Raw genomic sequence first — 72089 nt, forward strand, 5'->3', positions numbered from 1 at the left:
CAGCCCAGTAGGTCCTTAAAATGTAAGTGGATGGAGATTTCTCTTTTGAAGCTCCAAAAATCAGAGACAGTCAGCATAAACGTAATCCATACGACACCAGCTGTTAAACTAATGTCTTCTAAAGCTGATATGATAACTTTTAGTGCAAAAAAAGAAAAGATAAATAGGTAAGTATATTTTAACTATAATCAAATGCTTCCAGTAAGCTTCTCACGTTCTCCACTTGGTTGAAACACCCAGGATAAGAAAACAAACACACCATTGTGAGTAAAGAAACAGATAAATACAGATCTAAACCAAAACCAACCAAGCAACAGTACAATGTTCCTCCTCCTCACTTGTAAATAGCATTGCTCTTCCGGCTGTGATGCACATGCATCAGTTCTCGCGTTGTAAATGCCAATGCGATTACATCACATATGCGTACCACTGCAGACTGGAAGCATGATTTAGAGTTTTAAAAAGTACTTAAATATTTATCTTTTTCACACCAAAAGCGATCGTGTCACTTTAGATGACTTTAATTTAACAGCTGGTGTCGTATGGATGAAGTTTATGCTGACTCTCTGTGATTTTTGGAGCTACAAAAGCGAAATCTCCATTTACTTGCATTTAAGGACCTACTGAGCTAAGATATTTTTGTGTTCTGGTGAAGAAAGAAAGTCACACCCAGGATATCATGAGGGTACGGAGCCCCGAAGTGACCTGTGCAAAAAACAAATTTAAGAGACTTTCGCGTGCGCACAAGATACTTTCGCGTGAGAAACTATACGCTGCATGACGAGATACTATGGCGTGCGCACGAGAAACTATGGCGTCGCGACGAGATACTTTCACGTGCACACGAGAAACTATCGCGTGCATACGAGATACTTTTGCGTCGCACGCATTACAGTTTCGGTGTGTGTATAGCTCTTTTCCGATTAGCGTCATTGCCATCATTCATTTACTCAAAGATACTGAGAGCATGGATGCGCATGAATTTATAGAGATATATTTTAAACTTGGCCTTCAATACAAAGACATTACTGTCTATGACATTTGTAATACTGTCATGGCTGAGACACGCTTTGATCTTCCAAAGGATACTAATCAAGCAATAGATTTGTACTTGCATTTAACACTAGAACTACCGAATTCTATAACTACTACAATGGCCATAGTGGTCATTCTGACCGTTCATACTAGACTGTACCAAAATGTCATGTCATATTTACATTCGAAACTTCTATTGAGGTTTTAGAATGAAGCTTCTAATGTCTGTCGTCATATTTTATGGCGTCATCACCCTAAAAATGTATTGAATAAAATAGAATAATATGGATTAAATGGAGCATAAGCTGAACACAGATAGTCCTACATAATACGATCTTTTTTGTAATATATAATAGTGCTAGACTATACACATACATAGGCCTATATATATTATATATTAGCTGCTAGACTGCCCCGGAAGGTGCGTGCCTCAGCTTTGTGTACAGCAAGTTTTTTTCCACCACAGTGAAAAGGGTTTTGAAAGTCTAAACGCCAACAAACATGGATTGAGGCGAATATTTCGTTAGATAAAAACATGTTGTGAATTTTGGAAATTATTACATCTATCCTTTTTCAAAACATGCTGACTTTTGGACTTTACAATGCTCTGGAGTTACTGGAAATTGGAAACAATCCTATGCAGCCGCCACTGGAATCAAAATCCATGAATAAATGAATCTGTTATATTAATAATAAACACCAGGACACGAAATTTTAATTCTAATGAATGTGAAAATGTATTAGTTCATCGACAACCACAGAACTTGCTATTGTAGCTAATTACAGATACAAATTTGATTATTTGAACATGATGGCTGTATTTTCCCCCAAAAATGTTTTAAGACAGTTCTGAGATCACTTCGCATTCAGAAGTGGTTTTCCAGAAGGACAATGCCAAACCATATACTGCCCGAATAACAAGTGCATAGTGCATAGTTAGTGAAGAGTGTTGGTAATAGACTGGCCTGCCTTTCAATATACTGTAGCACAGTGTGAATACAATTTACAAATCACTCCATTTTGTTTTAATACATGTTTTTGGAATTGGGGTAGTACAAGAAAAATACAAATAATAATTGCATATATAATATATACAGTATTCATTTTCTAAGCTGCTTTTTCCTAAGCAGGGTCACAGAGTAGTGCTGGAGCCTATCCCAGCTGTCTCTGGGCCGAAGACAGGATCCAGCCAGTCCTTCACAGGGACCTACACACACACACACACTGAGACCTACACATTCACACTTACACTTACGGGCAATTTACCTGAATTGCATGTCTTTATAGATCTTTGAACTGTGGAGGAAACATGCCACTGTGCCATATATAGAGTATATGTATAAATAACTGACCATCAACCATTTATTTTGTGATTTTTTGTGATCTTCTGTAATAACACAAACCTTCCTGTGTTTAACAAGCAGCTTTCCATCAGGTCCAAAAACTGAGCAGGTATTATAGAACTTTCCTCCATCCTCCTCTGGAATAGAACCTGAGATATGCACAAACAATCATGTTAGGCACGTAGAAATTAGTGGCTCGTGTGCTGGTGCTTTAATCACAGCAAATGTGATGCTTTATGGCTGAAGAGCTCACCACCCACTAAATAGATCCCACACTCCTTGGCTGCCTCTGACAACATCTGTGTGGATTCTCCTGGGATCTTTTCGGCATACTCTGCAAAGAATCTGCTTCCATAGGGGAGTTAAAACACTCCTACAAACAAACGTGGTCCATTCTAGGTTCAATACATGTTAAGCCTAATTTACAGCCTTTGTGGCATAATGTTGATATCCACAAAAATGTATTTTAACCTGTCCCACCTTTTTCTTTAAAATCAAACAACCATCTGGATTACAGTAAGGCACTTACAATGGAAGTGACTAGGACCAGTCCGTAAACATTAAAAGGCACACTGTTTCAAAAGTATATAGCCAGTAGATGGGAAAAATGCATGTTAATACAATTTTAGTGTGATAAACTTACTTACTAACTTTTCTGTGTAAAATAATATCCAACAGTATGCTGTTGCCGTAACAACATAATGCAGAAACCCCTAAAATTACTGTAAGAATTATGATATAAACACATTTACAGCTCAAATAGCACAAAGGGTTCAACTGAAAAAGTGCTTACATAAAATTTTAACTCTCCAAAATTGGTCCCATTCACTTCCATTGTAAGTGCTTCACTGAAAGCCCAGATTTGGGCTTTTTGCTTTTTAAGTAAAGGGAAGATTCTAAATTATTTTTGTGGTAATCAACATTATGCAACAAATGCAGTCAACTGAGCTAAACTTGTATTAAACCCGAATATTACTTTAATGCATTTCTGAATGTATAGCATTTAGGGCTGGGCGATAAAGCGATATCGATATATATCACGATAAAGAAAATCCACGATAAGCCTTTGAGGAATTTTCGATATTTACTGCGTGTCTTTAAAACACAAGCAGTTCAGACTTTCTCGGGCTCGCGTTTTCACTGGGGCGGACGAAATCCACTCAAAGGCGCTCACAGCGCTAGGAGAGAGCTTGCTCCGCACCGCTGCCAATCCTACGATCCACCTTGCGAGCATGACGCTTTCATGACGTTTTCAATTAATTCATAGGCATTAATTGAAAACATTTTCAGCTTCGCTCACAACGTGCTAGTGGTAACGTAGGGTCAGACTGGATGAACTTGCTAATGCTAGCTGCCTTGCTAACGATTAGGTTACGTCGGACACTGGATTGATTCCATCCGCACCGCAAGACTTCATGACAACGGTTGCGCCCTCTCATCGTCTCTAGTGAAGAGCGTGACAGAACAACAGTGATGTGGACAACAGCTCTGATCTTTCTGCGCTGTAATCTTGAATATTGTTCTCTAGCAACAAACATGCATCATTTCTGCCCTGTCCCGCTCCATGACGCATTGCCTCTTTTCCCTACATATGTGTAGACATGAAGCGCCGCATGAGTTAACGTGGTTTCAAAGCACCTTTTAGACCATAATGTTTTTCCCTTCTTAATGTATCTTTATTAATCAGCATGTTACTGAGCCTTTAATAATAAACAAATCGATTTCTGTTCTAATTTTGTGAAAATGAATTAGATGTCTGGAATGGATAAGGAAAGACTAAAATTACTAGTTGGTAGACTAGTCTCTCACTTTAATGAAAATTTACAAATGTTTTTAAAAAATTTTTTTTACTTTTTCTAAATTTTCTCTCGGGACACCCTGAACCCACATTCAGCATCATTCCACAGTCACAAGGGCTTCTATGCCCCATTCTTGGGTATCTGAAGCTAAAGAAATATAAAAAATATTTAATTTTAATGTAAAAATATTCCAACAAATACTGGACTGCTGTCACAATGCTTCAGAACAAACAGATGATCTTTTAACATTCATTTTCTATTGATAAACGGTAAAAGACGGTAAAATTGGTAAAAGATCCTGCAGACCCCAGTGCTTTGGCCGTCTCTGGACCCCCTGTGCAGTTATGTAGAGACTATTTTGACTGTTTAGAATTTATTATTTCTTCTTTTCTTCCGTCAACTTTCAAATAAAAAAAAGAAAGTGCAATGTGTAAATGTATATCGTGATAAATATCGATATCGAACAATATGAAAAAGATTATCGTGATGACAATTTTGGCCATATCGCCCAGCCCTAATAGGATTTGAATATTCTGCATTGGGTGAACATGGAAGAGATTGTCATTAATTATTATCAATAATTACAATATGTCCATTAAAGTACTATCCAAACACATACATCATGCAATATAAACAAAAGTGTACTTTTTAACCAAGACTAGAAAATGTTGAACTCACAGGTAAGACCACAACTTTTGCACCCTGGCCTGTAGCCTCTTTCACAAGTTTTTGTGCTCTTCCCAGGTTTTCAGACTTTATCTTTGACACTTGCAATTGCACCAAAGCCAGACGGAACTCTAAAGTGTAGAAAAATATGATGGTTATTACATGCAGCAGGATCAATGAATAACAACTCTTCCAACTAGAATTTGCTTTGGGACTCATTGTACTTTTGTATACAAGGTCAGAGGTGCTAGCGAGTTTAGTTTTGGTATTCCAGACACATTCAGCAAGAAACAGTGATAACTTTTAAATGGTAACTCTCAAATACTTTCCAAAATAGTATTACTGTATATTGTGGAAAGCTAATAATTTTCCACAAGCTTGTTTGAATTATTTTCACTTGATAATATGAGCATTGGCGAGCAAAACCATCACAATGTGAGTTACCTGGGAACAGTTCTTCTTGTCGTAGCAATAAGTATAGGACAGTGGAGCATGTGCAATTTTCTTTTTCTTTGTAATAGCTTGGTGTGACAACTGCATTCCCAGTAAAAACTCTTTTTGTAATAGCTTTTTGTTGAAGTACATAGAGACACGAAACCTGTGTCATTCAATAGAGGAGGGCAGTGGGTAACTTTCACAACCTTTCATTTTCCCCTACTGGTTGAATAAGGAACTGCATGTCCAAAACATTTTTAATGCTTTTTTGTTGGAGATAGAGGCACGAAACCAGCTTCATTCAATAGAGGAGGACAGTGGACAACTTAACAACTAGTTTATGAATAGGGAACTGCTTGTCCAAAATAAACTTTCTTTTTGTAATATTTTTTTGTTGTTGAAGGACATAGAGAAATTTGTGTCATTCAGTGGACAGCTTTCACAGCCTCTAGTGGGTTGAATAGGGAACTGCATGTCATAAACTACACAGAAAAGGTTAATTTTGGACGTGCAGTTCCCTATTCAACCACTAGGGGTAAAATGAAAGGTTGTGAAAGTTGCCCACTGTTCTCCTATATTGAATGACACAGGTTTCATGCCTCTATCTTCAACAAAAAAAAGCCATTACAAAAAGGTTAATTTTGGACATGCAGTTCCCTATTCAACCACTTGGGGTAAAATGAAAGGACGTGAAAGTTGGGCACTGTTCTTTATTGAATGACACAGGTTTAGTGCCTCTATCTCCTTCCAAAAAAAAGCCATTACAAAAAGTTTCATTTTGGACATGCAATTCCCTATTCAACCAGTAGGGGAAATTAAAGGTTGTGAAAATTACCCACTGTCTCCTCTATTGAATGATGCTGGTTTCTTATATCTATGTCCTTCAACAACAACAAACAATGCTATTACAAAAAGAAGGTTTATATTGGACATGCAGTTCACGCAACAAGCTATTACAAAAGAAGAAAAAATGAAAGAAAAGAAAATCGCATTTTCTTCACTGTCACTTAACAGCTACAAGAGGAACTGTTCCCGGGGTAACTCACATTGCGATGGATTTTGCTGGCCAATGCTCATAGCTAATGAAAATAATGAAAACAAGCTTGTGGAATATTATTAGCTTTCCGCGTTTTACTGTCATACTATTTTGGGAAGTATTTGCTAAGCAGTTTAAGACTTATCACCGTGTATCGTTGAATGTGTCTGGAAAATCGAAAGCAAAACTATCTTAACGTCTCTTAGGAGCTTTCGAAACGAAATCAAAATGTATCAAAACATAATCAACAATGTTTAACACAAGTTTTTGTTTCTAGTTTCATTCCAATTTCACGTGATTAAGTCGAAGACAGCCAACAACACATTTGCGGTCATAGACATTAAATTATAGTCTGTTTAGTGCCATTGCATTGAGCAGTTCACCCTGTCAGATTTGCAAAGTTAAATAAAAAGTGTCACGTGCTAGAAATCACTGACTAGAAACATATGAAGTAGTAAAGACTAACCACATTTCAACGGATTCAGATAAATTAGAAAATGATACCCACTTGACACTGCTTTAAAGATACCAGACATCGACATTGTGTGTAGATACAGCGATAACAGACATATGAAATGAAACGCCAAAAAATCGAGAGTATTTCTTCCGCCCACTAAAATGCGTTCAAATTAAAAGTGGGCGCCGCGGTTGACGTATCCGAACCAGCCGAATGAGGCAATGATGCACAACATATTATAGAGGTATATCTATTGTTAAAACAGCATAGCGAAACTGACATACTGTTAGGTATTACAATAGAGTGAAAAAGGTATTTCTCCGAGTCTGGTGAATACCTCGCAGAACTGGAGTTGAGTGTTGTTGGCAGATCATCCTCTCCACCAAGATGCCAGAGAAGAGGAAAATATTCTTCGGCAAGGGAAACGTCCAGACTCTTAACAGGTGTATAATGCACACTTTTATTTAATTAATTGCATGTTATAGACACAAATTGACAATGTTGTCCTCTGCTTTGACAATTGCAAAGAGAAGATCAGAACAACACCTCCAAACAGAAAGTTTTACCATCATCTCTGTTATTGGCTACACCAACTGTGGTGAGGTTTTGAAAAAATATATAATACCAATGTTTTATCAATGATCAAAAACAAATTAAGAGAGTTTTTTCTAAAGGTAAAACGATTAAAGCACAGACTGGGGATGCTGGGCTCCAGCCTAAAGACCAGCTCTTTGCCACCTTGGATGTTACATAGCAGGACAGTTGCCAAGTCACATGACTGTACTGTAGGTAGACACCATTGGTTTTTAGTTCCTCACCAGCTTATTGACTCTTTCACTGCCACACTGGAGGATGTAGCTCATTCATTATGTATCAAGAGAGCATAAAGTTGAAAAATGTTTAGGTTCATTTTAGAACATTTTAACATCCTCCCTTTTCTCAGGACCTTGTCATTCATTTGAGATACATCAGTCATCCAGAGACTGTGAATCAAAAAGTCAATATACTTAATGCTCTAAAGAATATTCAGATCCCAGAAAAACTCTTGAACTCTATAATAGAGGTGCATAATAAGACCGACCTCATGGAAGGGTGTCAGCTTTACTCTACCTGCTTTTTTTGACCAATTTAATCTTAAAACAAGTTGTAACAACAAAAAAAACAATTGTTCAGATTTAGTTTAAGCATCCCTATTATTGATGCTCATACTTGTTCTGAACCCCTAACCTTAAAGGGATGGTTAACACAAAAATGAAAATTCTCTGATCATTTACTCACCCATTTACTCTCACCATTTGACTTTCTTCTGCTGAACACATACAAAGATTTTAGAAGAATATCTCATCTCTGTAGGTCCATACAATGCAAGTGAAAGGTGACCAAAACGTTTAAGCTCCAAAAAGCACATAATGGCAGCATAGAAGTAATTAGTAAGTCTCTAGTATTTAAATCCATGTCTTCTGAAGTTATCCAATCGGTTTTGGTGAGAACAGACCAAAATGTAACTCCTTTTTCACTGTGCATCTTGTCATTGCAGTCTCTCAACACAATCAAGATTTCAAGCTCGATTACATTTCCTAGTGCTTGATGCCTGCACAGAACGATAGATGGAGCTAGGAAGTGTACTCAAGCTTAAAATCACTATCCCCAAGGAGACAGCTGTCAAGATTGTTATTGAAAAGGGAGTTATATTTTGGTTTTATGGATTAACTTTATGCTGCCATTCACTTACATTGTATGGACCTACTGAGCTGAGATATTCTTCTAAAATATTAGTTTGTGTTCAGCAGAAGAAAGTAAGTCACACATCTGTGATGGCATGAGGGTGAGTAAATTATGATAATTTTCATTTATGTGTGTTAACTATTAACTATTCCTTTTAAGTATTAAACAAAATATGTTCAGAAAATGCAAGTCTCATTTTAATACTTCAATCTGTTAATCTACAGATATGAGCCCTGCGATCATGAGTTTATCTTGATATCAGCACTGAAACAACATGGACGGATGTCTTGAGATTTTGCTTCAATATATCCACATCATTTCCTTCCTCATGATGCCATCTATTTTGTGAAGTACACCAGTCCCTCCTGCAGCAAAGCACCTCCACAACATGATGCTCCCACCCCATGCTTCTCGGTTGGGATGGTGTTCTTCAGCTTGCAAGCCTCACCCTTTATCCTCCAAACATAATGATGGTCATTATGGCCAAACAGTTACATTTTTGTTTCATCAGACCAGAGGACATTTCTCCAGAAAGTAAGATATTTGTCCCTATGTGCACTTGCAAACTGTATTCTGGCTTTTTATGGTGGTTTTGGAGCAGTGGCTTCTTCCTTGCTGAGCAGCCTTTCAGGTAATGTTGATATAGGACTCATTTTGCTGTGGATATAGATATTTGTCTACCGTTTCCTCCAGCATCTTCACAAGGTCCTTTGCTGTTGTTTTGAAATATATTTACACTTTTCAAACCAAACTATGTTCATCTCTGGGACACAGGATACGTCTCTTTCCTGAGTGTGGTCCCATGGTGTATATATTTCCGTACTTCCATACTAAAGATGGAAGGAACGAAGGAGTCTTTCCATTCACAACCACCATTGTGTCCTTGAGCTTAAAGGCACAGTTAACTTTGTGTATGTGTAACGGTTACCCTGTCTTGTCTCACTGTTGCCCTTTGTTTGTAATTTTGTCACTTTTGTTATTCCTTAGTTTTCACTTTTGTCACCCTTGTACCTCCATAGTCTTCCTGTCAGCCCTCGTGTTCACTGTTCATTGTTTTCACCTGCCCTCGTTAAGTTTGCCATTTGCTTCCCTCGTTATCTTGTTTGGTGTTCTGTTTGTTCATTGGCCCCTTAGTTCTATGTTCATGTATATATATCCTGGTTTTTGGTTTAGTCCCTGTCTTTTGTTGATTGTTTGTGAACGTGGTTGTATGTAGGTGATGGTCGTTCCCATGCCTGTGTTCCCAGTTCCAGTGTTTTCGTGTTTTGTTGCCTGTGTTCCCAGTTCCAGTGTTTTCGTGTTTTGTTTTCATTTTTGCCCATCGTGGTAGTTTTGTTTGTTCATCTCTGTTTGTTTCCATTCGTTTAAATAAAGTTAACTGCACTTGGATCCTCAACCTTTGTAAGCCTCAGTCCTCAATCGTTACAGAGCGAAAGACCACACCATGGATCCAGCAGTATTACGCCAGATACCACCTGCTCTGCCTGAGGCAAGAGGACCGTCCTATTGAGGCCCACGTCCGCGACTTCCTTAAACTGGCGGCTGTTGCGGACTTCTCAGACTCCTCCCTGGTGGTCTTCTTCAGGGAAAACCTGAGTGGCTGGCTGAAGGAGCGGCTGCCACCGGCATCACGCGGCTGGACTCTCCGCGACTTCCTGGAGTTAACCTTGCTGTTGTGCGGCTCCCCATTCACGCCTGCCCGGTCTGCGAGCTGGAGCCCACGCGTGATCACGGTGAGCGAGCTAGAGCCCACGCATGTCACTGTGAGCGAGCCTGAGTCCTCGTCAGCCACGGTGAGCCGAACCTGAGCCCTCGACCGTCCCTGAGCCAGCGCCTGTAGCCTCGACCGTCCCTGAGCCAGCGCCTGTAGCCTCGACCGTCCCTGAGCCAGCGCCTGTAGCCTCGAGCCGGTCCCTGAGCCAGCGCCTGTAGCCTCGACCGTCCCTGAGCCAGCGCCTGTAGCCTCGAGCCGTCCCTGAGCTCAGCGCCTGTAGCCTCGAGCCGTCCCTGAGCTCAGCGCCTGTAGCCTCGACCGTCCCTGAGCCAGCGCCTCGTAGCTCTCGAGCCGTCTCCAGAGCTCAGCCTCTCAGAGTCTCCCGAGCTTTCCAGAGCTCCGCCTTCCGAGCTTCGAGCTTTCCAGAGCTCCGCCTTCCGAGTTTCCGAGCTTTCCAGAGCTCCGCCTTCCGAGTTTCCGAGCTTTCCAGAGCTCCGCCTTCCGAAGTTTCGAGCTTTCCAGAGCTCCTGAGTTTCCGAGCTTTCCAGAGCTCCGCCTTCCGAGTTTCGAGCTTTCCAGAGCTCCGCCTTCCGAGTTTCCGAGCTTTCCAGAGCTCCGCCTTCGAGTTTCCGAGCTTTCCAGAGCTCCGCCTTCCGAGTTCCGAGCTTTCCAGAGCTCCGCCTTCCGAAGTTTCCGAGCTTTCCAGAGCTCCGCCTTCGGGCTTTCCAGAGCTCTGCCTTCGGTGAGCTCCACCCCTCAAGTCTCTCGAACCATCCACGGCTCTGCCTCCAGAGCCTCCTGCGGCTCTTCTCCCGAGCCTCCTGCGGCTCTTCTCCCCGAGCCTCCTGCGGCTCTTCTCCCCGAGCCGCCTCCTGAGCCTTCCTCGGCTCCGCCTCCTGAGCCTTCCTCGGCTCCGCCCCCGGAGCCTTCCAGGCCTCCGCCTCTAGAACTGCCTACGGCGCCACCGCCCTCGGCTCCACCTCCTGAGCCATCCTCGGCTCCACCTCCTAGGCCTTCCTCAGCTCCGCCTCCTGAGCCTCCAGAGCCCCCCCAGCTCCGCCTCCTGAGTCTCCAGAGCCCCCTCAGCTCCGTCTCCAGAGCCCCTCTCAGCTCCGCCTCCGGGACCTGTCCCTGTCCTGAGGCTGCCTCCCAGGCCTCCTAGACCTGTCCCTGTCCCGTGGCCACCTCCCAGGTTCCCTGAACTGGCCCTTGCCTTGTGGCCAGCTCCGGGCCACTCAAACCTGTCCCCTTAGTGTGGCCTTCTCCCAGGGCCCCTGACCCGGTCCCAGTACTGTGGCTTCTTCCCAGGCCCCCTGACCCAGTCCCTGTCCAGTGGCCGCCTCCCAGGTGCCCTGAACCGGCCCCTGCTCTGCGGCCATCTCTCAGTCCACCTCAACCCGCCCCTACCTGGTGGAAGCTCCCCAGGCCACCCGACCTGGTTCCCAGCACACACCCCAGAGACTGCTTATCTGCCCTCTCGCCCTCCTTGGTCTGTCACCATGTCCCTCGTGCCCCCGTGGACTGCCTGTCTGCCCCTCGTTGCTCCCTGGACTGCCTGTCTGCCCCTCGTTGCCCCCGGACTGTCTGTCTGCCCTTTGTGCCCCCAGTCATTGGTCATTTGTTCTTCCCGGTTTTTGTTGATCGTCTGGTATCCGATCCTTGAGGGGGCTATGTAACGGTTACCCTGTCTTGTCTCACTGTTGCCCTTTGTTTGTAATTTTGTCACTTTATTATTCCTTAGTTTTCACTTGTCACCTGTGTGTGTGTGTGTGTGTGTGTGTGTGTGTGTGTGTGTGTGTGTGTGTGTGTGTGTGTGTGTGTGTGTGTGTGTGTGTGTGTGTGTGTGTGTGTGTGTGTGTGTGTGTGTGTGTGTGTGTGTGTGTGTGTGTGTGTGTGTGTGTGTGTGTGTGTGTGTGTGTGTGTGTGTGTGTGTGTGTGTGTGTGTGTGTGTGTGTGTGTGTGTGTGTGTGTGTGTGTGTGTGTGTGTGTGTGTGTGTATGACCCTTACAAATACAGCACATATTAACTAAGTTTTTGGGAAGGTCTTATGACAAAAAAAAAAAAGAGAAAATTTGGTTTAGTGGGCTGCTAGCTGTAGCGAGAAAACTGGTCACCACAGTTTGTCTATAAACTACAATTTTAGGTTGTGCACAAAAAAAAAAAAAGAGTACACAAAGACTTTGAGCTTAGAAAATGGTTAGCTTTAAGGATTTAGTACTAAGTTTGATGCATAATATTTACGATGTAAGCAGTATGACAAAAATCTTTAAAAAGGGCTAAAATTGAATATAGGCTTCAGAATTACATTTTTTTTATTAAATATAATTGGTTGAATTGGTTCTTGCAAAGAACTGCAAAGTATCAGTGGAGGGACCAATAACGGTCTTGCTTTGTATATATATATTTTCCTTATAGGAATATTGCTAATTATTAAAAATATGATTAAAAAAGATAAAAAAAGAAAAAAATCACTCAATTTGCTACAATTATGTAATTCAGTGATGCATGCTTAAAGTTTCTTCAGTGCTTTGTTGTAACAGAATATACATTATTTATTTAACAAATTAGGCAGGTGGAAATATTTAAGCATTCAATTTTAATTAAAAACAAAACAGTAATTTGACCCAGTAATGTAACAGTAATTCACAGCTTAGTGGAGAAGAAATGAGTCTTTGTTGATCTAATGCAAATATGATTTTCGTTGTTGGATAATTAGTGCAAATCATAAGGCACTTCTTGTCCTCAATAATTAAGACATCTTTGTTGTGTGGTAGCACACATTACACTCATCAAGACACCTTACAAAGTACTGACTGAGTTCTGTATTAAATCAAGACTTTGCGCCCACCGTAGACTCAGTCCTACTTCTGTATGTGTGTGTTCAACCATCCTGAACGGTGTTGACACAATATAGATCATTCCGCCGCTGCAAAGTGATTGGGATCTGCTGACGCACATCAGCCAAATACTGAAGGTCTACAAGCAGACGAGGATCAAAATGAGTGAAGTTACACAAGATTTCAGAATTATTTCAATATGTTGAATAGACATATTAGACATAGACATAGATGATGTAGGTACCTTCTGTGCATGATTTGTGTATGTGTACATAAAATAAGTGTGGGTGTACTTTAAAAGAAATTGACTTTTGCTCAATAAAGACCATATACATTCTGATCATTGCTGTAACAGCTCACTCAATTTACATTTATACAGTTCAAACTCTGTAACTCATTCTGTAACGGTTTCAAAACTCACCTATATCTGCATGCACAACAGCCTCCTCTGACCCGGCTTTGGTAATTACCTCACCCCTGCATGAAAAGAGGATACAATTACCATGGTAATCCATGCAATTGCATGCTAACCTGTCACTAATACAACAGAAACACTTACCAAGGGTTAACCACAGAGCTGTGACCCCATGCCACATAGCTGGCAGTTTCATCTCTTGTTGGCGAAGCAGTGGCCACGTAGACCTGATTATCTACTGCCCTGTCAAGGGACAAAAAATCTTACAAGGGCATGTAGTACAGCAAAGCTCAGTAACAATAGAGGATACTGACCTCCCCTCTGCAACAGCTCCCAGTGTGCTGGCCCTGTAGTCATATTGAAGGCTCCAGGATATACCAAAAGTTGGCAACCTATACAGAAAGGAAGAAGAAATATTAGGAAGAATACCAAGCATTCCTAAATTACATTTTAGAAAAACTCTAGAATTATTTATGCAATGCAAAGTCCTCTCACCTTTCTTAGCATAGATCTGTGCAAGCTCTGCAAACCGAATGTCATAACAAATTCCCACACCTACTTTACAAAATGCTGCACAAAACACAGACATACCTGGTATGACAACTTAATTCTTAAGCACAAATATAAAGTTAAGCAACACGGTAAAGACTTCTATAATGACTACTTACGGGTTTCAAACATGGACAAACTGTTTCCCGGACTAAGTATTTCTGATTCCTGAAAGCGTATTTTCCCAGGAACATCAATGTCAAAAAGATGAATCTGCAGGACAATTAAAATGAGTTTGCATTTGTTTTCTGGCAGTATGCTCTTCCTAACTGTTCTGACTGTGTGATTATTATGCTAATGAAAGAATGCAAAAACCTTTAATACAACCACAATTCCAACAAATTTGGGATAGTATGGAAAATGCTAATAAAACAAAAGAAAGTGATTCATAAATTCTATTCAGCCTGTCCTATATTGAAAGCACTACAACAACACATTATTTGATCTTTTACCTTATGAATTACATTTTTATTTTTTAAATGCCGCAATTTACTCTAATGACAAAAATGAAAATTCTCTCATCATTTACTTGCCCTCATGATATCAAGGTGTATGACTTTCTTTCTTCACCATAACACGTTTGAAGAAAAAGAGAAAATATCTCAGCCCAGTAGGTCCTTAAAATGTAAGTGGATGGAGATTTCTCTTTTGAAGCTCCAAAAATCAGAGACAGTCAGCATAAACGTAATCCATACGACACCAGCTGTTAAACTAATGTCTTCTAAAGCGATATGATAACTTTTAGTGCAAAAAAAGAAAAGATAAATAGGTAAGTATATTTTAACTATAATCAAATGCTTCCAGTAAGCTTCTCACGTTCTCCACTTGGTTGAAACACCCAGGATAAGAAAACAAACACACCATTGTGAGTAAAGAAACAGATAAATACAGATCTAAACCAAAACCAACCAAGCAACAGTACAATGTTCCTCCTCCTCACTTGTAAATAGCATTGCTCTTCCGGCTGTGATGCACATGCATCAGTTCTCGCGTTGTAAATGCCAATGCGATTACATCACATATGCGTACCACTGCAGACTGGAAGCATGATTTAGAGTTTTAAAAAAGTACTTAAATATTTATCTTTTTCACACCAAAAGCGATCGTGTCACTTTAGATGACTTTAATTTAACAGCTGGTGTCGTATGGATGAAGTTTATGCTGACTCTCTGTGATTTTTGGAGCTACAAAAGCGAAATCTCCATTTACTTGCATTTAAGGACCTACTGAGCTAAGATATTTTTGTGTTCTGGTGAAGAAAGAAAGTCACACCCAGGATATCATGAGGGTACGGAGCCCCCGAAGTGACCTGTGCAAAAAAACAAATTTAAGAGACTTTCGCGTGCGCACAAGATACTTTCGCGTGAGAAACTATCGCTTGCGCACGAGATACTATGGCGTGCGCACGAGAAACTATGGCGTGCGCACGAGATACTTTCACGTGCACACGAGAAACTATCGCGTGCATACGAGATACTTTTGCGTGCGCACGCATTACAGTTTCCGGTGTGTGTATAGCTCTTTTCCGATTGCGTCATTGCCATCATTCATTTACTCAAAGATACTGAGAGCATGGATGCGCATGAATTTATAGAGATATATTTTAAACTTGGCCTTCAATACAAAGACATTACTGTCTATGACATTTGTAATACTGTCATGGCTGAGACACGCTTTGATCTTCCAAAGGATACTAATCAAGCAATAGATTTGTACTTGCATTTAACACGAGAACTACCGGAATTCTATAACTACTACAATGGCCATAGTGGTCATTCTGACCGTTCATACTAGACTGTACCAAAATGTCATGTCATATTTACATTCGAAACTTCTATTGAGGTTTTAGAATGAAGCTTCTAATGTCTGTCGTCATATTTTATGGCGTCATCACCCTAAAAATGTATTGAATAAAATAGAATAATATGGATTAAATGGAGCGCAAGCTGAACACAGATAGTCCTACATAATACGATCTTTTTTTGTAATATATAATAGTGCTAGACTATACACATACATAGGCCTATATATATTATATATTAGCTGCTAGACTGCCCCGGAAGGTGCGTGCCTCGCTTTGTGTACAGCAAGTTTTTTTCCACCACAGTGAAAAGGGTTTTGAAAGTCTAAACGCCAACAAACATGGATTGAGGCGGAATATTTCGTTAGATAAAAACATGTTGTGAATTTTGGAAATTATTACATCTATCCTTTTTCAAAACATGCTGACTTTTGGACTTTACAATGCTCTGGAGTTACTGGAAATTGGAAACAATCCTATGCAGCCGCCACTGGAATCAAAATCCATGAATAAATGAATCTGTTATATTAATAATAAACACCAGGACACGAAATTTTAATTCTAATGAATGTGAAAATGTATTAGTTCATCGACAACCACAGAACTTGCTATTGTAGCTAATTACAGATACAAATTTGATTATTTGAACATGATGGCTGTATTTTCCCCCCCAAAAATGTTTTAAGACAGTTCTGAGATCACTCGCATTCAGAAGTGGTTTTCCAGAAGGACAATGCCAAACCATATACTGCCCGAATAACAAGTGCATAGTGCATAGTTAGTGAAGAGTGTTGGTAATAGACTGGCCTGCCTTTCAATATACTGTAGCACAGTGTGAATACAATTTACAAATCACTCCATTTTGTTTTAATACATGTTTTTGGAATTGGGGTAGTACAAGAAAAATACAAATAATAATTGCATATATAATATATACAGTATTCATTTTCTAAGCTGCTTTTTCCTAAGCAGGGTCACAGAGTAGTGCTGGAGCCTATCCCAGCTGTCTCTGGGCCGAAGACAGGATCCAGCCAGTCCTTCACAGGGACCTACACACACACACACACTGAGACCTACACATTCACACTTACACTTACGGGCAATTTACCTGAATTGCATGTCTTTATAGATCTTTGAACTGTGGAGGAAACATGCCACTGTGCCATATATAGAGTATATGTATAAATAACTGACCATCAACCATTTATTTTGTGATTTTTTGTGATCTTCTGTAATAACACAAACCTTCCTGTGTTTAACAAGCAGCTTTCCATCAGGTCCAAAAACTGAGCAGGTATTATAGAACTTTCCTCCATCCTCCTCTGGAATAGAACCTGAGATATGCACAAACAATCATGTTAGGCACGTAGAAATTAGTGGCTCGTGTGCTGGTGCTTTAATCACAGCAAATGTGATGCTTTATGGCTGAAGAGCTCACCACCCACTAAATAGATCCCACACTCCTTGGCTGCCTCTGACAACATCTGTGTGGATTCTCCTGGGATCTTTTCGGCATACTCTGCAAAGAATCTGCTTCCATAGGGGAGTTAAAACACTCCTACAAACAAACGTGGTCCATTCTAGGTTCAATACATGTTAAGCCTAATTTACAGCCTTTGTGGCATAATGTTGATATCCACAAAAATGTATTTTAACCTGTCCCACCTTTTTCTTTAAAATCAAACAACCATCTGGATTACAGTAAGGCACTTACAATGGAAGTGACTAGGACCAGTCCGTAAACATTAAAAGGCACACTGTTTCAAAAGTATATAGCCAGTAGATGGGAAAAATGCATGTTAATACAATTTTAGTGTGATAAACTTACTTACTAACTTTTCTGTGTAAAATAATATCCAACAGTATGCTGTTGCCGTAACAACATAATGCAGAAACCCCTAAAATTACTGTAAGAATTATGATATAAACACATTTACAGCTCAAATAGCACAAAGGGTTCAACTGAAAAAGTGCTTACATAAAATTTTAACTCTCCAAAATTGGTCCCATTCACTTCCATTGTAAGTGCTTCACTGAAAGCCCAGATTTGGGCTTTTTGCTTTTTAAGTAAAGGGAAGATTCTAAATTATTTTTGTGGTAATCAACATTATGCAACAAATGCAGTCAACTGAGCTAAACTTGTATTAAACCCGAATATTACTTTAATGCATTTCTGAATGTATAGCATTTAGGGCTGGGCGATAAAACGATATCGATATATATCACGATAAAGAAAATCCACGATAAGCCTTTGAGGAATTTTCGATATTTACTGCGTGTCTTTAAAACACAAGCAGTTCGACTTTCTCGGGCTGCGTTTTCACTGGGGCGGACGAAATCCACTCAAAGGCTCACAGCGCTAGGAGAAGCTTGCTCCGCACCGCTGCCAATCCTACGATCCACCTTGCGAGCATGACGCTTTCATGGCGTTTTCAATTAATTCATAGGCATTAATTGAAAACATTTTCAGCTTCGCTCACAACGTGCTAGTGGTAACGTAGGGTCAGACTGGATGAACTTGCTAATGCTAGCTGCCTTGCTAACGATTAGGTTACGTCGGACACTGGATTGATTCCATCCGCACCGCAAGACTTCATGACAACGGTTGCGCCCTCTCATCGTCTCTAGTGAAGAGCGTGACAGAACAACAGTGATGTGGACAACAGCTCTGATCTTTCTGCGCTGTAATCTTGAATATTGTTCTCTAGCAACAAACATGCATCATTTCTGCCCTGTCCCGCTCCGCACGCATTGCCTCTTTTCCCTACATATGTGTAGACATGAAGCGCCGCATGAGTTAACGTGGTTTCAAAGCACCTTTTAGACCATAATGTTTTTCCCTTCTTAATGTATCTTTATTAATCAGCATGTTACGAGCCTTTAATAATAAACAAATCGATTTCTGTTCTAATTTTGTGAAAATGAATTAGATGTCTGGAATGGATAAGGAAAGACTAAAATTACTAGTTGGTAGACTAGTCTCTCACTTTAATGAAAATTTACAAATGTTTTTAAAAAATTTTTTTTACTTTTTCTAAATTTTCTCTCGGGACACCCTGAACCCACATTCAGCATCATTCCACAGTCACAAGGGCTTCTATGCCCCATTCTTGGGTATCTGAAGCTAAAGAAATATAAAAAATATTTAATTTTAATGTAAAAATATTCCAACAAATACTGGACTGCTGTCACAATGCTTCAGAACAAACAGATGATCTTTTAACATTCATTTTCTATTGATAAACGGTAAAAGACGGTAAAATTGGTAAAAGATCCTGCAGACCCCAGTGCTTTGGCCGTCTCTGGACCCCCTGTGCAGTTATGTAGAGACTATTTTGACTGTTTAGAATTTATTATTTCTTCTTTTCTTCCGTCAACTTTCAAATAAAAAAAGAAAGTGCAATGTGTAAATGTATATCGTGATAAATATCGATATCGAACAATATGAAAAAGATTATCGTGATGACAATTTTGGCCATATCGCCCAGCCCTAATAGGATTTGAATATTCTGCATTGGGTGAACATGGAAGAGATTGTCATTAATTATTATCAATAATTACAATATGTCCATTAAAGTACTATCCAAACACATACATCATGCAATATAAACAAAAGTGTACTTTTTAACCAAGACTAGAAAATGTTGAACTCACAGGTAAGACCACAACTTTTGCACCCTGGCCTGTAGCCTCTTTCACAAGTTTTTGTGCTCTTCCCAGGTTTTCAGACTTTATCTTTGACACTTGCAATTGCACCAAAGCCAGACGGAACTCTAAAGTGTAGAAAAATATGATGGTTATTACATGCAGCAGGATCAATGAATAACAACTCTTCCAACTAGAATTTGCTTTGGGACTCATTGTACTTTTGTATACAAGGTCAGAGGTGCTAGCGAGTTTAGTTTTGGTATTCCAGACACATTCAGCAAGAAACAGTGATAACTTTTAAATGGTAACTCTCAAATACTTTCCAAAATAGTATTACTGTATATTGTGGAAAGCTAATAATTTTCCACAAGCTTGTTTGAATTATTTTCACTTGATAATATGAGCATTGGCGAGCAAAACCATCACAATGTGAGTTACCTGGGAACAGTTCTTCTTGTCGTAGCAATAAGTATAGGACAGTGGAGCATGTGCAATTTTCTTTTTCTTTGTAATAGCTTGGTGTGACAACTGCATTCCCAGTAAAAACTCTTTTGTAATAGCTTTTTTGTTGAAGTACATAGAGACACGAAACCTGTGTCATTCAATAGAGGAGGGCAGTGGGTAACTTTCACAACCTTTCATTTTCCCCTACTGGTTGAATAAGGAACTGCATGTCCAAAACATTTTTAATGCTTTTTTGTTGGAGATAGAGGCACGAAACCAGCTTCATTCAATAGAGGAGGACAGTGGACAACTTAACAACTAGTTTATGAATAGGGAACTGCTTGTCCAAAATAAACTTTCTTTTTGTAATATTTTTTTTGTTGTTGAAGGACATAGAGAAATTTGTGTCATTCAGTGGACAGCTTTCACAGCCTCTAGTGGGTTGAATAGGGAACTGCATGTCATAAACTACACAGAAAAGGTTAATTTTGGACGTGCAGTTCCCTATTCAACCACTAGGGGTAAAATGAAAGGTTGTGAAAGTTGCCCACTGTTCTCCTATATTGAATGACACAGGTTTCATGCCTCTATCTTCAACAAAAAAAAGCCATTACAAAAAGGTTAATTTTGGACATGCAGTTCCCTATTCAACCACTTGGGGTAAAATGAAAGGACGTGAAAGTTGGGCACTGTTCTTTATTGAATGACACAGGTTTAGTGCCTCTATCTCCTTCCAAAAAAAAGCCATTACAAAAAGTTTCATTTTGGACATGCAATTCCCTATTCAACCAGTAGGGGAAATTAAAGGTTGTGAAAATTACCCACTGTCTCCTCTATTGAATGATGCTGGTTTCTTATATCTATGTCCTTCAACAACAACAAACAATGCTATTACAAAAAGAAGGTTTATATTGGACATGCAGTTCACGCAACAAGCTATTACAAAAGAAGAAAAAATGAAAGAAAAGAAAATCGCATTTTCTTCACTGTCACTTAACAGCTACAAGAGGAACTGTTCCCGGGTAACTCACATTGCGATGGATTTTGCTGGCCAATGCTCATAGCTAATGAAAATAATGAAAACAAGCTTGTGGAATATTATTAGCTTTCCGCGTTTTACTGTCATACTATTTTGGGAAGTATTTGCTAAGCAGTTTAAGACTTATCACCGTGTATCGTTGAATGTGTCTGGAAAATCGAAAGCAAAACTATCTTAACGTCTCTTAGGAGCTTTCGAAACGAAATCAAAATGTATCAAAACATAATCAACAATGTTTAACACAAGTTTTTGTTTCTAGTTTCATTCCAATTTCACGTGATTAAGTCGAAGACAGCCAACAACACATTTGCGGTCATAGACATTAAATTATAGTCTGTTTAGTGCCATTGCATTGAGCAGTTCACCCTGTCAGATTTGCAAAGTTAAATAAAAAGTGTCACGTGCTAGAAATCACTGACTAGAAACATATGAAGTAGTAAAGACTAACCACATTTGAACGGATTCAGATAAATTAGAAAATGATACCCACTTGACACTGCTTTAAAGATACCAGACATCGACATTGTGTGTAGATACAGCGATAACAGACATATGAAATGAAACGCCAAAAAATCGAGAGTATTTCTTCCGCCCACTAAAATGCGTTCAAATTAAAAGTGGGCGCCGCGGTTGACGTATCCGAACCAGCCGAATGAGGCAATGATGCACAACATATTATAGAGGTATATCTATTGTTAAAACAGCATAGCGAAACTGACATACTGTTAGGTATTACAATAGAGTGAAAAAGGTATTTCTCCGAGTCTGGTGAATACCTCGCAGAACTGGAGTTGAGTGTTGTTGGCAGATCATCCTCTCCACCAAGATGCCAGAGAAGAGGAAAATATTCTTCGGCAAGGGAAACGTCCAGACTCTTAACAGGTGTATAATGCACACTTTTATTTAATTAATTGCATGTTATAGACACAAATTGACAATGTTGTCCTCTGCTTTGACAATTGCAAAGAGAAGATCAGAACAACACCTCCAAACAGAAAGTTTTACCATCATCTCTGTTATTGGCTACACCAACTGTGGTGAGGTTTTGAAAAAATATATAATACCAATGTTTTATCAATGATCAAAAACAAATTAAGAGAGTTTTTTCTAAAGGTAAAACGATTAAAGCACAGACTGGGGATGCTGGGCTCCAGCCTAAAGACCAGCTCTTTGCCACCTTGGATGTTACATAGCAGGACAGTTGCCAAGTCACATGACTGTACTGTAGGTAGACACCATTGGTTTTTAGTTCCTCACCAGCTTATTGACTCTTTCACTGCCACACTGGAGGATGTAGCTCATTCATTATGTATCAAGAGAGCATAAAGTTGAAAAATGTTTAGGTTCATTTTAGAACATTTTAACATCCTCCCTTTTCTCAGGACCTTGTCATTCATTTGAGATACATCAGTCATCCAGAGACTGTGAATCAAAAAGTCAATATACTTAATGCTCTAAAGAATATTCAGATCCCAGAAAAACTCTTGAACTCTATAATAGAGGTGCATAATAAGACCGACCTCATGGAAGGGTGTCAGCTTTACTCTACCTGCTTTTTTTGACCAATTTAATCTTAAAACAAGTTGTAACAACAAAAAAAACAATTGTTCAGATTTAGTTTAAGCATCCCTATTATTGATGCTCATACTTGTTCTGAACCCCTAACCTTAAAGGGATGGTTAACACAAAAATGAAAATTCTCTGATCATTTACTCACCCATTTACTCTCACCATTTGACTTTCTTCTGCTGAACACATACAAAGATTTTAGAAGAATATCTCATCTCTGTAGGTCCATACAATGCAAGTGAAAGGTGACCAAAACGTTTAAGCTCCAAAAAGCACATAATGGCAGCATAGAAGTAATTAGTAAGTCTCTAGTATTTAAATCCATGTCTTCTGAAGTTATCCAATCGGTTTTGGGTGAGAACAGACCAAAATGTAACTCCTTTTTCACTGTGCATCTTGTCATTGCAGTCTCTCAACACAATCAAGATTTCAAGCTCGATTACATTTCCTAGTGCTTGATGCCTGCACAGAACGATAGATGGAGCTAGGAAGTGTACTCAAGCTTAAAATCACTATCCCCAAGGAGACAGCTGTCAAGATTGTTATTGAAAAGGGAGTTATATTTTGGTTTTATGGATTAACTTTATGCTGCCATTCACTTACATTGTATGGACCTACTGAGCTGAGATATTCTTCTAAAATATTAGTTTGTGTTCAGCAGAAGAAAGTAAGTCACACATCTGTGATGGCATGAGGGTGAGTAAATTATGATAATTTTCATTTATGTGTGTTAACTATTAACTATTCCTTTTAAGTATTAAACAAAATATGTTCAGAAAATGCAAGTCTCATTTTAATACTTCAATCTGTTAATCTACAGATATGAGCCCTGCGATCATGAGTTTATCTTGATATCAGCACTGAAACAACATGGACGGATGTCTTGAGATTTTGCTTCAATATATCCACATCATTTCCTTCCTCATGATGCCATCTATTTTGTGAAGTACACCAGTCCCTCCTGCAGCAAAGCACCTCCACAACATGATGCTCCCACCCCATGCTTCTCGGTTGGGATGGTGTTCTTCAGCTTGCAAGCCTCACCCTTTATCCTCCAAACATAATGATGGTCATTATGGCCAAACAGTTACATTTTTGTTTCATCAGACCAGAGGACATTTCTCCAGAAAGTAAGATATTTGTCCCTATGTGCACTTGCAAACTGTATTCTGGCTTTTTATGGTGGTTTTGGAGCAGTGGCTTCTTCCTTGCTGAGCAGCCTTTCAGGTAATGTTGATATAGGACTCATTTTGCTGTGGATATAGATATTTGTCTACCGTTTCCTCCAGCATCTTCACAAGGTCCTTTGCTGTTGTTTTGAAATATATTTACACTTTTCAAACCAAACTATGTTCATCTCTGGGACACAGGATACGTCTCTTTCCTGAGTGTGGTCCCATGGTGTATATATTTCCGTACTTCCATACTAAAGATGGAAGGAACGAAGGAGTCTTTCCATTCACAACCACCATTGTGTCCTTGAGCTTAAAGGCACAGTTAACTTTGTGTATGTGTAACGGTTACCCTGTCTTGTCTCACTGTTGCCCTTTGTTTGTAATTTTGTCACTTTTGTTATTCCTTAGTTTTCACTTTTGTCACCCTTGTACCTCCATAGTCTTCCTGTCAGCCCTCGTGTTCACTGTTCATTGTTTTCACCTGCCCTCGTTAAGTTTGCCATTTGCTTCCCTCGTTATCTTGTTTGGTGTTCTGTTTGTTCATTGGCCCCTTAGTTCTATGTTCATGTATATATATCCTGGTTTTTGGTTTAGTCCCTGTCTTTTGTTGATTGTTTGTGAGCGTGGTTGTATGTAGGTGATGGTCGTTCCCATGCCTGTGTTCCCAGTTCCAGTGTTTTCGTGTTTTGTTGCCTGTGTTCCCAGTTCCAGTGTTTTCGTGTTTTGTTTTCATTTTTGCCCATCGTGGTAGTTTTGTTTGTTCATCTCTGTTTGTTTCCATTCGTTTAAATAAAGTTAACTGCACTTGGATCCTCAACCTTTGTAAGCCTCAGTCCTCAATCGTTACAGAACGAAAGACCACACCATGGATCCAGCAGTATTACGCGCCAGATACCACCTGCTCTGCCTGAGGCAAGAGGACCGTCCTATTGAGGCCCACGTCCGCGACTTCCTTAAACTGGCGGCTGTTGCGGACTTCTCAGACTCCTCCCTGGTGGTCTTCTTCAGGGAAAACCTGAGTGGCTGGCTGAAGGAGCGGCTGCCACCGGCATCACGCGGCTGGACTCTCCGCGACTTCCTGGAGTTAACCTTGCTGTTGTGCGGCTCCCCATTCACGCCTGCCCCGGTCTGCGAGCTGGAGCCCACGCATGTCACGGTGAGCGAGCTAGAGCCCACGCATGTCACTGTGAGCGAGCCTGAGTCCTCGTCAGCCACGGTGAGCGAACCTGAGCCAGCGCCTGTAGCCTCGACCGTCCCTGAGCCAGCGCCTGTAGCCTCGACCGTCCCTGAGCCAGCGCCTGTAGCCTCGACCGTCCCTGAGCCAGCGCCTGTAGCCTCGACCGTCCCTGAGCCAGCGCCTGTAGCCTCGACCGTCCCTGAGCCAGCGCCTGTAGCCTCGACCGTCCCTGAGCCAGCGCCTGTAGCCTCGACCGTCCCTGAGCCAGCGCCTGTAGCCTCGACCGTCCCTGAGCCAGCGCCAGTGGCCTCGAGCGTCCCAGAGCCAGCGCCTCTCAAGTCTCGAGTCTTCCAGGGCTCCTCCTCCCCAGCTTTCCAGAGCTCCGCCTTCCGAGTTTCCCGAGCTTTCCAGAGCTCCGCCTTCCGAGTTTCCCGAGCTTTCCAGAGCTCCGCCTTCCGAGTTTCCCGAGCTTTCCAGAGCTCCGCCTTCCGAGTTTCCCGAGCTTTCCAGAGCTCCGCCTTCCGAGTTTCCCGAGCTTTCCAGAGCTCCGCCTTCGAAGTTTCCCGAGCTTTCCAGAGCTCCGCCTTCCGAGCTTTCCAGAGCTCCGCCTTCCGAGCTTTCCAGAGCTCCGCCTTCCGAGCTTTCCAGAGCTCCGCCTTCCGAGTTTCCCGAGCTTTCCAGAGCTCCGCCTTCCGAGTTTCCCGAGCTTTCCAGAGCTCCGCCTTCCGGGCTTTCCAGAGCTCTGCCTTCCGGTGAGCTCCACCCCTCAAGTCTCTCGAACCATCCACGGCTCCGCCTCCAGAGCCTCCTGCGGCTCTTCTCCCCGAGCCTCCTGCGGCTCTTCTCCCCGAGCCTCCTGCGGCTCTTCTCCCCGAGCCGCCTCCTGAGCCTTCCTCGGCTCCGCCTCCTGAGCCTTCCTCGGCTCCGCCCCCGGAGCCTTCCAGGCCTCCGCCTCTAGAACTGCCTACGGCGCCACCGCCCTCGGCTCCACCTCCTGAGCCATCCTCGGCTCCACCTCCTAGGCCTTCCTCAGCTCCGCCTCCTGAGCCTCCAGAGCCCCCCCCCAGCTCCGCCTCCTGAGCCTCCAGAGCCCCCCTCAGCTCCGTCTCCAGAGCCCCTCTCAGCTCCGCCTCCGGGACCTGTCCCTGTCCTGAGGCTGCCTCCCAGGCCTCCTAGACCTGTCCCTGTCCCGTGGCCACCTCCCAGGTTCCCTGAACTGGCCCTTGCCTTGTGGCCAGCTCCCGGGCCACTCAAACCTGTCCCCTTAGTGTGGCCTTCTCCCAGGGCCCCTGACCCGGTCCCAGTACTGTGGCTTCTTCCCAGGCCCCCTGACCCAGTCCCTGTCCAGTGGCCGCCTCCCAGGTGCCCTGAACCGGCCCCTGCTCTGCGGCCATCTCTCAGTCCACCTCAACCCGCCCCTACCTGGTGGAAGCTCCCCAGGCCACCCGACCTGGTTCCCAGCACACACCCCCAGAGACTGCTTATCTGCCCTCTCGCCCTCCTTGGTCTGTCACCATGTCCCTCGTGCCCCCCGTGGACTGCCTGTCTGCCCCTCGTTGCTCCCTGGACTGCCTGTCTGCCCCTCGTTGCCCCCCGGACTGTCTGTCTGCCCTTTGTGCCCCCAGTCATTGGTCATTTGTTCTTCCCGGTTTTTGTTGATCGTCTGGTATCCGATCCTTGAGGGGGGGCTATGTAACGGTTACCCTGTCTTGTCTCACTGTTGCCCTTTGTTTGTAATTTTGTCACTTATTATTCCTTAGTTTTCACGTGTGTGTGCGTGTGTGTGCGTGCGCGTGTGTGTGCGTGCGCGTGCGCGTGCGTGTGCGTGTGCGTGTGCGTGTGCGTGTGCGTGTGCGTGTGTGTGTGAATTTTTGACCTTGTGGGGACATTTTGTCAGTCCCCATGAGGAAAACAGCTTATAATTATGTTTTTTGAAAACGTAAAAATGCAGAAAGTTTTCTGTGAGGTTTAGGGGATAGAATATACAGTTTGTACAGTATAAAAACCATTATGTCTATGGAAAGTCCCCATAAAACATGGAAACACAACATGTGTGTGATTTAGTCCCTGTCTTTTGTTGATTGTTTGTGAACGTGGTTGTATGTAGGTGATGTTCGTTCCCATGCCTGTGTTCCCAGTTCCAGTGTTTTGTTTTATTTTTGCCCATCGTGGTAGTTTTGTTTGTTCATCTCTGTTTGTTTCCATTCGTTTAAATAAAGTTAACTGCACTTGGATCCTCAACCTTTGTCAGCCTCAGTCCTCAATCGTTACAGTATGTAAATTATGACACAGTGGAATTGTGATTATAGTCAATTAAAAGTTAAACTATCTGTCTCTAAACAATTATGGGAACATTTTTCATGTTATGCACAAAGTAGATGTCCTAATTACTAAAAACCTAAGTGTATGTAAACTTCTGACTTCAACTGTATATACTGCTTATGCACTGGTTTAGCCAGAGTGAGTAACTAAGGAAAAGTTTAATTACATCTCTGTACTGAGTGTTCAAAACCCAAATGATTCAATGTCGACACCTAAAAAAAAAACTTGCAACTAACACGCTTCGCTTTCCCAGCTCCATGATTAAAGGAGATTCTTGTTGAGAGCAATGACAAACTTGCAAAAAGGGATAGGTCCAATAAAGTCTCCAGCTACGATGTTTAGACTTGTGGATTCAGGTCCTGGTTTCTGGTCCTCTAGCCATCTTCTCACAAAGTTCCAGTTCTCCGTGGTCAGGGTCTGTAGAGACTCCCTGGGGTGCGACGTGATGAAGCACCATTCAGCCCTGCTTCAAAAAAATGCTTCTGTACAATAGAAATGTGCCATTCAGAGGCCAACAACAAGAGTAACTTTATGATCATTGACCTAAAGCTCAGAAATGAATATACATGTGTAGAAAATTGTACACTTCACTCCATTCAGTCATTTGTAATGGTATATGCAATCTACAGGTGAAACTCGAAAAATTAGAATATCGCGCAAAAGTTCATTAATTTTAGTAATTCAACTTAAAAGGTGAAACTAATATATTATATAGACTCATTACAAGCAAAGTAAGATATTTCAAGCCTTTATTTGATATAATTTGGATGATTATGGCTTACAGCTTATGAAAACCCCAAATTCAGAAAATTAGAATATTACATGAAATCAATAAAATAAAAGGATTTTAAATACAGAAATGTCGGCCCTCTGAAAAGTATAATCATGCATATGTACTCAGTACTTGGTTTGGACCCCTTTTGCATTAATTACTGTCTCAATGCGGCGTGGCATGGATGCTATCAGCCTGTGGCACTGCTGAGGTGTTATGGAAGACCAAGATGCTTCAATAGCGGCCTTCAGCTCTTTTGCATTGTTTGGTCTCATGTCTCTCATCTTTCTCTTGGCAATGCCCCATAGATTCTCTATGGGGTTCAGGTCAGGCGAGTTTGCTGGCCAATCAAGCACAGTAATACCATGGTCATTGAACCAGGTTTTGGTACTTTTGGCAGTGTGGGCAGGTGCCAAGTCCTGCTGGAAAATGAAGTCAGCATCTCCATAAAGCTTGTCTGCTGAAGGAAGCATGAAGTGCTCTAAAATGTCCCGGTAGACGGCTGCGTTGACTCTGGACTTAATAAAGCACAGTGGACCAACACCAGCCGATGACATGGCTCCCCAAACCAACACAGACTGTGGAAACTTCACACTGGACTTCAAGCATCTTGGATTGTGTGCCTCTCCATTCTTCCTCCAGACTCTGGGACCTTGGTTTCCAAATGAGATGCAAAATTTGCTCTCATCAGAAAAGAGGACTTTGGACCACTGAGCAACAGACCAGTTCTTTTTTTCTGTAGCCCAGGTAAGACGTTTGACATTTGAAGCCCATGTCCAGGACCCGTCTGTGTGTGGTGGCTCTTGATGCAGTAACTCCAGCCTCAGGCCACTCCTTGTGAAGCTCCCCCACACTTTTGAATGGCTTTTTCCTGACAATCCTCTCCAGGCTACGGTCATCCCTGCTGCTTGTGCACCTTTTTCTTCCACACTTTTCCCTTCCACTTAACTTTCTATTAATGTGCTTTGATACAGCACTTTGAGAACATCCAACTTCTTTTGCAATTACCTTTTGAGGCTTTCCCTCCTTGTGGAGGGTGTCAATGATGGTTTTCTGCACAACTGTCAGGTCAGCAGTCTTCCCCATGATTGTGAATTCAACTGAACCAGACTGAGAGACCATTTAAAGGCTCAGGAACCCTTTGCAGGTGTTTAGCTGATTAGAGTGTGACACTTTGAGCCTACAATACTGAACCTTTTCACAATATTCTAATTTTCTGAGATTCTGAATTTGGGGTTTTCATAAGCTGTAAGCCATAATCATCAAAATTATATCAGATAAAGGCTTGAAATATCTTACTTTGCTTGTAATGATTCTATATAATATATTAGTTTCACCTTTTAAGTTGAATTACTGAAATTAATGAACTTTTGCACGATATTCTAATTTTGGACGAGTTTCGTCCAACACTTCTCCCACCAGGCCAGCCAAACAGTTTCTGCCACTCAATATCTTGGAGCTGCACTTCTGCATTTGGTTTATTGGCCCAAAGGTATGGATGGAAGGCCACAACTCATTATGGCACACTGCAGACTAATCTTCATATGACACCACTTGATAGCCGGATGTCCACAGGCTGCGCAAGGTCAACACTTATGTGTGATATAGGCGCATACAAAGAAAGCCATATTTTAAGCCTGTTACAATCATGTATAATTTTGTACATTTGCACTAATTGATGGTGCAGTACACTATTATACATACAAATCAGAATGGTTCATTGTGGTGCATTGTGAGGACACAAAAGCCAAAGATTTTCTTCAAAGAATACATAAATTCCTAGGGTGTTAATGATTTAGCCCTTCAAAATGACTTCAAGCCAGGATGACAATTTCTTTGGGATGAGACTCAAGCCATGATGCATCTGTCTGTAGCATATCCTATACAAAAAAAACACATGTTGAGAAAGCACAAAATAGAGAAAATAAAGAGTTAAACATTAGATGTAAAAAGCTATTTTACACTATACTTGTCGTTGAAAGTATAGTGTTTATACTTTCAACTACAGTCAGGTGTGTGTAAATGACGTGAGTGAAGTAAAGGTCATTGGACGAATCATACAGTTTGTGGGCAATTCGAAGTTTAAAGTATCAAATGCCAGTTGTAAGATTCTCCAAAATGTTTTGCACCTGTCAATTCAGTATTTTACATAATAAGGTGCTTTGTTATGTGGTGCAAATGCATTTTACATCAATTTACACTGTAAAAGTTGGGTTAAAACAAACAAATTGAAACCAGGATAACTATGAGGGAGACACTTTTCTGTATCTCTACTGTGAAATATTAAGCATAAAAAGCTCTCATTGAGTAGTTCATCCATTACTCTAAAGGTATCTGACAATGAACAGTGGAGAAGTGATATCAAGACAATGGCTCATTGCATCATGGCTACCTGAAAACAAATGAGGTTAAATTATTTAGTTGCAATGTTGAGATCATTGCACACACACACAAACAAGCACCCAGACAATGTTCTATGCAATAACAGAAAAAGTTAGAATTGGTTTAATTTAAAATACATTCATACATAACAGCTCTATATAAATCGTATATTATAATCATAGTAAGAAAAGTTATCTTAAATGTCAATCTACTATAAATGTTCTCTGAATAATGCTTTGCTTCCCTACTTTGTATGTCAACAGGGGCTCACCTGGTATTACGAGATTTGTCAAAGGGATGTCCCATAACTTCTATGGCAAACATGACATCCAGCCCTCGTTATTAGTGCCAGCATCTTCTCTAATGTGCTCCATCAGTTAACTGAGTGTTTAAAATCAGTTCCTCTTTACAAATGTATCTAGCAGGTGTAGCAGAATGCAGCTGTCTGGCTCATCCCTCCCCAAGTGTTACTTAATTTGCTGTGCTGTGAGTGGCTCTGGGCAGTCAACTGCGAGCCAACTGCGATAGCCAAGCCCTTTTATAAACCGGGACTTTTCGTTTGACAAGTGACGTCACCGGCAAGCGACTGTTGCCTTGTTTACCTGCCTAGCGACCTGACGTCTGCCTTGGTTATCTGTTTCATCGTAGCGCCGCAGGTATGACTAGCTCCGTTCCTCCTTCCACTTGTTTGACTTTATAATTTGGGCTTATAGGGAATGTTTTGTTGTAGAATCCCCGGTGCTGTAGCAGCCCTTTCACCAGCTGAGTGTGCACACTGCTATTGGCAATCAGAGCTTGGGGCTCGTGACTTAACGCTGCTAATCATAGGTAATGTATGTGGCTACACTGAGTGATAAGTGAATGATTACGGTGGGATATGTTTGTAAGTACACATCCTGTGTATTTCAGGGAGTGCTATTTAGTCGGCGGCCGCTGGTTGGCTACATCTACGCCGAACATCTACTGCTTTGCTTTTGTATGTTTTTCACGTAACGCCAGCCCAAGGTTTCTTCGTCGTATCCGGCTTCTCTTTTCCACGGGACCAATATCACCGGTCCCGCGGTTAGTTCAAGTTAAACGGGCAACTTGCATTGGCTAAGTTGTTTGCGGTGTTTATTTCTTTGAACTCTTGTATTTCTCCTGCTGTCGATATCCAAAGTGATGGACCTATTGTTGTGATTGTTCTGTTTTGATTCTTTTTGTTTGTTTGATTTGTTCACATTGACGGGAGACCTTGGAAGTTGCTGATCCTCAGTGTGGCATTTTTGTCATTCTGTTTATTATTGTGTATGGTTTATTTTGTTCTGTTTATGTTTGACTGTTCATTTTGATTTATGGTGTTTTGTTTGTCTCATTCATATTGTTAGCCCTAGTTCAATCTTGGGCTTAGAACGGGTGGTTTATTAGCCACCGGGTTACTGTAATTTGTGTGCATGAAAATGTGTGGTTAACATTTCATCTGTCTCTCCTCTGTTCAGGTGCGAAGAACGGTCCGTGGGAGCAGTGCCTCTGGCGGTGGTGGGTCCCTTGGTGTGTGTGCAGTGGCTGTGTGTTCACCGAGTGTGGTCATTTCCTTTATGTGTGTGAACTCGGCACGTGTGATTGGGGTGTTTTCCACGGATGCTCATTGCTGGAGCCACTAGCCTAGCCACTAGGTAAGATTCCGCACTATCCCTTTCCCTTTTTGATGAGTGTGTGTTTTGATTGGAGTGTAAGGATTGTGTTTTGTTGTTGATTTTGTGTATTTGTTTACTGTGATAAATTAGCTTATAGGTTTGCAGTGAAGACCAAACACACGTGTGTGTGTGTGTGTGTGTGTGTGTGTGTGTGTGTGTGTGTGTGTGTGTGTGTGTGTGTGTGTGTGTGTGTGTGTGTGTGTGTGTGTGTGTGTGTGTGTGTGTGTGTGTGTGTGTGTGTGTGTGTGTGTGTGTGTGTGTGTGTGTGTGTGTGTGTGTGTGTGTGCTTTTAAAAAGAAATAAAATTCTCTTTTTGTACTGGACCACTGTCTCTGGCTAATCAATCAACGAACTTGAGTGCCTTGTTAGAATAAACTAACTAATTCTTTGGGTGTAAATCCCATCGTGGCGTAGTCTGCTAATTGTCTGAGTTTAACCCCTGTTATTTGTATTCCACCTGCCACACAGGCTTGCGATTAATAACAAACTATAATAAGGATACTCAGAAAGATTCTGCATTTGTGCGAAACCACAAATAACACCCCACCATTGATTAAAAAGGTACAAATACCAGTTTTTAAAAGATGAATGTGACGAGGAAGAGGATGTGCATTTGTCTATGTAAACATGCGCTGTAGACGAAAGTCTTTTACTGTAGCACCGCATCTCGCTGTTTTCTTTCAGTCTCTTGTAGGCGTGCAGTGTTTTTAGACGCCGTGTTTAAACCAAACTGTGAATACATTTGTCTTGAGACATTCTGCATTCTGTTATATTCGTTCCACTGCGTCTTGCTTTAATCACGTGTGCGGTCTGAACTGATTCTGACATCTTTTTAAAACCCCAAGAGGTTAACTAAAGACTAACCATAAGTTAACTAAAAATAACTTTTAAAAGATCTATATGAAGCAACTTTTCAGCAGACGAATTCACTCATTTGGGTGTTCTTGGTTCTAGTATGAGTAGATAGTTAAAAGTGTACTCAGTTATTTTTTTTCTCCTAAAGAAAATAGTAACTTTGAAGCATGAGATATAAAATCATGACCACTTGGTCACCTTATAAAAGTAGTTTTATTCTACATAAAGAGGGTCCCCTCATGGGGGCTGCCATGTTAGGATCACACGACCTGCTGAATACTACTCCTTTATTTCTGTAATCTCCCTGTTATTGGACACTTTCACTAATGGATTAAGTTGGCTGACTGTGAATGGAGAATTTCTGCAATGGCATCTGTAACTTAATTGTTTACCCAAACATGAAAATACTCATCATTTACTCACCCTCAGCCTATATTACTTTCTTGCTGCTGCTGAACACAAACCGAGATTTTTAGAAGAATATCTCAGCTCTGTTGGTACATTCATTGCAAGTTAATGGTGTCCTGAACTTTGAAGCTCCAAAAAGGACATAAAGGCAGCAGAAAAAAAAATCTGCAGAAATCAATCTCAACTCCAGTGATTAATCCATGTCTTCAGAAGTGCTATGATAGGTATGGGTGAAAAACAAATCAATTTTAAAGTCCTTTTTTACTATAAATTATCCTCCCTGCCAAGTATGTAACAATATACTCAAATAATGTGAGTCGCCAAAAACAAATTTAAGTATGTGAAAGTGGAGATTTATAGTAAAATAAAAGTACATAAATATTTATCTGTTTCTCACCCACACCATATCATATCACTTCTGAAGACATGGATTATACCACTGGAGTCACTTTTATTCTGCCTTTTTAGAGTTTCAAAGTTTTGGTAATCTTTCACACCTATGGATGTATGGACCTACAGGGCTGCAATATTCTTCTAAAAATGTTCTGTCACATCTTTTATGACAAAGTCATACACACCTGGAATGGCCTGAGGGTGAGATGAGAGAATTTCAGTTTTGGGTGAACTATCCCTTTAAAACTATTGTGTTTCAATAACGCTGCCTTCAGGCCCTTTGGTGTCAGTCCAGTATTACATATTAAGAAAAACTTATTGAGAAATGTGATGCTTATATATGTGACAAATTTATTGTATTTTTTTTCACCCTCTCATTTTAAGCATTTTGTTTACCACAGCTCAGAAATACAATGACCTTTCATCAATTGATCAACTTTGATCAGGGAAGAGACCCAAAACCCCCATTATTTTTAGATATGGTTAAGCCTTTTTAATTAAAGGCTTTCATGGCGCATCGATCGTGGAACGGAAATGTCTCTTTCCATGTCATCTATTCCTTGTTGTCCCTTGTGTGCCTATAATTCAGCATAAGGCTTATAGATCATCTGTTGCTTTTGATACTCCAATGAAGGAATGAAATTGTATAAACGTCAACAGTCAGACACTGACTAAAATACACTGGCCAAGAGTTACTACAAAATGCAAACAACTTAAGTTATTTTTTTCTGATTTTTCTGAAACGTTGTGGCAGTTTTTCATTATAGGTTTATGAAAAAAAAACACTCATGATTCATAAGAATGTGGACATTTGTATAAACATTGTTAAATAAATTATTTATTTGAAATATTCAAATATGTGTTAGGTCCATGTCCTCCATTCAAACTGTTGATACTTGTGATTATAATTTTGTCTATGAGAAGCCAAAACTGCTGACATATTGCTAAAATTGCATGATGCAGTTGCATTTAAATAGCATGCTACTATGGTAGAAAACATATATGCAATTGCAGAAATATTCCACAATGTCTCATGCTTTTGTTTGTGAATACCATGCAGAGATGTAACCATATCTCCAGTTTGTCATTCCATACAGTACAAAGTTGAAAAGTTTATATATCATAAAGAATGCACAATCCTGAGTGTTTGATTCCATTTTTGCAGGCTTGGATTGAGTAGGCTTCAGCAATCCTCATGCACATTATGAAATTCTGGTTCTCTGCTCACTGGTACTACAGTATGAATGTAACATTATGCTTGTGACTGGTGCTGTATTTTGATGTTGGGATAAAATGGACCGTGATAATGTCCAGATCCAGGACCAGGTCCTTCCAAATGACCAACATTATTGCAAGATCAGAGGTATATATTGGAAACGCCATAAGTAAGCTAACCAAGATTCAAGTCATAAAAATCAGTGCATTAAATTATTCTATGCATAACTCAAAATTCTCTATCACCCTTTTACTCAAAAAATGTAAAGTTAATTTATAGTCTAGTGACTAGTATAAAAATCCATCACAAGAAACTTCTCAAATGTTAAATGCGTTCTACATTATGCAGATTAAGAGTCTGTCAAGGCTCTGATATTATGGTCCTGTTAAGTAGATTTTCATTCAGTGCAATGACGGTTGGTATGAACTGGCTCTCGGCCACAAAGTCTCCAGCTATGATGTTGAGGGAGCCAGTGTTAGAGCCAGGCATCTGCTGCCGGACCCAGCTGAGTAATGTGGGATATGCGGACATCACCATATCCTTCAGTGATTCAGTGGGATGGGAGCATATGTACTTCAAATCTTCAGTAAGATTGATGCCAGTCACAAAGAACCCTCCTGTGAAAAGCAGTGCACACAAGAGCATTGATTTTTTTTTACTTTTGAAATAGATCAGAATTGCCTACTTGTTACTGTAAAAAAGTATGATAAGAGTTACCTGGTCGGCCACTTTGTTTCTTACGTTCAAATTCCTCGATCAGCGCTTCAGCCTTGCACTTGTTGGCCCACCAATAAGGTATATGGGACCACAACTCTTTGTGGCAGTTGGCAATATTGTGCTCATATGAAATGATGACTTGGTAACCCTGGCTCCATAAATTCCGTAATGTCACACGCTCCTGACAGACAAATCAGATGTCTCTTAATTTTTTTGATTATGTATTTAATTAATTATAGAGAGAATACATTGTTCCTGAATCTGTTTCCAATCACTGATTTCTACAATTTGATAATGACAATGTATGCGTACCGTTTTGGGGCACAGTTTGGAATCAAAAACACTCTTTATCATTGAGAAAAGCAGTAAGTGGCGTTCTTGACAGAGGCCCAGGAAGTGGCTAAAAGAGAGGATGACTAATTCCTTTGGATGAACATCCAGCCACTCTCTGATCTCTTTTAATACCGTCTGCAGTAACACAAGACATTTGTTAGAATTAATTGAATGCATTCACTTCTATTCTTTTAACCGGTGTTTCAATTAGAGCCATAGAGCGCAACAGTTCTAGCTCACTTGTTTCTGGAAGTATTTTTCCATAACTATTTTCCATAGGAATTTCATTAAGAAGTTCTCAAAACAGTTCTAAGCCATAAACCAAACCAACCAGCTTAGAGGTGAATTACAACTAACAAATTGATTTGGAGCAAAAAATATTTGAAAATCTGACAAAAAGACAACGGTACAAGATTGTGTGCTAAACTTCTTTCATGAGGGAATTAACAACAATCCCATAAAGCATTGCAGATGACATATTTGAATAAAAAAACGATTGAAACAAAACTACTGATTTCATGTTCTTGATTATAACTATAGAATCAATATATATAAGTATATTGCAAAATATACAAATATCTTTGTATTTTGATAGTGTAGAGCAGCGTTTCTCAACTGGGGCGTTTGGACAGTGTTGGGGGGGCGGTGTGAACGAGGCAGCAGAGAGGGGAGCGCTCAGGCACAAATGGGGGCGTTACTCAGAGGTACTCAACAGGCGGCCTGCGCAAAAATCTTTTCAGCTCTTCTCCTTAGCCTATGTCTTTGTCTTGCTCGGATTACTGCTGCCACTTCACCAGGAGGATATGCCAGGAGAGCCGCTTCCTAAGTTACACATGCTTTTAAGAGGCGGAGAATTTTCAGCGCAAAATAGAGGCGCGCTTTCACCGGCTTTCTTCTGTACATAAAGGTGCGTACACACTGCCAGCGACATCGCGCGCGACAGCGACTCCATACCATTCATTTTCAATGAGAGCACAGCGACTTCCGGCGACACGAGCTGTCGCGACCGTTGGCGCTAGATGTGGGCGTGTCCAGCGACGCGACAAAGTTGAGACAAGTTCAACTTTATTCAAATGAAGAGCGACTAACGGAAGCGACAGCCAATAGGAGAGACGACGGGAGAGCTCACGTGATTCTCTCTCTCTCTCTCTCTCTCTCTCTGTCTCAGCTCCTGCAGTAACGGAAAGATGGATGAAAGGCTAATTCTTGCTGTTAGAAATTTTCCAGTGCTCTATGATATGTCTCTTCCCACGTGCAAGGACATTTTTAAGAAAAATACTGCGTGGAAAGGCGTATCTGAGATCGCGGGGATTTTATGGACCCAGACAGACCGGCATTTGCATTTTCGCCGCAGATAAACAGCCGCTATGGCAAACAGCACGCCTTGTTTCTCATTCATCTTTGATATAAAGCATTTTATGTACTGATTCCATTTATATTTATATTTCCCTCCAAAATGTTTGTTTGTAGTGGCAAGAAAAGAGATTCGCTGTCAACAGCAATGGAATGACATCCGTGAATGTCATTTATAAACGCTACTAGGCAACCAATAGTGGGAACACCCACTAGCGACTTCACCGCCAGCCACTGGCGACCTGCAGCGACAAAGTCGCTGGCAGTGTGTACGCACCTTAACGCGGAATACATGCTCAGGGCTCACACTAATGACCGTAATTAAAAAAAAGTGGCTGTTTTTGACGTCGTTTTTTCTTCGGTTCAGTTCAGGTGGCCGAGCTGTTGTCGTCTTTGTTCGTCATTTGAAATCAAATGACCGTTTGTAGGCTATTCAAATTTGAAGCCTAGTATATATTGCCTAATTGAGTGCGCGAACGACCGCTGCTTTTTCATTGGCCATTTAGGTTAGTTACGTTATTGTTCACGTGACTGGTTCATCTTAAAAAAATTTGTGTGTGAGCCTGAATTTGTTTGAATTTCTAAATACATTTGCAATACTTTTCAAACAATCCATGTGTTTTTGCATTTTTTTCCAAACACAATATTACTCAACTTGAGGCTTTTACATGTAGTTTAAATACAATAAGAAACTTCTGTTTCAGTTTTTTTTTTTACCAAAAACTCAGGCTTCAGGTATCAGTGTTGCAATTGCTTGGCTGTAATAGTATTTCTGAAGTGTTTTTTTTTGGGTTAAGAGGGTCAGGGCGTTTGTTCAAAAAAGGTTGAGAACCACTGGTGTAGAGAGACCAGCTCGATTGCTTCATTCACAGTGCATCATGGAATTGAGCGATCACTGCGGAGCTTTTGGGGCGATTCTCTGATTGGTGGATTTTCCCCCTATCATTGGGAGTGTACTTTTTCACCAGGAGTCCACAATTACACATGATGTTTAAAAAAATTTTTTGAAAAAATATAAATCGATGGCTTCGGCAGAAGCATATACCATCAATTAACGACCTTGGAGCTCACTGTAGGTCTTTCTTTGAAGGTTTATAAGCTATTGTTAATAATCGATTCCCCTATGGAAATTTTTTTTATTGGGATTTCTACTTCCAGAACCAGTTTGTTGCACTCTAGTGCTCATATAAATCATATTTTGCACAGCACTATATTTTTAAACAAATATTCTCATAAAAAATACACTAAACGAATTAAAATATATTCGCTGGATAATTATATGCTATATTTCGCATCATTCAAGATATTTTAAATGCACCTCACACCGGTCTAATAATCAATTGTTGCATAGTTTTTATGAGAAGCCATTTATCTTACCTCGACAGTAATAGTGGTATAAACACCATGGTAGAAGTAGAGATCATTAGAGCTGTCATTAGGCCGATGTGCTATCCTCAGGTCACAGTATCTCACTCCAGAATCTAACTGCTCCCTAACGCTAGACTCCTGTAGTATATAATGTAAAGAACATTCATTAACAATGCAGGTGCAGCAAAAGGACTGCTGAACAGCTAGCCAACTACAAGACAAACAGAGTGAGTGAAAAAAACGAACGTGAAACAAACATCTCTCTGTTATAATGCAACCTTTATATCTCACCTGACATATTGAAAATTTGGGAAATTCTTCTCATCCATCAGTGTTTCATACAAAAAACTTTAGTTATAACCATTCCATCGGATCGCAGTTAAAGTTTATTGAGAAAGCTTTAGAGTGCAAAGGCTCGAAAAGCCACTAAGTGTTTGAATGATTTCTGCAGGAAAGCACACAATGTATTCCCTCTCTTGCTGATAGATAACAGTTTCTGGGCTGAGAGACTCATGCTCTACAGGACTCTGCTGATGCACATTGACATTTATTGGTCTATTGCCTTTTATGAGGGATTTGATATCATACTCAACATAATTGCATTCATTTTAACCTTTAAACTGTAATGTTTAGCCAGACACCATTATGGTGCTTTTTCAAATGTGCTTACTAACTCAGACCATTCAGTATACTACAGCATAATACATACAGTATGTACACAGAATATGATCATGGCTTTTTTGACATCAAATTACACATTTTTTGTATTTCAACAACAGAAGAACAACAAACCTTGTCATGACCTCAGATGGTTTATAAATATTTGCTCATGTAAATGATGGTGAATTGTGATTTATTCATAGGTATGAGTCTGACTTGATTCTTTTAAAATGGCTGATAGTATCCCTATGGAAAATACATAAAGTACAGCATAAAACAAGTGATGATCATTCAATATTCAATACATCACAGACTGGTTTAAACATGTTACACAAACTACAAAGGAACCGTGGATCAATGACGGTTACCATACCTGTGCTATCGCCCACTTGTAAACAAACGGGCGTATGATGGGTTTCATGTACTTGTCCAGCTTCTGCAGCATATCTGGTTGAGTGAGGTCCACTGGAGAACGGTCATTTTTATCCAGACAGTAAGTTATGGCATTATGGCTTCCTGCAAAACAAGAAAGTTGAACATGTTCAGCCTATAAAAATGTAGGGCAGCTAAGTCAATAAATCAGTACACAAATAAGTTAATGGAGTGCTTAGAAGGCATGGATATTAAAGGAAGAGTTCACTCAAAAAGCCTTTGAATATCATGCACAAGTTGTATGGACTAATTTTATGATAATTTTGGTTTAGATTTAGATTTTAAGTCACAATCTGCTGCCATTGTATTAAAAGGATGAACTGTGATATTGATAATTAAAAAGTCCTTTTATGTTACACAGAAGATGGAAAGTTAATATGTGTTAAGAAAGTGGAAGACAAAGATTTCTAGAAGAATATCTCAGCTCTGTAGGCACATACAGTGCAAGTCAACAGGGTCCAAAACGTTGAAGCTCATAAAAAGCATATAAAGGCAGCAAAACAAAAGCAAAAACAATCCATATGACTTCAGTGGTAAAGTCCTTCTTCAGAAGCGATATGGTAAGTGTGGGTAAGAAACAGATCAATATTTAAGTCCTTTTTTCCTATAAATTCTCCTCCCTGTCCAGTAGGTGGCGATATGCACGATGAATAGAAATCGTCAAAAACTTAGGAAAGAAGAGTGCTTAGGAGGGCTTTTTTAAAGTGGAGTTTTATAGTAAAAAGGACTTAAATAATGATATGTTTCTCACCCACACCTATCATATCACTTCTCAAGACATGGATTTAACCAGTCGTATGGATTACTTTTATGCTGCCTTTATATGCTTTTTGAGCTTCAAAGTTTTGAACCCTGTTGACTTGCATTGCAAAGACACAGAGCTGAGATATTCTTCTAAAAATCTTAATTTGTGTTCAGCAGAAGACAGGAAGTCATACACATCTGGGATGGCATGAGGGTGAGTAAATGATAAGATAATTTTAATTTTTGGGTGAAGAAGGTTGTAAAAAAAAAAATTGATTATGTAATGTTGTTAGTAGTCTAAAATCAGACGCAAAGTAATGACACCTTCCTAATATAACAGTATCTATATTCTCAACTGTGGATCCCAGACGATAAAGATTCACACAGAGTCTATAATTGTGGAAAATGGGAAAAATCTCTACATAAAGGTAATGTTCTGTTTCCAAAGGTACAGAATAAGAAAGGCAGTGGTTCCATGTAATATTTAGTACATGTAAATGAAAAGGTGAGGTTATACCTGGAATAGCCATGTAACAGAGAGGGGTGTCCCACAGTGCACTGGGCAGATGGGCCATCCAGTTGTCCATGGGCAGCTCACTCAATGGCACTTGGTTGACCTCTGATGTCATCTTGAATATCTGTCAAAATGTAAAATGTGGGTTAATATGTTGTCCAATCATGAACCTTAGCAAACATTCCAATTAAGTAAAAACTGAGCCCAACAACTAGTGTCTATCAAAATGAAAAAATCATTCAAATCCATATGGAGGAACCCTGGGGAGAGAGAACTTTAATTATATTTCATTGCAATGTGCATTGTCATCAGTTATAATTTTAGGATTGACCAGGTTTCAGATATGTTAAATGGAGGCTCCAAGTCCCGAAAGAATAGTTCAGCATTGATCCTTTTAACTATTTCCAATGAGTACAGGTTAGTCAGAAGGTTAAGGAAACCAGCTGCTTCAAAAGAATTGTATGTTGACAGGAAAAGAGATATTCGTCCAGAACATTAAATCACAAAACACCATGATGATCGTGTAAAAGTGAGGTAGATGATACGAAGCCGAACTTGTCATTGACGGCATAAGGTTGAACCAGGCAGGGTATCCTGCGGTGATAAAATTATAACAGAAACAGTCCGGAAGAAACTCGCTTCTCAGTGTAATGATGAAATGAAACTGGCTTCAGAATATCCCTTTAATTGCAATCATCAAGCCGATCTATGTAATGTAAGACGTTTCGAGAATGAATCCTTTGTAGAAGAGATATTACTGGAAAGAAAGCTTGATAGAAAGCGCGTGCCTGTCAACTGCATCCTCCACCCGGTCAGTCTGACAGGTTCAGAAACATACTATGGTGAAGGCTTTCCTCATGAATATTAATTACGTAATGAGACGTACACTAAATTCGACGCGCTGATTTGCAGCAATGCATGCCTCTTTTTAACATAAATAAGGATTAGTGACTCGGTTGTTGAAAAAAGGCTTCGAATCTCGTCATATTTGCATAATTAATATTTATTAGCCTAGCCTTCCCCATAGTAGGATTCATGATTTCGCGTTAGGCAAACACTACTATATTTTTTTACGAGATAAAGACCCGCCTTGATACACCACTATTATCTAATGTAGAGTATGCCACCTTTCTTGGAAAGTTTTATTTGATAATTATTTAATTTAGTCTGGATCGGTGATGCTTATGCTGCTCCTTTCTGCTGGTGTGTGTGTGGCAGTTTTTGCTGACCTCAGTGCAGGAATAAAAACAGCGTTTCGCGATGACACAGGACTTTTCTCTACGCTAGTTCCGCATCGCTACAATACAGAAATATCTATACAAACAGTGTAATTTTATCTAATAAATGTAAAGAGATTTATCATCGTCAGAGGAAAAGTCGTCACAGTGTTAAAAGAAAGAAGTAATAGAACCAGTTCATTCCAGCAGTGCCATTGTTTTCAGTTTCACAATGCCAACTTAATCCAGTTCTCTATGGCACAATGGCTCCAGCTGACCTTCCCTTTACTTCACTGGAATTCCATAAGACCAGCATAGAGTCGCACCAAGGGCATCTTTGTCTTGTATTATGTCACAAAAACATTTGAAAGACAAACTTAAGCAAATCAAGACAATAATATCACTTCAGCCATATCACAATGGGTCCTTTGCAGAGTCTAATTGCAAAATAGTAAAATGCGAAAATGGTCTGTGTTCATTATATTATTACAGAATACAAGCAGATGCTATTCAGTCTTAATTTTGCTCCAAGCTGCAATCCATCAATGCCTAAGAGTGTCCTCACAAGAATTTCTGTGAGCGTGTAACCGGCCCTGCACAACCCGCTCCAAATGGGATTCAAAAACTGCATCTCCAGTGTGAGAGGCAGGCACGCTAACAAGGAGGCTAAAGGCTATAGCCCCTAGTGTCAGTCACTAGTGCCTCTTGATGCCAGGGGATTGAGGTTTACACACTGCTCAGCAACCTACCAGTTGGCTACTGTTACTCTCACCCCCCTAAACCTCACTCACATCCGGGTCACAGCACCATTGTAAACGGTCCTGCTCGACCCGCTCCAAATGGGATTCGAACCAGCATCTCCAACATGGGAGGTGGGCTAGGGGAGTGAGGTTTACACACTGCACAGCTACCTACCAGCTGGCTACTGTTACAAGCGCACAAGCCCTTTTGTCTATCTGTCAAGTGGATGCATGTTTTCAACACTAACAGTCCCAACAGCAAAACACACACTCCTCAATACAGTAAAAACATGTTCAACAGCATGTCCTAGCATGTCTGTTCTTCAATCCCCCATTTGGCAGCCACCATGAGTTGGGACCACCCTAGAATCAAATACCTTTTTCTAAATTATGTAAGTTTTCATCTGAGAGTACTTTACATAATTTCATACATTTGACAAAAGTATAAAATTATTTTATCCCTTTAATGCATTCCTCGGGTTATAGTGACCCAGGACCTCAATCCTTGTCTTCTGAATAGCATGACAAAAAAATAAAAAAGGCAACATTTTAAAAACAAAAACATAATTTTAGTAAATACTTAATTACCAAAAATGCAGAGCACCATAAATGTCTAATATGTAATTGTGTCACTTTTTTCTGCTCTTCCATAAACCGTATTTTTTTTTTCTATAAATCTATATACCTTTACTATCAAAGGATATATTTTTCTTAGTTTATTTCAAGACAAATAAGTCCTATATTCATACAAATGTCTACTATATCATGTTGATTTTCTTTGTTTGTGTCAGTGGTGAATTATCAGTATTCAAGATGCGTGTACACAAATCATACATGCTATTTGTTACTCAAGGTGGTGATGATTTTTTGTTTTTATTAATGCTATTTGATAAAGAAGCATCATGGAAGGAAACTAGTGTAGCACATGAACATTATGATTTGGCTATTGTCATTTTGAGTGTATCACTAAAATTATGCAAGTTGTGCATCTATTTAGACTCAAAAAGTGCCTAAGAAAATACAGATGTATAGCTTATGTGAATCTTATGATGTGTTATGCATCTCATGAAATTTCATAGAGGAAGTAATGAATCCTGTTCTATCTTTGTAGCATCAACTCTTTGATATATGAAAAACAATACATCAAAATACATCAGAATATATTCCTGTCTTTTCTAATTGTCTTTCAAATATTTTGAACATCTGATGTTATCTGGGCATTTTGTAGATCCATTTGTGATAGATACTGTTTATACCGGGTCACTAAAGAACCAATATAATAAAGTTTGGCAAAACACCCATTCATTTAAGGGTTAACTCATCTAAATGTTACAATTGTCATGAGGAAAGGTTAATCTAGTTCAGAGGGGCCCAACTCTGTTCCTGGTGATCCAGCTTCCTGCATTGTTTAGATCCAACTCTAATCTAACAGACCTGACTGAACCAGCCAAAAAAAGGGAATAGGCTGCGTTCAAAAGGGTGTACTGTCTGTACTGCATTTGATGAAGAATGCACTTCTTGCCCAGTAAAAAAAAAAGGATGTTGTTTTGGTATGCAGGTCAGTAGTGTGACATCCAGTGAATGTGGGCATTGTCCCATGACCTAAATATACGACATAATGACAACAACCTTGAAAATATTTACACTGGTTTCGTTAAACCAGCACAATTTAAGCATGGAACAACTTCCTTAGTATATGTAGCACTGACAGTTGAAATTGGCCATTCGATTCAATGTTCTCCAACTTATTTAAATTCGGCAATTCTGAATGGGATGGGTAGTATGCCATTCCGAACTCAGTACAAGACTATAGAGAGCTCAACAAGGAACATTCTGGTCATAAAGTGGGTAACATTTAACAGCATCTATTTTTCACAATAATGTAATGAACTACACCAAGAATATGCAACTACAAGCTGCTATATAAAATAATTACATATCAAGCACTTGGACATCATTGCTACAACTCAGTAGGCTACTTGTGTAATTACAATGTAACCTGAACACTGTGAAACCGTGAGGTTTACATCACTAAGCCTTACTAAGCTAATTAACTTTGTTCATTATTCAGTATTACTCAGCTCAGGTCATGGAATATATATAAATATATAAATAAGCACTATATTAGAAGTGCACTTAGCCATTTTTCCTCATTACAAAGTGTTCCACGTAAGAAATACACTAAAAAATATTTTAAAATCACGCACACTCACAGAGATGAAGACTCATATCAGTAACCTATTACTGGGCTGCCTCCTGGGGGCCGCCATTACCAGCCTAATTCAACTCATTTTCTCTTAGTAAACCTTTTAATGGTTTACTCAAGGAATAAATGAATCATTGCTGATTGTGAATAGCGCATTCACCAATGGCATTGGTAACTGAAAACCATCACTTTTTAAGGATGCTGTATCGGCACGTTTAGGCGTCGATCGATACAAGTCCAAGACGACTTTGATTTTGGCAAGTGCAAAATAAACACAAAATTACTGAGTGAGCCGTTAATACCTGGAACTATATTGCATTTTATTATACAACTGTTGGGAATACTTGATCCTGTTCGGTCAAGTATTTTCATCATTGCTTTCCAGGGTCTTGATAATAATAATAATAATACATTTTATTTATAATGTGCTTTTCTAGTACCCAAAGCGCTACAAACAGATGCCAATAAAACAAATAAAGTACAAAAGTACTGTAATACAGTACAAAACAATAAATCATTCTAAACAATACAACAGAACTAATCAATACAATAAAATACGAGTCATCTCAATCTATAAAAGCAATTTTAAAAAGATAGGTTTTTAAATACTTCTTAAAAATGTCTAATGGTGGAGCATCTCTAACAGCAAGAGGAAGTGCATTCCATAATCTAGGTGCAGCAACTGAAAAAGCTCTCTCACCCATAGGTTTGAGTCTACAAGGAGGCTGCTGAAGAGTAAAAGAATCAGCAGAACGAAGAGAACGAGAAGGCATGTAAAGGGGCATAATCACCCAGTATGACCGGTAATAGTCGGTTGATTGTATATTATCCCTTGTTTACACTACTAGCTGATTTATAATTCAGTTTTAACAGAACAAGTGCTGTGCTGGTTTAACTTATAGTCAAACTCAGCTTTTTCTTAAATGATCAATAAGCCTTTAGGCAGCACTCAAGTCCTGCTTTTACAGCTAACACAGCAGCCCCTCAACCAAATGAAAATCACTTGATTCTGAACTAAAGATAAACTGGTTAAGCTTGCAAACAACATCAGATAACAGTAGAGCTCGGATTGATTCACCATCCATATCAATATTTAGATTAAATGACAATTACTCAATAATAATGTGCAATTGTTGGTAGAAATATTGAATGTCTAAGACAATTGACTCACTTCATAAATACTGCTTAATGATGAACCCCAGCAAATAATACGTGGTAAGGTGTCAATACAGTTAAAGTGGGACACGTTTTGATAATTTGTCATTGGTGTTATTTTTGAAATATGATCCAATGGCAACATCAATCTCATCCCATACTATAGGATGAATTAATGTTTTTAGCAATGGAAGAATATGCACATAATGATAGATGATTAAGCTTAAGTGTCCCACTTTACCTGTATTCAACCTATTCTACATAAATTTGAAAGATTGCACAGCTAAATGGTAAAAAGCACAACCCCAACCACTTTGACATATACACTTAAACTTAAACACCAACCATAAGAGTGAAATGTTTGAATTTTAATTCCACAACCTAACAGGAAGCACACACTCTAAACATCTCCATGTATGAATGTGAATAATTTCCTCATTATCGAGTTCTCTCAGTTAGCTGGCAGCAGGAGACAGGTACAGCCTGAGGAAATAGCACAGTGTGTGGAAATGGTGTTTTTTGGAGCAGAGAAGATTAATAAAACTGTGGAGAACACTTCTATTTGAACTAGCTAGAGGGCTCTGGGAGGCGAATGAGGTTGAGGGAAAATGACAATACACTAATTACTGCTTGAGAACCCTACATGAACATGAACTGTGACCTCATAATTGGAAATGATCTCTGAAGCCCACTAAGTGTCAGAGCATGCTTTAATATGGTCATTCTGATATTTAGTTAAAGTGTAAATAACGATAAAATAAAGGTATAAAGTAAATATTATACCAAATCTTAAAGTGATTTCAGAATTTTGTTGTTATCCTGATTTATTGGAAAGCGCACCATCCCCTGCCCCCAACTATTATCAAAACAGAGACAATACAATGTGATTTGAAATGAGACAAATGTATTACCGTATTCTCCGCTGGATGCCAGTTTTTTGCTAAGTGGCACAATCAGTGCAATATTTTCAGGATGTTAATGGAACATAACAATGAAACTAAATGAACAAACAACACAGTATTCCTTTAAAACAACAAAAGAGTGTAGTGCACAAATTTGTATGTGAAAACTGTTGTCCATTTTCCCCTCAAGCCTGAGTGCACAAACTTACAGTACATGAAGTTAGCAACCTGGTGAACTGTGAAATTCACAATTTGCCATTATAGGTTAAATAGTTTTAGACAGAAACTTTTTCTAAAGCATATTGTTGTCTCTCTAAACCAGGCTCCATTATTATATTGTTATTTGTCCTTTACCAATGAAATGCAGCACTTAAGTAGTTGTCATGACTTCAGTATGGTTTTAAGGGATCACAAACTTAAACCTTCCAAAAATTGGCCCCATTTACTTCCATCTTAAGTGTTTCACCGTAATCTCGATTTTTGCATTTTTTTAAATAAGGGAATTAAAATACATTTTTATGGTAATCAAATTTATGCCTCAAATGCTCTATTGATCTTAACTTGCATTAAAACATGGAATATCCTTTTTATTTATAAAGGTATATCTATTGATGTATCATTTAAATCTCAAACTTTAAAAAAAAACTATTTTTTTCTAGAAGTGTCCCTAGGCAAGCTTTGTTTAAATTAAATTACATTTTGTTGTCTAATACTATGACATTCATACATTTAGGTAGGGATGCACTGACATATCCACCACCAATACACTGTAAATGATTTTTGTTGTTTTAACAGTATTATTGCTGTATTTCCACCATGCCTTACTGTAGAAGCTGTTTACAGTATGTTACTGTCAAACTGAACTGTATTCTTTAGGAAACAATGAGCAGGAAAATAATTACAGTAATTTACTTTTAAATTGCATGAGAACTGGTCCAATCTCAAATCTGTACATTCACAATTTAGAGGGGAAATTTGTGGTATTATTCAGGGATCTATTATCAAAAAGACAAAACCCAGATGTCTTTTCTGCATTGGATTTACTCATACAATTGCATAAAAAGTATAACTGTACGGGAATGCACCTGGGAACCTATGAACGTTGAGACTTATAATCATTTTTTCAAGCATTCATCATTTGACAGTGAAGATCTGCACGTCATTTTCGACATGTAAAGTTTACGTTCTCAAACAGATACAAGCATGAGTTATAACGGCCATTCTGTTTAGTATTGAAGTAAGCACTTACAAGTTTTGAAGTACTAATGATCTTGTCTGTGAACATGTTGTATTAACACTGGTCGAATGAGCACAACTCGTCTGAGTTATACCGGGCACTTTATTTGACCCGTACATCTAAAATAAAGTTATATTATGTACAAATACAACGTGTAAATATTTTGCTCAGAACTTTATTCTGTCTCCGTCCTTTCTGAATGATGCACAACCTTGCCATGTTGATATAAAAACAAGATTAAGTTCCATGATATTCATTTATTTTTGTCTTTTTTGTTCTCTAGGTCTGGACAGGCAAAGAATCGGTGTTCTTTCAGTCATTGGACATCTGGTGAACTTGATATTGAAGTTTTTTAATGGACTTCGATGTGTGGTCATAATTTACTTTTATGAGCAACATTTATGTTTGAGTTGTCATTATGTAATAAATGTTATGTTTGCAAAAAGGCCTTAATTGGTTCATTCTTTTTTTAACTTGTAATAAATAGAAGTTAGTTACGCCAACCCCGTAAGCTATAACTGTGCCTACTGTGGTTAGTTCTATGGTATGAACACTGCATTTAATATACAACATATAAACAATTACTGTAATACATTTTAATGTACAGATAATATAATGTACTTTAATAAACGTCATACAAAAAACGACCGTAATTAATGTTACACTACAGGACATATACTGTACATAATTATACAGTATGCTGTAAACTACTGTAGATAGTTTTACAGTATTTTGCTGTGGTATGGAATACTGAAGCTTGCTGGCTATTTGTTGCCAGTAAGTTACGGTTTACTTTATGCTAATTGTTTTATAGTGTAAGTTTAGGCCAATTATTAACCAAATTAAAACCACCGGCATATCGGTCATAATTATGAAAACACAGATGTGATTTTTTGAATTATAAATTATGGAAAATTACTGCATTGTATAATGTTTATACTTTTTCTGTGTAGTATAAAGAAATTCCTACCAAAATAAAATTACATCTGAAAAGTAAAGCATATTGAATGCATAATGTTAATTATGTACAACATTAGCTCTGTTGCGTAGAACAGCAACAGAAGTTTAAAAATGTTTTAGAAGTCCAAAATAACCTTGTTTCCCCACATCAATTGTCATGTTATCATAGTTTTTCTTTTTATATCTTTTTTACATTGTATTTATCTCTTAAAACATTGTCCCATCATGTGTTCAACAGATCCAATCCATGTTCAAAGGAAACAGTTTTTTGTTAGAATCAGTAATTGGTATCAGACAAAAATATTCTTATCTGTGCATCCCTAATTTTTAATGTGGCATAAAAATATAAATACATACTGAAGATAAACACCATGTATGTTAAATACTTTCGTGAGATTTATCGTGGGAGCACAGCTTATTGTCCATATTACCAAAACACAGATTGCTTTCTCTCTTGAGCTAAAATACTGCACAACCTCTCATGCATGTAAAATTACATGATTGTTTTATTACCAGCCCAACAGGCTTTTTTATGGCCTTACATAAAACATAACATGAAAAGTGATAGCTAGATCAATGAAGTGAAAAACAATAAAAAAAATTATTACGAAAGGAGTCGTCCTATATACAGTATCTCACAAAAGTGTGTACACCCCTCAAATTTTTTTAATATTTGATAATATCTTCTCATAAGAAATGACACTTTGCTACAATGTAAAGTAGTGAGTGCACAGCTTGTATAACAGTGTAAATTTGCTGTCCCCTCATAATAACTCAACACAGCCATTGATGTCTAAACCACTGGCAACAAAAGTGAGTACACCCCTAAGTGAAAATGTCCAAATTGGGCCCAATAATCATGTGACTCGTTAGTGTTACAAGGTCTCAGGTGTGAATGGGGAGCAGGTGTGTTCAATTTGGTGTCATCTCTCTCACACTCCCTCATACTGGTCACTGGAAGTTCAACATGGCACCTCATGGCAAAGAACTCTGAGGATCTGAAAAAAAGAATACATAAAGATGGCCTAGGCTATAAGAAGATTGCCAAGACCCTAAGAGCTGCAGCATGGTGGCCAAGACCATACAGCGGTTTAACAGGACAGGTTCCACTCAGAACAGGCCTCGCCATGGTCGAACAAAGAAGTTTAGTGCACGTGCTCAGCGTTAAATGGGGGGGGTCAGCCTGTCAGTGCTCAGACCATACGCTGCACACTGCATCAAATTGGTCTGCATGGCTGTCATCCCAGAAGGAAGCCTCTTCTAAAGATGATGCACAAGAAAGCCTGCAAACAGTTTGCTGGAGACAAGCAGACTATGGACATGGATTACTGGAACCATGTCCTGTGGTCTGATGTGACCAAGATAAACTTATTTGGTTCAGATGGTGTCAAGCGTGTGTGGCGGCAACCAGGTGATGAATACAAAGACAAGTGTGTCTTGCCTACAGTCAAGCATGTTGGTGGGAGTGTCATGGTCCGGGGCTGCATGAGTGCTGCCAGCAATGGGGAGCTACAGTTCATTGAGGGAACCATGAATGCCAACATGTACTGCGACATACTGAAGCAGAGCATGATCCCCTTCCTTCAGAGACTGGGCCGCAGGGCAGTATTCCAGCATGATAACGACCCCAAACACACCTCCAAGACGTCCACTGCCTTGCTAAAGAAGCTGAGGGTAAAGGTGATGGACTGGCCAAGCATGTCTCTAGACCTAAACCCTATTGAGCATCTGTGGGACATCCTCAAATGTAAGATAGAGGAGCACACGGTCTCTAACATCCACCAGCTCATGGAGGAGTAGAAGTGGACTCCAGTGGTAACCTGTGAAGCTCTGGTGAACTTCATGCCCAAGAAGATTAAAGCAGTGCTGGAAAATAATGGTGACCACACAAAATATTGACACTCTGGGCACAATTTGGACATTTTCACTTAGGGGTGTACTCACTTTTGTTGCCAAAGGTTTAGACATGAATGGCTGTGTGTGGAGTTATTTTGAGGGGACAGGAAATTTACACTGTTATACAAGCTGTACACTCACTACTTTATATTGTAGCAAAGTGTAATTTCTTCAGTGTTGTCACATGAAAAGATATAATCAAACATTTACAAAAATACACACACGGTCAAATGTTTTGAAACACTTACTCATTCTTTACTATTATTCTAAAATGTGAATTAAAAAAATACTATAATAAAGTCCTCAAAACTATGGAATAACATGAATGGAACTATGGGAATTATGTTGTGACTGAAGATGCTGAAGTATAACAAATGTTGATTTATTTTGGATTTTGTTTAAAGTTGTCACCCTTTGCCTAGAATTTGCATAAATGTACTCTTGACATTTTCTCAACCAACTTCTTGAGGAATCACCCTGGGATGCAAACAGTATTGAAGGAGTTCCCATCTATGTTGGGCACTTATTGGCTGATTTTCTTTATTAGTTGGTCCAAGTCATCAATTTAAAAAAAAAAAATTATATATTCGTTTTATAATTAAATAAAATAATATGCCCGCGACCCTGTACACAGGATAAGCGGTTGATGATGGATGGATGGATGGATAAAATAATATGGTGGCACAATTTGATTCAATTCAGTCAAGTGTTTCAAAACGTTTGACAAGTAGTGTATATACTGTATGAGCATATATATATATAAAAATAAGGTTGACATTTCTGGTTACTTCAAGACAATGATGGAATACCATTTCAGATTGCACACACACACTTTGTCAATAGAGGGAGCAAATCAGACAGCAATCATGCCAGTTCTAACATTACCAAAGAAAGAAGGGGGAAACATCAAAGAGACCAAGGCACAGAGAGGGAGAAATAGAACAGAGAAAACAGTCTGATTTGATATCTTCCAGACAGCCAAACAAATCCTCAGAACAACCAAACATGTCACATCTGAGGTCTTAAGTCTTTATTTATTTGCATAACCATATCAGTAAGAAAGTAGGATGTTTCAGTATGTGGAAACCATCTTTAGTACACAAACTACTATGTACAGTCTACAAAAACTGAGGTTCATTATGTACAGAAACATGGCTTCAAGGCCCATAAAACCTACTGTATGCCACACACGGTGTGCTCTCATTTATTGAGTCCAAGTAATGCAGAAACACTATGGATTAGAGCTGGGTAGAGAGACACAGTGATGCATGTCAATCCAAAAGAGAGGCCCGTTATAAAAATAGATGGATCTGCATCAATCTACCAGGGAGAATATTTTGGCACACCATGCTAAAAACCATTGCCTGATCATCGACAAAGTAAAAAAAAAAAAAAAAATTGGGCTGGGAAAATCTGGCACTTATTATAACCACTGGAAAGTTTACAGTAATTTGTAGCAGTGGGTTTGAGATTTTTTTTTTAATGGCTTTAAAAGATTATCACCTTTGCACCTTTGTCCTAGAGGTAAAAGATAGTTGTGCTCGAGTTTTCACTGACTTTACGTAGTCCCCAGCAGGAGTTCTCTGATTTTGGCCCCTACTTCCCTGCCGGCACTTCCCCTTAGCCTCAGGCTCAGAGTCACTGAGCTCTGCATCCGGGCAGTAACCATCGCTGTCTTGGTATGCTCTGCTGCCACCTAGTGGCCGCTCAATGGAAACCGGCTTGGTGAAGCCAGAGGATTTGAGTGCGTTCTTTTCAAAGGCCCGTAGATCCTCAGTTCGTACTAAACTGACAGTTGCTTCTTTAAGGGATCTACTGAAGTGCTCAAGGGAGGTTTTGTGGAATCCACTTGCTTGACCTTTCCCTAAAATCCCAATGCGTGTTTCTTGTTCAGTAGGTGTCTTACAGGAAGTGTCTCTTTGAAGTACATGCTTCTCTATATTGCCGTTGGCTTTCAGTTGGTGCGTTTTCTCCTGTTCGGCTTTGCCCTTTCCATTGGGTGATTGACCATGGAGGGCAGCATGCAAAGCCAGGGGTTTGCCTGTTTGTTTCACAGCCAATGGAGGCGTTCCATTATCTCGCCGTATGTAGACCGAGGCAGGTATGAGGCCGTTAGCGCGCTCCTCTATTCGTGCCCGGCTAAGATGTAGCTGTGGTTTTCCCTGGCCAATGCCGCCCTCAACACTGTCATACACATTACCGCTGTTGTCCGGGCACAGAGGTCCATTCCCAGATTTGGAGCAGGTTTTGCCATTGCCAAGTGCCACTTTGGGCATTTTGAGCTTAATGGTTATTCTGGGAGGAGGTTGGAACAGCAGGTTCTCTAAAGACGATGACACCGTAAGCCCTGTCAATAAAGCCAGAAGTCAGTAAATTATCTTCACACTGTCAAAATTGTCAAACCATTCATTTACGGGATCTTCTTGAATGTGCAAATTAAACATGGGCGAACCGATTACATGTGGCCAACGGAAACAGCAGTTTAACCCTATCAAATGTCAACTATCAAATCAAATGTCTCCTGTAACCACTTGTGATGGGATTTTTGGGGGAGAGTCTTTGATTTTATGAGTATATGCGTTACTACAGAATTTTAAAAAGAAAAAGAAAAAAACTCAAATATTCTTACATTTTAATCTTGCGATATTTAAATGCGACATTACAAGCAGAATGCTTATTGTTATTCTAGTCAAGTACCTGTTAGAATTGAAGGGATAGTACACCCAAAAATGAAATTTCTTTCATCATTTACTCACCCTCATGATATCCCAAGGTGTGTATGACTTTCTTCACAAGAACACATTAGAAGAGAAATTTAAGTATAATGCAAGTATTTTGAATTGGATTAAACTGTAATCAAATGACTGATGATCACTTGTGTTTGACTTATTTTTTATATTATTATCATCTGTATAATTATTTTCAACATCTGAAGTACCTTATTTTGTTGTGGAGGTCCCATGAGGATACTACATTTCTCAATTTTCAAATTATATTTTGGTTGCATTTGAGAGCAAATATTTTTCATTGATTGTGTAAAATAGGCACATAATATAGGAATATCGATCGCAGGGCCCTGAATCGAATCAAATTGAAATTCGTATCGCGGCAGATTTTAAGTATCTGCAAATATCGGATCGCAGGCCAAGAGAATCGCTATAAGATTGTATCGTGATGAAACTTCCGAATTATACCCTTTCTGTACAGTAGCTTGGTTGGTTTTGGATCTGTATTTATACTTTTCTTTACTCACAGTGGTGCATGTGTGCTTATCCTGGATGTCTCAACCGAGAGGAGAACGTGAGATTATGTCTGTATCATGGCAAAACTGCTTTAACTCCACCCTCTCCTGAAGCGTTGGATTATAGTTAAAAAGTTCTTAAATAGTTATCTTTTTCACACCAAAACCAATCGTATCGCTTTAGAAAACATTAATTTAACATCTGGAGTAGTATCACAAATGTGGTGCTGTCTGTCTGTGATTTTTGGAGCTTCAAAAAGAGAAATCTCTATTCACTTGCATTTTAAGGACCTACTGAACAAAGATATTTTTACATTTTTCTTCAAATGTGTTCTGGTGAAGAAAGTAAGTCATACACACCTGGGATATCATAAGGGACAATTTAAACCCATGTTGTAGCAGAATGTTTAATTGACTGTGAGCAGTGTTCATTTTCCTAGTTTGTTTTTGTAGTCATAATTTGTCTTGACAAAATGTCTTTTAAATTTAGTCAGTATTTTATCATGTCATCTCAACCTCATGCCACAAGAACAGTTTCTTCCCATCCGCCACTTGCCTAATCAACAAGGCCCAATAAAGCTTTTTCTGATTCTGATGTCATATTCATTGATTTAAATCCATTTCAAATAGCATATATTTTTAGTCGACAAAACTTTTGTTTGCAAAAATGTGAATCATGACAAAAATATCTATCAAACTGTAACATACCAATCTGTAACCAAATATTCAAACATATAAAAATATGTATGTTAATATGTAAGAATAAACAACATGGGCTCCTGAAGTATTAGCTACTTTTTAGAAGTTACACTGTTGTAATTCCTTTCGTTTATAAAGCTTAGGATATTGCATTGCATGTAGTGCGTTTTTGAGTAAACCGCATATTTACAATGCAAGTATTCTGAGTAGCGTGGAACTTGGTTTAAGTTCAACTGTCCATTAGTTTTATTGTCTGAGCAGATGAAAGTTGTAAAATTATGTTTATGTTGTTGATATAGCAGATAATCACACAGGTCTCTGAAATGATGATTCTATGTTCAATGGCACCATCTAGCGATCTGATATTTCTGAGTAACAACCGCACATCCAGAGATTAAGATGTATCAGAATGGTCATCAGGGTTTTGCTAGTCATCTTTCTTACTTCATGGATCACTGCGTGATCTCTACAATTAAGATAATACAAAATTTCAAATCAAAACAAAGTCCATTTATTTATTTACTTGGCATGCAGTCTTGTAATAAGCGGGATAATGAGGAGTTAAACAGTCATTATCAACTACATAAACACCAACAGAACTCCGATGCAAAACGGAGGTGGAATCTAGTTGTTCTATCTAGTTTTTTTCTTTTCACATAATTTCAACACAAATCAACGTTTTACGTCCATTTATTTTAAGTGGTTAGTAGCAGTGTAATAAGCAGGATAATGTACAGTCAGCCAATTGGTACTGTAAAATAAACACATTCAAGGTGATACAAGACCTGATCTTGATCGCCCGGACAGGGCTTATTTTGCAATATCCAGCTGACTGTACATTATCCCTTATTTAATCTCTCATTTATAGGATGTGTTTGAGTAAGTTAATTAACCCTTCAGTAAAGATGATTGGACAGGTGTTCAGCTCATGCGGGGAAATTCCCAACATGCCATGACAGGATTATTTAAATAAATTCTTCCAATATTTTAATTTCTTTTGAACAAATATATAGTGTTGAAGTATTTATTTTTATATATATATATATATATACACACACACACACACACACACACACATTTACATCAACAGTATGTTGAAATTAAAACCTAATGGGTCTCGTCTTTTTGTAATTGACAAAAAAAACCTGTTAACGAGAATTTGTGTCAGTAACTTTTTCTACAAGATTAAAACGGCGGTTGAGTAGGCAGTGCTTCGCTGTTGTCCAGGGCGCTTCAGGATGATTAGTGTTTACACTACAAATGTGGTGTGATGCAAATTTTCACTACCCCCCAACTTGGTTAGAGTGAACCGATCGCAAATCCTTATGAACCCTGTATACACTTGTATTCAGTGTTGTACACTTTGTGATTGTATCATCACAGATGCATGTTAATACCAGGTGCAAGCAGAATCCTAAAGTCAAAAGCTCAGATCTAAACCATTTTTTTCACTCATGTTCATTTACTTGAAAAAAATTAAGAAAAAATTCTGTTACCAGCAGACAACTCTTGGTTGATGAGCTTGACGTGCAGATTGAAAATTTGCTCCTGAGCTTTACTTTGAGACAGCTTCAGTTTCTCTCTCCGACTCACCATGTAGCACAAGTTCCTCACCTGAAAAAAACACAAACGGACACATACGGGTCACATTTCAAAAACTAAACACCAACAACGTGACACTGATGGCCTTATATATACATAACACATACATGTAAACTTGTCAACTGAAATTTTTTTAAATTTAAGGTGAATTTAAGGACAAGTTGAAATAATTTTTTAACACTATGAGGAAGAAAAACATCATCCGTGATAACAGCAGTTCTCACCCTCTCCAGGTCCTGCCGTAGGTGCATGAACATGCGCATGCGTGTGTGGATACTGTCCTCCTGTGGCTGTAGAAGCAGGTTCTCTTCATCTTCTTTCGGTGGCAACAGGGCTTTGTTAAAGTTGCTTTTCCTCTTCATCTTCCAGTACTGAAAGATGAAATCCAGCAGGTAGACAGGCTGTCCAAGATCCTGGGACACTTCTTCAGGATGCACAAGGGTATAAAACTCCTCCTCTAGCTCCTGAAGTTTCTGCGCCCTCAGGCCCAGCTTCTCAGTATCGGTCGGAGGTTTATGACGGGCTGGGCTCAAGCCCGGCTCTCCTACTTTGGGTTTGCTGTGCTTCAGGCAGTAGGATTTGAACTTGACCTCATCACCTTCATCCAGGATGGTCTTCATTTCCAGGCTGTGCTCAAAAGCACAAGTGACGTGGAAAGGGATGGTGCAGTTCTTAACTGAGCACTGAAAGATGAGACAGCGTTAAAAGGTATAGTTCACCCAAAAATACGTTATTTCAAGCTCCAAAAAGCACCATAAAAGTATTATAAAGTGATTAAAAGGACTTGTGCTCTACAGCTGAAGTCTTACGAAGCCATACAATAGCTTTCTGTCAGGACCGGACTAAAATTTAAGTTGTTATTCACTGAAAATCTCAACATCCACACTAGTTCTCCTTGATGTGTTCATGAGGGTTAATGATAGAAGTAATCAAGTCCGATTTGTGAATGAATCTTCCTTATGAGTTGGCTCAGATTACAAAAAAAGTCTAAAAGGATTTGTTCCTGAATCAGACTGATCACTGACTCCATGATCCGGCCGCAATGGTTAACAGCCCACAAGAGGTAAAGACTACCTGTGAATAATGACTTGCAGTATATTTCAGTCTGTACCCTCCACAGTCATTATAAATATAAATAAAAGTCAGACCACATTTACGGTGCATTTTTTGTAATTTCTGAGCTTGACAGCCCCAATCCTCATTTACATTCATTATAAGTAACGTGGCCAAGATATATGTAAAAAAAAAAAAAATATATATATATATACACTTTAATAATAACAATAATTCACCTTTTGTGCTCTATGGACAAAACAATGTCATATGGGTCTTAAAATGACATGAGTGAGTTAATGATGACATAATTATCATTTATGGGGTGAACTATTCCTTTAAAAACATGCTACATGACACTCAAACACAAAGCCTTTAAGTTTCTTTGTCCTCCTGCATTACCTGTATACAGGCTCCAGTCTTGAGCTTACAGAGACTACAGATGAGGGACCAGCGGCTCGGGGGAATATGAGACACTTTGGTGATGGGCTCCATTCTCTCCGGACACGCAATGCTCACCTAAACACAAATAAAACTCTTAACATTTCTCACAATATTAACTAGACTTCTAATATTAACTGAAGTAAATGTACCGTAATTTCCGGACTATAAGCCGCAACTTTTTTCCCACGCTTTGAACCTCGCGGCTTATACAATGACGCGGCTAATATATGGATTTTTCCCGCTTTAAAATTTTATAAAAAAAATAAAAAATAAAAAAAACATTCTGTGACGTGCTCAGTTTTTTGGCGGCGTGAAGCTTTCATTAGACCAATGAAATTGCCGAACGGGTTAAGGTCAAAACAACTTTTTTTGTTTACTGTTTATATTAAATCGTGCGCGCTCAAACTTCCCATCATTCTGATTACGGTAGTAATTTTGTCACCCTCACCATGGCAAAGACATGGAGAAACGCATATGATGCTGCTTTCAAGTTGAAGGCGATTGATCTGGCTGTTGAAAAGGAAATAGAGCTGCTGCACGGGAGCTTGGTCATAATGAGTCGATGATAAGACGTTGGAAACAGCAGCGTGAGGAATTGACTCAGTGCAAAAAGACAACTAAATCTGAAGCTATTCAACTCCGACACCGAAGGAGATGAATTCAGTGGTTTCATGTGCACAAGAGGAGGAAGAAAGTGACCAATTACTTTCTTGGTAGGCTACTGTTTACTGCAAATGTTTTATTACAAGCCGTGTGTGGCAGCGGGGGCGTGGTCAAGCGCCCGTACGTCCGGGAGAGAAAAGCTGTAAGGGCGCTTACACCTGCGCTAAATTATGTCTAACACCGGTGTCTAATTTCAAGTGCCCTGCTTCACGTGTCCTTCTTGGGAAAACTGTCACACGGGCACCAGTGTGACAGTTTTCAGCAGGGCACTTGACGTTCCAGGTAAGGCTTTTAATGGCCACAGCAATGTTTTACAATCAATTTTATAAAGTTTCTCAATTCTTCTATGCGCCAACACTAGACTGACGTGTCACTCTCTCAGCTCTGTGGCTGCTGCCTTTTTATGCCGCTCTCCCCATGCTTACTGAAATTAGACACCGGTGTTACACATAATTTAGCTCAGGTGTAAGCGCCCTTACCGCTTTTCTCTCCCGGACGGGCGCTTGACTACGCCCCCGCTGCCACACCATGTTTCATTAAAGCCTATTTATTTTTGTTACAAGCCGTGTTTCGTTAAAGCCTGAGTAAAGTTAATTTGTTTCAATGTACCGGTAGGCACCTGCGGCTTATAGACAGGTGCGGCTTATTTATGTTCAAAATAATATTTTATTTAAAAATCAGTGGGTGCGGCTTATATTCAGGTGCGCTCAATAGTCCGGAAATTACGGTAAGTGGCGTTTGCCCATGCAAAGTTTGCCACCCAAATGTGGTGGGTGATTGCCAGGGTGTTGCTATGCAGTTGCTAAAGTGTTCAGAATAGTTTTTAACACATTACTATTTTATCCACCAGTATAATCGCTTAGAAAATTAATAGCATACCTTTTCTAAACATGCGGAATGATTTGACTTATGGTCACCTCACCAACATTAAAGGAAATGTTCACCCAAAAATTCTCTCATCATTTACTCACCTTTATGCCATCTCAGACTTTTTAATTTGCTGAACTCAAATGAAGATTTTTAGAAGAATTTCTCAGCTCTTTTGGTCCATACAATGCAAGTGAATGGGTGCCAAGATTTTTAAGCTCCAAAAATTACACTAGTCAGCATAAAAGTAATCAATATGGTTAAATCAATATCTTCAGAAGAAATATAACCGGTGTGGGTGAGAAATAGATCAATATTTAAGTCCTTTTTAGTATTCTCCTCCCTGCTGATTCAATCTCCACTTTAACTTTCAGGCTCACATTCACATTCTTCTTCTTGTTTTTTTGCCGATTCACATTTTTCATCCATATCACCCCCTACTGGGCAGGGTGAAGAATGTCTAGCAAAAAAGGACTTAAATATTGATCTGTTTCTTAGCCACATCTATCATTTCACTTCAGAAGACTGGAGTCGCACTTATTATTTTTATGATACCTTTATGTGCTTTTTGAAGCGTCAAAATGTTGGCACACATTCACTTGCATTGTGAGGACCTAAAGAGCTGAAATATTCTTTTAAAAATCTTCATTTGTGTTCTGCAGAAGAAAGTCATACATATATGGGATGGCATGAGAGTGAGTAAATGAGAGAATTTTAATTTTTGGGTGAATTATCCTTTTAAGAGCATACAAACATCCAGCTTACCTCCGGTATCCAGAGAGCACAGCTAACATGACCCCATTTGGTGCCCGCCCTGGTGGCCTTCATTGCGCCCCCTATTTTTGGGCACAGAAGGCACTGGGGATTGATGCCAAGCACACAGGTTCTGCATAGCCAGTTTCCATGTGGCACTTTCACAATGCCATAGCAGGCCTGCAACAGAATACATTACAATGAGTATGGTCATTAGAATAAAGGCTTTTTTATTACTTCAATAACAATATTATAAAAATGTAAGCAAAGGGCACCTTCAGGGGAGTTAAATCTGTATCTGTATTTATCGACGAGGACATTAAGGTCTCACCTGGTGCACACAAATGTTGCATTTGTCACAAAAGACCATGTCATTGCCCTCCTCGCTGTCAGGCGAACGACACACATCACAGATGACGTCCTCATCATATTCAATTCCCAACCCTTCCTCAGTCTCGATGGCATGGTTCATGTTTTCATGGCACTGCCTCTCCAGAGCCTCCATCACCCGTTCCATTGTCAACTCATCCACCGGCCCATCACCTATAAGATACACACATTTTATTTGGTTCCATATAGATTATCTTTGTTTTCTTAAAGGGAAAGCTCACCCAAAATGAAACTTCTGTCATCATTTACTCGCACTCATGCTGTTCCCAACCCGCACTACTCTTTTGTTTTTTTTCTTCTTCTGTGGAATACAAAATATTTAAAGCAGAATGTTACCCTCAGTCACTATTCAATTTCATTGTATATTTTTCCATACAGTGAAAATGAATGGTGACCAAGGCTAGCATTTTACTGCACCTCATTAGGTGTTCTTTAGAATTAAGTCAGTGATATGGGTTTAGACCAACCTGAGGGAGAGTACATTTCAGTTTTGAGTGAACTATCCCTTTATGATCACCCTATGAAAGTTATAACACAAACGGAAACATAGAGAGCCGTGTGGCAGTCCATGACAAATTTGGGCACAGTCTTCTTTATATTGCCATTTTCTCTCTTACCCATCTGACCAAGTTCTGCATTTAGCTGCTGGAGCCAGTACAGGTCCATATCATCTAGGTCATATCTGCACATGGCCTCTGCCAGCTCCTTGATGTTGACATAACCCGTCTCCGTAGAGTCCTGACTCCAGCACTGAATATACTTCCTCGGTTTGGTGAAGAGGACCTCCTTTGGCTTCTCTGCCATTATCCTGCACAAAATCACGAAACAATCAAATATTTTGCAAGTAGTTATTTAGCAGACACCACTTATAAAAAAGTGTTTTGTTGTTACCATGTAATGAGAGTGCATAACATACCTCACAGAGGGCTGAGCGATGGTCTCAGGACTGGCGGGTACTTGTACACCTTTTTCCCATTCCTGCTTCCAGGTGTCAGCAAGCAGGTAATAATCCTCTGGAGAGATGTGGTGAGAATCCGGCAGCTTCATTGCACTGATCAAGTCTTTTCTGAAAACCTACAAGGGAGAAATGGGAAGAGCACACACATTAACCTAAATGAGTGATACGATTGATTTTTTTGTAAAAAATAAAAAACTCTATTATAGTCCTGTTGATGGCAAATCAAGGGTTGCAAAACAGAAATAAGGTCTTATGTACTTACCTCTGCCGGTTTCTTCTGAGCAGAGGCGGGGGTTCCTGGTTTGCTTCCATACTTGTAAGAGGAAAAGGATGTCGAGGGACCTTTACGGTAAAGGAGACAGGGAGAGAGACAAATAATATATCCCCTTCTTGACAATAAGTTTTCACAAAGCTCCAGCTTTACAAGGGACATATAGATATGGTTCATTGACTTCTACATTCATTAAGGATTCAGTATGGCACAGTTGTCCTCACTTTCATTGTCTGAACTGTCACTGCTGCTTGAAGTCCTGAGCCGTTTCATCCTGACGTATCCTGCAATAGGAAACAGAACAAGAACATAAACTTAAATGCATCTTCAACTCAACCACTAGAGAAAGCCTTTTCACCTAAACAATTCAGATACAATGATATTTTCAACTCATATCGGAGCTGTTTTTATTCACCTGTACTAACACAACAAATATTTTAAAGACTGGACACTTTTTGAAATAGTTTTTGAGAACTAATTTAATGGCTAATTGCAAAATTGTTAATAAAGTTACATGGTATACCCATGTTTTTTGGACAAGGTACTATGACAATACAATGTTTAAGTACCCGTGAGTAACATTTAAATACTATGATATTCCCGGGTGAAAAAAAAACTGCCTAATGGTGCGTTCAGACCAGAGGTGTCGACAGTCTCAAATCGACCGGAAGTCAATCATTTTCTATGGCAGCCAGAGTCTATCGGCGGCGAGAAGCGGCACGGCGCATCTGGGGCGGTGTGGGCGTCAGAGGAAAGTTCAAGTGCAGGCAACATTATGGTAATGAGCTCTGACTCGGTTTGGCAGCAACCTATTGGGAATATAGAATTGCTCCGCTCTAGCAAAGTCTAGAGAACACAACAGTGTAAACTTTGGTTCCCACCAAACAATAGTTCCGAAGACAAAATGGAGGAGAAACGGATTATTGTCTTGGCGGTTTTCCCATAATATATTATCCATCCCCGTTTCCTTACAGGGATATAAATAATAATAAAAAAAGATGCGTGGACTAAGGTGTGTGAAATTGTTGGTGTGCCAGGTGAGTTGATGAAGTGGATATTATGGTTTATATAATATAATAATATATTAAAAGATTTGAGGATAAACGCTACTTGTGATATGTGGGCAAAAAGATACCGGTCGACATGTCTGGATGTTTTGCGGCACCTTTAAACATAGTTCACAAAACCAAGCATTCTGAATTAACTTTGCTGCCTATCTCAACTACATCAGAGCATCCACGAATCTTCCATAGCATTGTTGGCAGGGCAGCCATAGCGAATTTTGACGCTCTCGCCGCCTCTGGTCTGCATACAGTTGAGCATGAGCCTGTCAAAGTATACTCCATTTATGGCCATTTGGCACATGCATGCTACGACTGTTCTAAGACACCGGACAATTTCTCTTTAGGAGTTTAGACCCATAAAAATTACTTTATTTTCCTTCAGACATTTGTATTTCCTTGAGTTATACAAATGCAGGTATCTTCTGACCTCCTCACACATGCGTTCTTGACACGCACATCTACCGTTTACTGTTTTTACCTTCGTCTCCTATTATTTACCAGCAATTATGTCTTCCTCTAGCTTTTCTTCATGAAAGCAATGGCTCAAATGTGAGTGTTGGTAAGAAAAATCAGGCTGCTCGCATTCGGTGCTTAAGCACTCTGCTGATGACGAGATTTGCGTCACGCATCCTGTAAATAAGGTATACTTTGGGCTTTAGTAGTTCCATTGTAAAAATCTAAGTACCATGGTTTCACAATATGATACTACTGATATCACGGTTCCATGATACCACCACAGTACTTTTTTGTAAGACCACCTTGGATGTTTTTCCTTTTGTTTAGCACTCACCATAAATTTAAAGCGCATGCTAGTGTATTATTCCTCTGTGCTTCTTCTGTCTTTTGCTCATGCCTGGAAAACAAAGAAAAAAAGACATGAACAACGAACACAAAACTGATAATATAGTTAAAAAGCAGGTATTAGATACCCATCAAAGGACCGCATGTACCATGATTTATTATGCTCCAATACCTGACTGAGAGTGGCCTCCTTAAATAAATATTAACCAAGCTCACTTGGAGCAATTGCAGACAAACCACACATATGAAAATTTTGCCTATTTACACACACACCTAAATTGAAAAGGACAGCTTATAAGCAAGGCACATTACTTAAAGTACTAATATTTCTGATGAGTTTAATTCACTCAGGCCAAAACTAAAACAATTTGTCCTTTTGTTTAAAGAAAAAATAAAGAGATAACTTTGATGCTGACTTGAGTGGAATCCATGCTGCTCTACAAACTCAAAACGCAGTAAATATGCCATGACTAGGGCTGGGATAAACGATTATTTTTTAAACGATTAATCTAGCGATGTATTTTTTCGATGCATCGATTAATCTAACGAATCATTTTTTTTTTTTTCGGTAGGTAATACCGGTTTCATCGGGGGTGGGGGTGTATAAAATGTAAAAAAAATAAAAAATAAAAAAAAACATTTGCCGGGAGTTTGATTGACTGGCGATCTGATCAATCAATCATAATACGCCATTTTTGTCCGACAAAGCAGTCAGGAGAGAGAGAAGATTAACGTCGGTGGATCTGAATTTGAATAATGGATTGTAGGCTACTGTACTGACATCTTTCCGCGGTTAAAACAACAGTCCTTCTGATGTAGGCTACATTCATGTTTAGCCTATTTGATGCTATAAATTAACGAAGGAAAAGATGATCGGTTCACGAGCAGCTTTAACTGAGGCAATCTGTCACGACACATTAAAGAGCCACAAAATAGTAGGCCTATTTATGGTTTAATTTTCTTTGAATGACCAAATTTGAAAGTTGAGACTTTATTAAATGTTACCTGCTTGGTCCTGTCTGTCAGCACGTTGTCAGTGTCCTCTATGTATTTTTCACGACATTCATAGCTATAAGCGCATTATTAATAGCTATAAGCGAAAATATAGGTGTCGACAACGTATTATAGCCTACTCCAACATCGAGTGCAAAGTGGGGAGTTGAAAAAAAACTTACGGTGCTCTGTCATCTGCAGCTGCTCCCAGGTGGCGCCTCTTAAGATGCTGGTGCATTGCCGTGGTGCTAGAATGGAAGGCCATCTCCATTTTGCAAAGACGACATATCACGGAATTGATTTCTTTTAAATTAAAGAATTCCCATACTTTAGAGGAACGAGTGCATGCCGCCTTGTACTTCTGATAGTCTGAGGAGCTGCTCGTGTTGCTACTACTCGCCTGCGCCGCCATCTTTGTTTTGGGTCCGACGAATCGACGCGCATATTTTGCGTCGACGAGTTGTCCCAGCCCTAGCCATGACTGAAACCAAGAAAACTGGTTTCAAAGTGATTAACCAGCCAAATCTGTATAATAAAATGGTTTCACATTTTCTGTGAGTATGAACATAGTTGAGCCTACCCCACCTGTCTCCGGATAATATTCTAGGATAAGAGACCTGATTTCAGTTATAACTTTGATGAAAATGTGAAATGTTTGGCTTGGCCTTTTGCACACTTTTAAATCAAAGTGGAAAAAAGAGATGTAAAACAAGGAAGATGGGGTGGGATTGAGAAATGAAGCAAAACTTGAACTTGCGTAGCCCACAAGAGCTTCACAACTCGGCTTCACATCGAGTTGGAATCTGAACAACTGATATGCCACATATACGAAACAACATGCTTTTAAAACCTAGAATTATAAATATGTCATTCCACTTGTTTAATATGGTGACAATTTGCTTGAGCTGGTTTTTTATATGGTAGTGTTCAGCATTCAGTGGTAGACACTATAAATACCCATAGACAGAAAACCGAGAAGACTTGAGCTGGAATATGCCTACTTGGTAGCATGTAACCCTGCATAGAGAATTACATGTATAGTGCCCCCTGATACATACATAGTACACTCACCACACACACACACACACAAACACACACACACACAAAAGAGGTTTTACAGTAATGTCAATGTCTGCATATCAACCACAAAACCCATCATAATAAAAGTGCATGAAGCCTGTATTTAGCTTATGTTATAAAGCTATAATTTCACTAATTTTGTTCAGAAACAAAAGTGCCAGTTATATAACAGTTTAGCATAAAGGATTGAGTACTAGTTGCTTCAAGCCAGACCCCCCGAAGTCCACAGCAATCAGTGTAATTACCTGTTCTGACAGCTCAGAACAGCTTGAAGACCATTAAAGTCACACAATGACCAACATTATCAATAATAATATAATACAGTAATAAAATAAAGGGATATTCTTGCGCTATTGTCATTGTGCCCTCTGTGTGAGGCAATTAAAGGGATATTTACACAACATTTTTAATTCTCTCATTATTTACTCACTCTCATGCCATCCAAGATGTGTATGACATTCTTCTGCTCAACACAAAGCAAGTGTAATTGAGCTTGAAAACATGATTATGCCTAAAGACCGCAATGGCAACATACACAGCGAAAAAGATGTTACATTTTGGTTTGTTCTCACCCAAAACCGATTGGATCACTTCAGAAGACATTGATTAAACCACTTGAGTATTATGGATTATTTTATGATGCCTTTATGTGATATTTGGACTTTCAGAGATCTGGCCATGATTCACTTGCTTTGTATGGACAATGAGTTAAGATATTCTTCTAAAAATCTTCATCTTCATCAATGTTCATCGGGGATGCCATAAGAGTGAGCTAATTTTCATTTTTGGGTGAACTATTCCTTTAATACCAGGTTCCTTTAGCAAGCATTAGCTTGGTAGTATAGTTCTAGTATGGTACATTGTAAACACGATTTATATTGTGAGCAATGTAGCAATCTCCAAATCAGCTGATTTGGCATCAAGTTTACTTATCCAAAGCAATTTATTCAGCAGCACCTTTGTCTTTATCTGAATTTTCCATGTATAGATTTTTAATTTTGTTTTGGTGATAATTATTGATGATGGATGTTTAATGACAATACTGTATTTTTCAGAACACCTTTTATGATTATTGGTGATGATTATTGATGATGGATGTTTTAAGGCAATATTGTATGGATCATTAGTACTGTATAAAACAAGCATTTTATGAATGAGCTATGAATTTTCACAATGTAAGGGTTAGGAGAGTATACACTTAGTGTGCCTCCTCACCCGCTCCCCGACGGACTTTTGATGTGGATCTGAAGAGCCACGTTTGTGACAGTAATGGCACTTTTCCACTGCATACGGTTCGACTCGTCGAGTCGACTCGACTCTACTCTACTCTACTCTTCTGAGCCTTCTTTTCCACTGCAGTTTAGTGCCGCCTCAACATGGGTGGGATTATAGGCTGATCGTCATAGTTGCGCCGCCTCTACTGCCGTGACATCATCTTAAATGCAACACAAACATTACTGACCATAAACAACACGACCGCTAGCTGTTAGCTACTAGCTCATTGTGCTGCATAAAGCAGTTGTTGCATGGTGATTTTACACAAGTGTAACAGTTAAATTGGCCTGGTTGTTTTAGAAGCAAGCTTTCCAGTAGCTGGTCAACTAAATAAAGTGAAGCTTTCAAGCAGAGTATAGAGTTAACATACCATCCTGCATCGTGGACTCCAACAACACTCTCCCTCCTATTGCTCGCCGGTCTAGATAGCGTCGATTGGTCGAAGCACTTCAACTTTTCCTTTATGGTCTGTAGTCACTTTTAAGTTTTTTCTTTTCTTTACACTTTTCCCTATACTGTTGGAAAGTCTGGTGGTAGCCGTGTGCGACATTTTAGTTTCGCTCGTCGCTAACGAGAGGAACGTCTGCACCTCGTTTATTGACCATGGCGTGGTTTTGCACACAGCCTTTTGTTTTTACAATTCGAAAGTCGTGTGAACAAATCAGAATCAGCTTATTGCCAATGTCCCGTAGTCATCCTGGTAGTGACGATTCTCTCGGACCAATCAGTGATCTGCAGGGTTTTGACATCACATTTAGTATCAGCTTGGCTTGCTTGGAACCTCGACCAAGGTGGCACTAAAAAAGTATCAGGTACCAGGTACTATCCACAGTGGAAAACCCCCAAAATGCAAGCAGAGTTGAGTTGTACCGTGCAGTGGAAAAGCCCCATAACAGGACTGCTTTTTTTTTGCATTTTAGAAGGACCACAGTAGTGAAGTAACAGTATTGATGGCTGCAATTTCTTCACTACATTTATAATTGAGAGCTGGGGTGGTATCTGTTGTCTCTATTTACAGTCTTTGAAGTGTAAAAGTGATTCTCTATTTTTACATACCACACAACCGGAGTCCGAAATGACAGTGGTTGACTCTTGTCGGTAAATGAGGCTAAAATGGAATGTAAATAGAAATGGCTTACATATATTTGACTTTGCATATTTAGCCGAGATATGAGATAATTTTAACCGACACAATTACACATCAGCTTTGAGGCATTAGTGGAAAGGGAAGACATCCTAATCTGTTTTAGTGTGGGGTGATCTGTCTGTGCAGAGCATTGTAATTTATCATGGTGCAATAGGGGTGGGGGTTGGCTGTGTCATTAGTATCACAAAGCAAGGCCACCCTGTAACCCTTTAACAGATCAGTAACTACTGAGAGCTAATTCACCCCACACCCTACCTCACACTGGCCTAGTGTACTGGAAAACCTTCCCATTTACTAGCTCTATACAAATACAAGTGTTTACCTCTCTCCTAAATGACATGTTACCCATCTATTTTTAAATAGTTTATTTTGTGACGTTGAATTAAATATTGTTTAGCCTATATTATGACGTTAAACTGACACTCGACAAGAAGCACAGTCATTAAAGGCAATAGATGGAGATTTCGCGGGAAGTAGAAGTGGAACGGAAGTTCGAGGAGGGCATTCCCGCATTCCTTCAACTGTACTTCCGCTCCAAACTTTGTTACATTATGGACGTATCGCTTCAAAATGATAATAATACGAGTGATTTTGTCTCAATTCTACATTTAACTTCAAAAATAGCATCGCATTTATATCACTGGAACTTTATATGTAAAGTTGTACCTGTTCATTCATTGCTTTTATGGTTTATGCGTTCTCTACTGAACGATAAAGACACAAACGTGCAATTGTGACGCTTTCAGTAGCAAAAAAATTGCTTGTTTATATGAAAGCAGGCTACAAATTATAGCGTTAAATAAAGCAGTGTAAGTATGCATCATCAAAAGTAAAAATATAATTTGAAACATCGCCTCGTTTCCTTTATAAGTTGAAAAACACGATGCAACGAGGACGCCTTTGTTCATTATTGTGATTTTTAACCTGTAATTTGCACTCAGTCCATACTGTATCAAAATCTTCACACAGCCAAATAAAGAATAGCACGGCAAACTCGGTTATAGTTTACTGTAAAGCGTCCCTAAACATTAGTACTGTAGCTATGTGTGAGCATTAGGTGGTGGTGGTGGTGTCCTCCATTGCTAAACGCTTGAGGATTTCTGACGGCCTTGGCGCCAAACTCGAGCCGCCTACATGACGAACACTCTCCAGTCACTACAATCACTCCCACTGCCACAATTACACTTCATATGTGTAAATAACACCATTCCTTTTGTAATCGCAAACTTTAGCGCAAATACGTCGGTATCGCTGCTACCAATATTGTCACAGTTTTCTGGTATAGACGGTAAATCCCTGCTGATTAAGGATCTGTTGGAAGCAGCAGGCCGCTGCTTGGATATCTGGCACACTGAGCCCTGTGTGAAGACACGAGCAGTATTGTTCGTGCTGCACCCTTACCTCACATCCAAAATCCACTGGGCCGATCGCACGAGGCGAAAGACTCCGCAAGGCTGTCTTCAAGTCAGCTGTCCAGAGATGAGGCAAAAAAGCGTGTTTTTGTGTGTGTGTGTTAATTTTTCTTTTCTGTCCCACTGTCAATATCCCAAAAGCAGCAATCACCCTCTCACCACGACACAACAGCCTTATTGTACTAGCCGACCGCTGGGTCCTAAACTCCGACATATGCAGGGCCCTACTGACTGAGCGCCAGTACAAACTGGGCTGTTTTGCTCATTTCTTTTCAAGGAAAGTTAAATGTCCCCTAGCTGTCACGATAAACGTGTCATCACAAGCTTGACAAATGTATACATTTGGAATAGGGTAACAATAATTGATTGAAATAATTGATTTCGGTATCATCAATTGTCGACGGGGGGCAACACGTACGCCTACAGTGCAGTATTAATATATTACAGTATATATTAATATATAGAAATATGATATAATTATTATATTAATATAAAAGTATTATTTACTTTTAATATTTGTACTATTTTAAATATTTAATTATTGCAAAATAATTGCAATAATAATTTGCTAAATGTGCTGCAAAAATAAATGGCTTCTTGTTGAGCACTTGCTTCTATTTCACACATGACAATAAAAGACTGAGCACAAGCTAGTCCTGAATACATTATTTAATCAATTACAATAATGTAAATTGTGCATGTAGGCCTACACAATGAAAAAAAAAAAAGATTTGTTTGTGCATTATTGTATTTAAATTTATCCATGTGGCTCAAGTGTTTTGACTACATTCACCAAAATTCGTTCAGATCCATTTAATGATTCAGTGACCATTTCTGATGATGCCAGAAGGTGGTGACATATAAGTGTCTTGTGTGAAATGAGTTACTCGTTGAATCAACTATCAAAATAAAATGTTAATCCTCTAAAATGTGTATGTCTACAGATCTGCAAAGAGATTTTAGTAGAGGATTTATGCATTATAAGAATAAAGCAAATCTATTATTTCCTTACTGTTTGTGAGCTGCTGAGCATGACATCTATCAAAAGACAACAGTAGTAGTCTTATAATAATTATGAGTTTCAATAACATCCGTACATTTTCATGTATAAAAAAAGCGTGTCTACATATCTATTGACTTCAGTAAAAAGTGTTCTAAAAACACAGCAGAGCTATCTTTTGCAGTTTATCGACTGCACACCAACATAGTTAAAAAACAGGAACGGTTTAGCTTGAAATATTTTACACAGATCTAGTGGCCTTATTAAATTGACAAAAATAACTAATCAAACTATTACCTCACAAACGTAATGTAAAAAGCATAACTTAATGAAGACTTATGCGCTGATATAAACTCCACTTACAATGTGTGCTTAAAAGAAGTATTGTCCTTTGTTTTTTATTTTCTTCAGATTAACAATTTTTATTGATTCAAATATTGAACATAGACAAACAAAACATATATACACAGAATCAGCAATTAACCCCCACTATTACCACTCCCCCTACCCAACCCAGCCCCCAACAGCATCCCAGTGGTCATACATATTACACACATGCACAAAGATAAAAAGAAAGATCCCCCATTTAGCCTTAACAGACTGTAGGGGCAAGTGCTGTTAGCGAGCACCTATGAAGGCCAGAACGGTCGGTATACAAGGGGGTGGGTGGCCAGCACCATGCCAGACCGCCTTTGTCTCCCCAGTGACAATGTTTACACACTGCACCAGGTACTCATTTTAGGCTGAGTCGACCTAGGGGAGGCCCGGGACCGGTTCAGATAATCGTCACTGGTGTTGGCCATGAGCAGGAATCGAACTCAGGTCGGCAGGTTCATAGCGCAGCGCTACACTACCGCTCCCCCACACACACACAGACAGACTTGACTTTTTAGAAACCTAGCCCACTCTCCCTCCTCCAATACTAAGTTTAAACTCTTGATAGAAGTTAAAACTCTGTCCCCCAGACTCTGAATTAGCAGGGAGTAATACACTGATGCCTCATGACCTTTTCCAAAAGCAATAATCACCACTCCCAGAGTATCTGCCGTTTTAG

General features: G+C 39.5%; 4 protein-coding genes, 1 long non-coding RNA gene and 1 pseudogene across 7 annotated transcripts in view; 1 reads left to right on the forward strand and 5 right to left on the reverse strand.

Moving 5' to 3' along the window:
* Window positions 1-12492: 12492 nt before the first annotated feature.
* LOC127653760 (omega-amidase NIT2-like) lies at window positions 12493-23984 on the reverse strand. The gene is made up of 10 exons (XM_052140537.1): window positions 23856-23984; window positions 22675-22691; window positions 17251-17345; window positions 17058-17146; window positions 14131-14224; window positions 13958-14032; window positions 13773-13854; window positions 13607-13705; window positions 13469-13524; window positions 12493-13186 (listed from the first exon to the last, which is right to left on the reverse strand). The coding sequence occupies exons 1-10, from the start codon at window positions 23982-23984 to the stop codon at window positions 13092-13094; spliced, it is 831 nt and encodes a 276-aa protein (XP_051996497.1). The 3' UTR covers window positions 12493-13091.
* A 5761-nt stretch (window positions 23985-29745) lies between these two features.
* Window positions 29746-30714, reverse strand: LOC127653761 (PI-PLC X domain-containing protein 1-like; annotated as a pseudogene).
* A 208-nt stretch (window positions 30715-30922) lies between these two features.
* Window positions 30923-34318, forward strand: LOC127653612 (uncharacterized). The gene is made up of 3 exons (XR_007971837.1): window positions 30923-30996; window positions 31071-31168; window positions 31819-34318. It is a non-coding gene; the product is annotated as an uncharacterized LOC127653612 (long non-coding RNA).
* Window positions 34319-34486: 168 nt separating this feature from the next.
* LOC127654115 (PI-PLC X domain-containing protein 1-like) lies at window positions 34487-41829 on the reverse strand. Of its 3 annotated transcripts, none has more exons than XM_052141122.1 (7): window positions 41341-41809; window positions 41013-41133; window positions 39693-39835; window positions 38669-38797; window positions 35918-36073; window positions 35606-35786; window positions 34487-35505 (listed from the first exon to the last, which is right to left on the reverse strand). In XM_052141122.1, exons 2-7 carry the CDS (start codon window positions 41122-41124, stop codon window positions 35249-35251), a joined length of 978 nt encoding a protein of 325 aa, XP_051997082.1. In that variant the 5' UTR covers window positions 41125-41133; window positions 41341-41809; the 3' UTR covers window positions 34487-35248. The 3 variants fall into 3 exon arrangements, with proteins under 3 accessions (XP_051997082.1, XP_051997084.1, XP_051997081.1); XM_052141124.1 differs by having other exon boundaries at window positions 34489-35505; window positions 41768-41829; XM_052141121.1 differs by having other exon boundaries at window positions 34501-35505; window positions 41013-41809.
* A 9686-nt stretch (window positions 41830-51515) lies between these two features.
* Window positions 51516-70194, reverse strand: LOC127654069 (protein Jade-3). Its single transcript, XM_052141041.1, has 12 exons — window positions 70025-70194; window positions 64118-64180; window positions 62488-62547; window positions 62255-62334; window positions 61951-62108; window positions 61652-61842; window positions 60976-61187; window positions 60657-60824; window positions 58320-58436; window positions 57089-57547; window positions 56759-56876; window positions 51516-53669 (listed from the first exon to the last, which is right to left on the reverse strand). The coding sequence occupies exons 3-12, from the start codon at window positions 62534-62536 to the stop codon at window positions 52822-52824; spliced, it is 2400 nt and encodes a 799-aa protein (XP_051997001.1). The 5' UTR covers window positions 62537-62547; window positions 64118-64180; window positions 70025-70194; the 3' UTR covers window positions 51516-52821.
* Window positions 70195-71559: 1365 nt separating this feature from the next.
* LOC127654122 (protein XRP2-like) overlaps window positions 71560-72089 on the reverse strand; it is an 8741-nt gene continuing 8211 nt past the window's right edge. The window contains 1 exon segment of the mRNA XM_052141133.1: window positions 71560-72089. This exon segment is cut by the window's right edge and continues 1798 nt beyond it. The gene's annotated coding sequence lies outside the window, so the exon portion shown is untranslated.

Source organism: Xyrauchen texanus, chromosome 13 (assembly GCF_025860055.1).
Source record: "Xyrauchen texanus isolate HMW12.3.18 chromosome 13, RBS_HiC_50CHRs, whole genome shotgun sequence".
Taxonomy (NCBI): domain Eukaryota; kingdom Metazoa; phylum Chordata; class Actinopteri; order Cypriniformes; family Catostomidae; genus Xyrauchen; species Xyrauchen texanus.

Bases quoted from the DNA above. Each gene is read 5' to 3' on its own strand.
- LOC127654069 (XM_052141041.1), bottom strand. From the start codon at position 62,536: ATGAAACGGCTCAGGACTTCAAGCAGCAGTGACAGTTCAGACAATGAA. The intron at 62,335-62,487 runs GTGAGGACAACT...TTTACCGTAAAG, and splicing joins TGACAGTTCAGACAATGAAA to GTCCCTCGACATCCTTTTCC. The intron at 57,548-58,319 runs GTAATGCAGGAG...CTCATCTTTCAG, and splicing joins AGACTGGAGCCTGTATACAG to TGCTCAGTTAAGAACTGCAC.
- LOC127654115 (XM_052141122.1), bottom strand. From the start codon at position 41,124: ATGACATCAGAGGTCAACCAAGTGCCATTGAGTGAGCTGCCCATGGAC. The intron at 39,836-41,012 runs GTATAACCTCAC...CTTGTTTTGCAG, and splicing joins CTGTTACATGGCTATTCCAG to GAAGCCATAATGCCATAACT. The intron at 35,787-35,917 runs GTACGCATACAT...TTTGTCTGTCAG, and splicing joins CCAAACTGTGCCCCAAAACG to GAGCGTGTGACATTACGGAA.
- LOC127653760 (XM_052140537.1), bottom strand. From the start codon at position 23,984: ATGGTGGTTGTGAATGGAAAGACTCCTTCGTTCCTTCCATCTTTAGTA. The intron at 14,033-14,130 runs GTAAGTAGTCAT...TGTTTTGTGCAG, and splicing joins TTTGTCCATGTTTGAAACCC to CATTTTGTAAAGTAGGTGTG. The intron at 13,855-13,957 runs GTGAGAGGACTT...CTTTCTGTATAG, and splicing joins ACAGATCTATGCTAAGAAAG to GTTGCCAACTTTTGGTATAT.